At 40.0% G+C, this 72,089-nt stretch overlaps 4 protein-coding genes across 4 annotated transcripts; all 4 read right to left on the bottom strand.

Annotated features, from left to right (window-relative positions):
* Positions 1–3,789: 3,789 nt before the first annotated feature.
* Positions 3,790–4,731, bottom strand: LOC131910448 (olfactory receptor 2B6). The gene has a single exon (XM_059262378.1). It carries the CDS (start codon positions 4,729–4,731, stop codon positions 3,790–3,792), a length of 942 nt encoding a protein of 313 aa, XP_059118361.1.
* An 8,490-nt stretch (positions 4,732–13,221) lies between these two features.
* On the bottom strand, positions 13,222–14,175 carry LOC131910447 (putative olfactory receptor 2W6). Its single transcript, XM_059262377.1, has one exon. The coding sequence runs from the start codon at positions 14,173–14,175 to the stop codon at positions 13,222–13,224; it is 954 nt and encodes a 317-aa protein (XP_059118360.1).
* Positions 14,176–27,646: 13,471 nt separating this feature from the next.
* On the bottom strand, positions 27,647–33,642 carry LOC131910446 (olfactory receptor 2B2-like). The gene is made up of 3 exons (XM_059262375.1): positions 33,271–33,642; positions 31,483–31,671; positions 27,647–29,160 (listed from the first exon to the last, which is right to left on the bottom strand). Exon 3 carries the CDS (start codon positions 29,133–29,135, stop codon positions 28,194–28,196), a length of 942 nt encoding a protein of 313 aa, XP_059118358.1. The 5' UTR covers positions 29,136–29,160; positions 31,483–31,671; positions 33,271–33,642; the 3' UTR covers positions 27,647–28,193.
* Positions 33,643–41,581: 7,939 nt separating this feature from the next.
* Positions 41,582–42,637, bottom strand: LOC131910445 (olfactory receptor 2B6-like). Its single transcript, XM_059262374.1, has one exon. It carries the CDS (start codon positions 42,632–42,634, stop codon positions 41,582–41,584), a length of 1,053 nt encoding a protein of 350 aa, XP_059118357.1. The 5' UTR covers positions 42,635–42,637.
* Between the last annotated feature and the right edge of the window lie 29,452 nt (positions 42,638–72,089).

Here is a 72,089-nt window from a genome sequence, read left to right as displayed (position 1 = left end):
AAGAATGGAGGGGGAGTGGATCTGGGGGAGACGGGAGGTGGTGGTAGCTGGGAGGAGAGGAGGGAGGGGAAACTGTGGTTGTTATGTATTGTATGAGAGAAGATTCTATTTTCAATGAAAAACAAATCTAATTCTGAACTTACTTTGTAAAATTGTTTTCTTGTACATGGAAGAGAATCAACTTATAAATTTGTTCTTATCAGTTGAACAACTGCATCTAGTTTGTGTTCATTTCTGTAGCACTAAATGTGCATATGTACACACAGCTAGATACTGATATATGTACATTCTGCAGAAACCACCAATCTGTTCTTTTTCTTTATAATTATATTGTAAATGTTATATAAACAGATTTAGATTGTATTCAGTATTTAATTTTTATTTTATACAATTAATATAAGATTTACAATTGTAACCATTAAAAAAACTCATCAGTGTTATTGTGTGTCATGTAACCATTTCCAACATCTTTTTCTAAAACTTTTCATTTCATCATTGGGTAGGTATGTGGTGTCGATCCTTGTCATTTTGATTTGCAATTTACTAATAAAAGTGACACTATCTTTTCATGTTTTGTTGTTATGTGTATGTCTGCTTTGGTGAGTTGCTTGCTCAGATATTTTGTTCATTTTAAAGTTGGAATGTACTTTTATACTGTTAACTTAGAAGACTTTTGTATTATATTATTTCCATATAAGATCTTTATGAAATATGTATTTTACAATATTTCTTTAATCTGTATTTTGGGTAAAGTTTAATTTTTTTAATTTGGGTTATAGCTACCAGTTTTCTTTCATACATTGTGACTTTGATGATGTATCTAAGAATTAATAACATAAGACAGGATGGCATAGATTTTAAAAAATGTTTTTACTTTGAATTTTTATTGTTTTAACTTAGATCTATGATCAGTTTTGAATAGCTAGCCTATATCTAGTTTCATATTCTTACACATAACTAACCAATTACTCTAGCACTGATGATTGAAAAGAATAATTCCTTTGTCAATAGTCAGTTGATTGTGCGTGCCTGACTCTTTATTCTGGTCCACTTATATGTGGTTTATTATTTTGCCAATACTGAGCAGACTTGATTACTGAAATGTTATAGTAAGTCTTCAAATTGAGTAAGATGAGCCCCAACTTTTTGCTTTTTTATATTTTTAATGTCCTATATGTTTTTATTTTTCCAGTTAATACTTAGTATTATGCAGTTTCTATCTGTGAGATATCTTATTGAAATTCAATTGGAATTGCAGTGCATCTACAAAGTCAAATCAGGAAGCCATGTCTTAGCAATATTAAATCTTCTAATTCATTGTATGGAATACATCAATGACACAACCAGTTAGGAGAAATTAATTGGCATTTATAGAGCTCTCCACACATATTTTTTTGAAACATTCCTGGAACCTTTATAAATACTTAGCCAAGTCAGTCTGTTAAAACCAAATACCATGTACTGGGTAGTTAATGAATGACAGAAATTTATCTCTCACAGTCCTAGAGGTTAAGAAGTTCAAAGTTGAGATGACGATAGAATCATTATCTGATTCAAGGATGGTGTCTTCTTTAGTAAATTGTTTGGGGTTAGGCTGGGGTTGGGAGATGGAATAGGGAATGTCTGTTTGTGTGTTCTTGGTTTCTCTTTAGGATGATGAAAGTGTCTTAAAACTAGACTGTGATGATATTAATTATGTTCTATGAACACACTAAAAATCATTGAAATGGTCATAGTAAATGGGCAAATTTTTGTGTGCTAATTATATTTTAATAAAGGCATTTAAAAAAGAAAGCAAAAAGTCATACATTGAGAGAAATAACTATGAGATATATTTGACAAGGGACTAATTACCTGAAAGAAAGAGATGACCCAAATTAACAGAGTCATATATAAAAAGGGAAATATTACAAGAGATACCAAAGAAATTCAGGATAGTATAAAGTTATACTTTAAAAACCTGTACTGCATTAAGTCAGAAAATCAGCAATGAAAGAGAGATCTTGATAGAGGGAGACAAAAACAGGGATGGGGGAAACCTGGTGCTAGGGAATTTCCCGGGAATCCACAAGGATGACCTCAGCTTAGACTCCTAGCAATAGTGGAGAGGGTGCCTGAGCGGCCTACCCTGGTAATCAGATTGGTGAATACCATAACTGTCATCATAGAGCCTTCATCCAGTAACTGATGGAAGCAGATGCAGAGATCCACAGCCAAGCACCAGGCTGAGCTCCAGGAGTACAGTTGAGGAGAGGGAAGAGGGATTCTATGAGCAAGGGGCATCACGATCATGATGGGGAAATCTACAGAGACAATGGAACCAAGCTAGTGGGAACTCATGAACTTTAGACCAACTGTTGTGGAGCCTCCATGGGACTGGACTAGGCTCTCTACATAAGCGAGACAGTTGTGTAGCTTGGTCTGTTTAAGAGGCCCCTGACACTGGGATCAGGATCCATTCCTGGTGTATGAGCTGGCTTTCTGGAGCCCACTCCCTATGGTGGGATACCTTGCACAGTCTTGATGCAGGGGAGGGGCTTGGACATGCCTCAACTGAATGTACCAGGCTTTGCTGACTCCCCATGGGAGACATTACCTTTTCAGAGGAGGGGATAGGTGGTGGGTTGGGGAGGGAAGTCTGAGGTGAGGGGAGTGGAAGGAGGGATGAGAGGAGGAATTCTGTGGTTGGTAGGTAAAATGAATAAAAAATTTCTTAAAAAAGAGAAGAAAATCTAAAAGAAAGGGAAACATTTCTAGATCCAACCAAAACACCAAAGTTAAGCCAAGAAGAAATCAACAATTTAAACAGATTCACAAAAACAAGGAGCTTGAGACTGTGATAAAAAGCCTTCTGATTAAAGAGAGCTCAGGTCCAGATGGATTCACAGCAGAACTCCAGGTGACTTTCAAAAATTTACAACCAACACTCCTTAAATTATTAAAAATAGAAACAGAGCACTTCTAAACTTCCTCAATAAAGCCAGTATTACTCCAAAACCAAGACAAGGTAAGACACTCCCCCCCCCCCATACATACATACACAAACTACAGGCCAAAATCCCTCATTAACATAGATGCAAAAATAATTTATAAAATACTTGCAACCTAACTACAGACATATATCAAAAAGACCAACCATGATCAAGTCGACTTTATTCTACAAGGATGTTTCAACATATGTAAGTTAACAAATATAATAAATCTTATCAGTAGACTTGAGGACAAAATTCAAACTATCATTGCAATAGCAGCAGAAAATGCCCTTGGCAAAATCCAATATGCTTTCACTAGAGAAAACCTAAAGAGAACAGGAGTGGAGGGAAATGTGCAGTGAAATCAAGGTACAGATGACAAGCCAATAACCAACATCCTCCTAAAGGAAAAAAAGCTCTAAGAAATCCAATTAGAATCAAGAGGAAGACAGGACTGTCCACTATTGCTGCTCCTTTTCCATTAGTGCTTGAAGGAGCTAAGCAAGCTGCCAAGGGTTCTTTCCCCTGATGAACAGTGAGACAAAGATGCTCCATCATGTCTTCTGTGCAGTAAAAGTGCTACAATGTGGTGTTTATAAGATGATTTAAAGAATTAGGCTCAGGGATTGGGCTAGGTTCAGTGTTTTCAACAACCATCTAAACACCTTTATCAATGCTAGGAAATGTTCAGGGCCCTAGCTTGGGTTTGAGTCTCTGGAGAAAAATGTGCCACAGTGCAGTCTGGAGACTCTATTTCTCCAACAGCACAACAGGAAGAGGGGAGCAACCTGGGTGCCCTTTATCTTTCCCATACCACTTAATTCTTGGTTAAGAGGACTCTCTTGATTAACCTTTTAAAGGCTTCCTTTACTTCTTTGTTCCTAAGTGTATAGATTAAGGGGTTCAGCATGGGGGCAATAATTCCATAGAAGAGGGAAACCATCTTCCTTGGGTCCTTGGAATGTGGTGAAGGAGGCAGTAGATACATGGAGATAGCTGTACCATAAAACAGGGAGACCACTATTAGATGAGAGCCACAGGTCCCAAATGCTTTTTGTCGACCCTCAGCAGATTGGATTTTCAAGATTGCTTGGGCAATAAAGGCATATGATATAAGGATGAGTGTCAAAGGTACCAAATGGAAAAGCACACTAACAAAGAACAGTTCAGCCTCATTTGCAGTTGTATCCACACAGGACAACTTGAGCAGGGCAGGGACTTCACAGAGGAAGTGATCTATGACATAGTGGCCACAGCGTGGTAGCTGTAGAGTTAGGATGGACAGCCACACTGAGTTCCCAAAGCCAATGATCCAGGATACAGCTGCCAACTGGAGGCAGAGCCTGTGGTGCATGATGACTGAGTAATGGAGAGGCCGGCAGATGGCCACAAACCTGTCGAAGGACATGACTGGCAGCAGAACACACTCGGTAGCCCCCAAGGCCAGAAACATGAAAAGCTGGACCACACAGCCACCATAACTGATAACTTTCCTAATGCTGCGTAAATTTACCAGCATTTGTGGAACTGTGCATGTGATGTAACAAAGATCTATGATTGACAGATTAGTCAAAAAGAAGTACATAGGAGTGCGGAGTTTAGGGTCCAAACGGGACAGTACAATGATGTTGAAATTTCCAAAGATGGTCACTATGTAAGAAGTCAAGAAGACCACAAAGAGTGGAAACTCTAGCCATGGCTGGTCTGAGAAACCTAAGAGAACAAACTCTTCTGTGATGCTCTCATTCGCCCAACTCATGATCATTGTTTTAACGTATGTTTTCCTGAAACAAAAATTCAAGAAGTCAATTCACACATATTAACTATTGTATATTTAGCATGTATTTATTTGCTTTTACAGTGCTTTATAACCACGTTTATTAACTGTTTCAGTTATGTATTTGTACTTACTACAAGTTTGAAGACATTTATGTAACTGGTATTGCTTGAACCACAAAAAAAGTACAGTTGAAATTACAGTTGAACCAGCTACCTAGGTATTTCTGAAGTTTCTGTGTCCACACCCACATGTCTAAACTGAATGCTAAAATTTAAAAAGCACATTCACGACTTAGACAAATTGTACGTTTGTTTGCTGATTCTTTGCCATTTGGTTAACTCTTGTTTTTGGAACTTCCTACACAGCCATTGGCAGGAAGATTTAGATATAATCCCCACCACATTCTTTATTGTCAATGTCAAAAACTGTTGGAGAGCTCAAGTTGTATTAGAGAGCTTTATAGTAAAAACAGCATGGCACTGTTAGAAAAGCAGATGTGCTGATCAATAGAGTAGAACTGAGGAGCCACATACAAACCCACACTCCTTCAGCCACATAGGTTTTTGAAAAAGAGACCAATGAAAACCACTGGAGGAAATGCAGCATCTTTAACCAAATGGGGCAGCTACATGGAGAATGAAACTTGGTCTCTCACCCTGCACAAAACTCAACTCCAGATGGGTCGGGACTTTAACATAAGACCTGATATCCGGAGAGAGGAGAAAGTAGAGAAAGACTTGAACTCGCTGGCATGGGACAGGGCTTTCTGAATAGATCCCTGATGGCACAGACATTAAGATGGTTGCACATATGTGTGACCTCGTGAAACTAAAAATCTTCTGTACAGTAAAGGACACCATTGTTCCAACGACAGAGCAGTCTACAGAATGGAAAGTTGGATTTTTTTTAAACCAGGTATACATCTGACAGGGGGTTAATATCTATATAGAGAAAGAACTAAAAAAAAAACTGAACAGTAAGAAAATAAACAACTCAGTTTAAAAATGGACCATGGAACTAATCAGAAAATAGGAAAGCAAGGGACAGATGAGCGAAGAAGAGGAGAAGGGAGGAAAGTATTGCCACTGGTAGGAATTCTGAAGCAGAATACATGATGGGTAAGGAGAGATGTCACAACTTTGAGATTTCCCAAGTTCCTCCAGGGCTTTAAAATGCCATCAAGCTCATATAACTAAGGTGACGCTAACCCATAGTCCCTCCAAGGACTGCTCAGGTCATTCTGCTGTCCTGGTTTATCAGTAATAAACCTCATCCAGCCTTAGAAGGGATCTCGTTTAGGTGAAAAGCTGTAGGTTCTCCCTAACTATAATATCAAAGAGGGACATCTCCTCAAGTATTATTCAGAAGGTGTCTCATTATATGGACATAAGCGCTGGGTCAGTGGCCTTTCCAGACCAGTTCTCAATATGGCATTTATTTGCTGGAATTCAGTCGCAGCCAGACTCTGCAAGGAGCTGTGGTTGATAAGAAGACAATACCTTCTCACCCACACTAAGATCAGTAATTACAAAAGAATGGACATTCTCCTGCCATTGTGAAATCACTGTGTGGTGGCATTTGAAAGCACAGGGAGTATCTCCCCATGATCCACAGTTGTCAGAGGAGGGACAGGTCGTTGCTAGGAAAGACAGGGAGACAGAAAAATAATGTGCTGAAGACAGTGCAGAAGGGAGATTGCAGTGCCTCTCAGTGTTACATTGACCTTTTCTCTCTTCAGGGTCAAGTTTTCCTATTCTGCAAACATTCAGTGATCTCAATTAAATCCATTACAAAAAGGAGATTATTTGGATAAAAACTGAAGTATCCTTTTGTACTGAGATAGTTGAAGCGTCTTGAATTGTTAGGATCATCAGGGTGTAAAAATGGAAGGACATGTTAACAACTGAAACAGGCCCAGAACCCCGAGTGTCTGTACTTCTAGCAAAGAAGTCAGCTGATGCTGTGTACCTGATAACTCCTACAATGGAGTTCCCTGTCTGAGCTGAGAGGTAAAAGGACACACAACCTCCTTCTCTGCTCTTGAGTGGAGTTCTGTTGGCAGCATCTGCAGGGACAGCCTTTCTCAACACTCAGAGCTGGAGAGCTTTTAAAACGCTGGAGCTGAGCTTCTTTTTTGCAGCTGGAGTGTAAGGAGAAATGATAAGTGTAGCTTTCACCAAACATCGTAATTTAGCTTTAAGAAATATCAAAGCTGGCTGCTTTTTCTTCATTTTCAAAGACCAGGTTGTAGGCAAATCTAAATTTAAAGATTGAGAAATAGAAATTTAAATTTACCTTTAGTTTAAATTTAAAGGTAAATCTAGATTTATGGTTTTATAAGCTGTAGGTAACAAACAGGTTAGGACACAAGGCTGCTCTGCTCCTAAGGGTTTTTTTTTTTTTTTTTTTTTTTTTTTTTTTTTTTTTTTTTTTTTTTAGCAGAGAACAAACAAGTGTTCCCATATAGCCACTATAAGAAAAGTAAACGGAATGAAGAAACAGACTGAGTCAATGTTTTCTAAATGCCGCAAAGGCAAGCAATCTATAAAATAAATGTTCCAGCCCCCAAATTTGTTTGTCTTTTTCCAATATGCTTTATAAAACGTTTTAAGAAAGTGTTCCACATACCCCACATGGAGCCTTAGGGACACGATGGGTTGTGTCTGTGTGCTAGTTCAAGGAACTTTAAATTCCAAACGGACTCATTAGAAATATGCAGCTCCAATAATGTCTTCATAAACTCTTCAGCATCAGCCTGATGGGATGAACTGTGCTCCACACCCCTCATTCCACTCTTTGGTGACAAGTTATGAGATCTTCATTCAGGAGTAATTCAGAAAACAAGGGAATAAGAAAGTCTTGTGGGTAACTGGAGCGTGTATTTTCTGGCATTGCATGGCACAGTAGGCACTCACTGCTCTTTTTAGAGTCCTCCCTATCAGGACTGCCGGGGGGAGTGGCTAGAGCGAGATTCCTCAGTGCTGGGCTGTGCTCTGGCTTGCTCAAAAGGATGGCAACCCTTATTAGAACCAAGGAGGATACCCAGTGGGGTTCTCTGTGAATCAGCTCTTTACCTCTCACCCAGATTTTGTTCTGTAGTGCTCTTCCCCTGGGGACCTTCTCCTCAACTGTGTCCAAGACAAAAGGGAATGTTAATAGGGACTAAAATACTTTATGCAGTAAAGATTCAAATTTGTGCCATCAATGTAATAATTTGTCTCCTTCTGTAAAGGCACCAAGAGAATTCTGTGAAGCCACAGAGAACTGTGGATTCACTGTATAAATGGATCTGAAATCAATGTTTATAGAATGGACATCTGTGAATTCTGGAACTATGGACATGTTTTTATTATCTCAGCTCATAGAAGGCTACTTTTGTTTCTTACATAGCCAAATAATTATTTTCTTTTTTAGGTTTTGCTTAATTAAGCCATCTCTGTGTTCAATGAAGTTTCTTAACATTTTTTACAAACTTAATAATTTGATTTGCATTTTTCAATAATCTTCCCTAATCAAGATTTATTTTATATGTTCTAATATATAGTCTCATATCAGTTTTTCAAATGAATAAGTACAAGAAAAATAAAGTGTGTCATATTACTCCAGAGACTGTAAATAATATAGTAGCAAAGGGCTGAAAATATGAATATAGAATTCAGATAGCAAATCTATCTGAGTAGGTTTTAATTTTCTGAATATTCAAAGAAATATAGTTAAGTAATAAAGATAAGTCATCTACCACATAAGGAAAAGAAGTCAGCAGATCTCATATTGCTGGTGCTAGTGAAGGAGAAAAAAGTCCTCACAAAATATTGTTTACTGGCCTTCCAGAAGTAAATAGAACTGCAGGGGGCCATGGGAATGCACAGCAGTGACAACTAATATTTAACAGGTCAACCCACTAGATGCATGATTCCCTGTTGGGGGCCATCACTTGGCAAAGCAGTGGGGTTACTGACTGTGAATGACTGGTTGTTTTCTGTCCATAACTTTCTCGGGTGCCACTGCTATGTCTCCCTAATAAGAACAGTTGTGAGGTTCTTTCCACAGTCCTTTGGTGGTGTGTTTTATACTTTTGAGGCACACACTTAGCTGTGGATGGTCAGGATGATGATTTCTGTTTAAGCTGATTATTCTGATGAACAGAAATAATACCAGAATATTCTTCGTCACCGACACAGAAAAGTAACAGTATTCTCAATCTCAAAGACAGCTAATTTTAGGCTTCAGAACAAATTCAAAACAGACTAAGTTTCCCTGCAGAAAATACACAAAGACTAATTCTCAGGTGTTGTCTATTGCTAAATCAAGGCCAACTGTTTATGTTGACATATAGCTCCCTCTGGTAGTTCTCTTTCTGCATGTACCCTGACTGCTCAAGGTTCTGGCAATTGTTTACTGTCTGGGATCCCTCACCAACTTAGAGCTACGTGCATGGGCCAATGTGACATTACTAGCCCCCGAGAAACTAAGTGACTTATCTTGTGTTATGATGAGAGGGTCAGGCCCTGAAACTATAACTTATAATTGTCCAGAATTTGGCTGTGAGAGGGCAGCAGTGGTGTGGGGAGAGAAGGCTGTGTTGAGCTATGTGAGAGCTGCTGCAGAATGTGAGTGAAGTGTGTGTGTGTGTGTGTGTGTGTGTGTGTGTGCTGAGTGAGAGATGAAGAAGCATGAGAGAAATGTGAAGAAGTGAGTGGGTGAAAGAGTGAGTGGGTAAAGAGTGAATAATGTAGAAGTACCTGTGTGTGTGTGTGTGTGTGTGAGTGTGTGTGAGTGAGGGCTGTGTGAGTGAGTGTGTGTGTGTGTGTGAGTGAGTGTGTGTGAGTGAGTGTGTGTGAGTGAGGGCTGTGTGAGTGAGTGTGTGTGAGTGAGTGTGTGTGAGTGAGGGCTGTGTGAGTGAGTGTGTGTGTGTGTGAGTGAGTGTGTGTGAGTGAGTGTGTGTGAGTGAGTGTGTGTGAGTGAGTGTGTGTGAGTGAGTGTGTGTGAGTGAGTGTGTGTGTGTGAGTGAGGGCTGTGTGAGTGAGGGCTGTGTGAGTGAGTGTGTGTGAGTGAGGGCTGTGTGAAAGAGCTGTTGCTATGTATAGGACCTGTGCAAAGAGCTGTATGAGAGTGTGAAGGAACTGTGTAACGTGTTATAAGTGAGAAAGCTATGAGTTGTATAGTTATGGCTGTGTGGAAATCTGTGTGGAGGCAAGGAAGAATATATAATTACAAGGAGTCAGAAGTACTCAAGTGTGATTTTGTTGAGTAAGAAAATAGTGATAGAAAAAAATAACACAATATTAATTATGAAATAGTGACCCAATTGATCTAAGCATACTTTATACTTTTCTTTTTTTACAGAATTTTCTGTTTTGTTCTGTCATCATTGAGAAGAATTCCTCCAGACACAAAGAGAATATCAACAAGCAATGTTTGTTTGAGTAAAACTACACTTGCATGGACAGTGGTGGAGCATACAAGGAAAAGGTCAGCCCTAGGGCCTCAACAGATGTTTTATTGTTTTGTTTCTGTTTTACCTTTTCTGTATCATCTACTCAAATAAGCCCCTCCTCTCCTTTTTAGTTGGTGGCTTTAAAATATGCTACTGTAAATCTTTACTACATTTTATTTATTGTCTATGTATGTGTGTATGTGTACATGCATTGTCCTGCAGTCCTGCTGCATGTGTGTGGATGTCAGACAACTTGTGGGAGCTAGCTCTGTCCTTCTAGCATGCAAATCCTGGGGACTGAGCTGAGGTCATCAGGCCTGGTGGCAGGCACCTCTGCCTGCTGAGCCATGTTGAAAGACTGAATTGGCTACTTTAAAGCTTATATTCTCCCATATATGTTCCCATCTATAGTAGGTGGAAAGAGAAGCTCTTTGCCTTCTTTTCACCATGATTGTCAGCAATCTGTGAATGGGTCATAATGTCCCATAACCTGGTCTCGTGATACTTGGCTCTAATACCCTGTTGCCACACAAATCACCCCTTCTGCCTTTGCTCCAATGTCTCCCTAATACTTCCAAGCACCAATGTATCGATATTTTTATTTGCTACTCTAATATATTTAAAGGTTTATAATAAAATTGCACCTCCTTATTCCTATTTCATGGTGAGAAGAAAAACAATCAGAAAAGAACTCAACACACAAACTCCCATGCTTTTATCAGCCTGAACATTCACATTTATGCTTAGGCAGGGGCCTTCCCTCTTACACTGTGAACTTCTGCCTAAAGCCAATCATTCTAATCTCATGGATCGTTTTCCTGTTTGCCTACTTAAATCTTCATTTTTGCAGTCTTCTTCCCTTTCACATTATTTTGTGACTAGATCATTCCTCTCTTTCTATCTTACAAACATGCTATAATTTCGCTCATCTTAAATCTTCTCTTTTATCTTACAACCCTTTTCTACATTACGCCCTATCTCTGCTCTTTGCAGTTTTCCTTCAACAGAAGATCCACCTTGGCTGCCTGGCTCTCAGATGTCCCACTCTGTCTCCCACATTCTCCACTCAGATTTCATGCAATCACTCTGCTTGTGCTGGCTTGCTGGGTCTCACAAGATTGATGATATCTAAGGACTGATTTTCAGGTCCTACCTCACTTGGCCAATGAGCCACATTTTACAGCATTGTTCCCATTTTCCTTCTGGAAACACCTCCCTTTCCAGGATGGCCCTTGCTTCTGATCCCTCCTACTTCTCCATCCCTCTTTTTGGTCCTTCTCATCATCCTGATCTGAAGGTTGCACACATTGCTACTTCTGCCGGGAACACTCTCCTCAGATGTCTGACCCATTGCCTCCTCATCTCTGTCATGGAGAAGTTTGCTGGAATGTACTTTCTGATGTCTTGCTCAACAGAATCCTAATGATCATCATAACTACATGCCCATCTATTGAAAATATCAATAGGTAAGGATGACTTATGATTAGTGAAAGGAAAAACTCAAAGAGCATAAGATAAAATGTTTCTTCTATACTTTATTTTGAGTGATATTCTACAATGCTCATAAGATGATAGGGTATTTTTTAATTTATCTTACTTTCTGCTTAAGTAGTATACTTTGTAAATTATTCAATAAACTGCTGGACTGTGGAAATGTCTATTAGACATAATGATGATTTTACCCGGAGTTCTCACATTGTTAGTACCTGTAATGTTATGGTGATATTAAATATTTTAGAGAAGAACATGGTAAAGCAAAAATAGGTACCGTGGGAAATGAATTAATCTGAAATTCCATTAAGAGGCCTACAAAAATTAATGTTTCAATAGAAGTATGTATTCTGTCTTTTAATTTCTTCCTTGCCACATAGTAAAACCTTGCTGTCAATGTTTTAAAAAAGCAACTTAAGTAGGGATTAATTGGCTTATAGTTTATTTTGTTTTATACTCTAGCATGGAGGGGAAAGCATGGTAGTAATATCACAGTGCAGGAGAGTGTGGCTAGGGCTCCTTACCTCCTCATATGTCTGTAGAACAGGAAGCAGGAAGTGGACAAGGAAGTGCGGTAGGGATGCATAACCTCAAGCCCAGATCTCAGCGCCCTGCTTCTTGTAGTGAAGCTCTACTTCCCACAAGCCTCTACAACTTTACAACATAGTGACACCAGCTGGGGACCTAGTGTCCAAACACTGGAGCCTGCGGTGGGTGTTTAAAGAGGTGCAGTGCAGGTGCAGGGAGGCAATGCTGTCGGTAACATCATAGACCGGAAGGGATCAATATTCAGAGACTAACCAATCACAAATATTACAGCAATTCCCGCCATTCATCTCTTTTCTTTCTTCTTCTATTGAAAATATTTTCATAACATATGGGAAGAGTAGAGAAATAAAGTAAACATTTGAAGCAAGAAGACTCCTTTGCCTTTTCTTGGCATTGACAGGTACATTAAATATTAAAAAGAACTTTTCTCCTCTTCATCTTGCTTTACATGTTTTCTCCTTTAGTGTCTCTTGCTTGAAAGTCAAACATGAATCTTTAAGATCAATTATGTATATGTGTGATTTAAAATGCACACACTCTGCAAGTCAATTATGGTATTGGAGTTATTAAAGCCAGATGATTGAACTAATTGTTTTGGCTCTTGAGTAGGTATTTGGCACTAGAAAAGCACATTGGAATTTTCTAGAAACTATCAAATGTTTCTTCTGTATTACTTCTAAGAACTTTCTTCTCATATTTGTTAAGGACCTACTAGGCACAGTCATTGTAGTTTTTAAAAAGTGATGATGGCATTCCCAGTTGGTATTTTGAAAAGATAGATAATTGTTTTATTCAAGTTAGAACCCCTTGGTGATAAACTTGAGGAACTTGAGAGGACACAATGGTTTTCAATATAGGAGGGGTATCTTATTCCGGCAACCTGTCTTTCTCATAAAATGTCCCTTCTGTCTGTAATCCTAGACCATTCCTAGGTCTAGTAGTATATAAAGAATGTGGGTAAAAAGACAAAACCTAAACGTGATCCTTTGTTATTATACTTCTGTGCTCCCCTTCCCTAGCACTTTCTTTATAGCCTCCTTGACATCTTTGTTTCTCAGAGTATAGATCAGGGGGTTAACACTAGGTGTGACAATGGTGTAGAAAAGAGTGAGGAACTTGCCCTGGTCTTGGGAGTAAGTGTTGGCCGGCTGGAGGTACATGTATATGATGGTGCCGTAGAAGAGGGAAACAACAATTAAGTGGGAGCTGCAGGTGTTGAAGGCTTTCTTTCGCCCAGCCGCTGACTTGATCCTAAGCACTGCTCTGGCAATGTAGCCATAGGAGATAAGGATGAGGATAAGTGGTGCCAGGATGATAAAAATCGCCAAGGCAAAAGCCAGTGCCTCCAGGGCCATAGTGTCCACACAGGCCATGCCAATCAGCGCTGGCATCTCACAGAGAAAGTGTTCCACCCGTCTGTGCCCACAGCGGGGCAACATCAATGTCTGGGGAGCCATTATGAGAGAATTGCCAAAGCCACTCAACCATGCCACAGAAGCCAGCTGCCCGCAGAGGCGAGGGTGCATGATGACGGTGTAGTGCAGAGGCTTGCAGACAGCAGCATAGCGGTCATATGCCATGACAGCCAGGAGAACACACTCTACCCCTCCCAAGGCTAACACAAAGTACAGCTGGATGGCGCAACCCACATAGCTGATGGTCTTGTCTGGACCCCAGAGGTTATAGAGCATCTGTGGGATGGAGCCCGTGGTGAAACACATGTCCAGGAATGAGAGGTTGGCCAGAAAGAAGTACATGGGTGTATGCAGCCGGGAATCCAGGGCTGAAAGCAAGATGATGGTCACGTTGCCAAGAAGAGTTAGCAGATAAAAGGAGAGAACTACCACGAAGAGGATCAGCTCTAGGCGAGGACGGTCCGAGAAGCCCACCAGGATGAAGCCTTCAAAAGAGCTCCTGTTGTCCTTTTCCATCATCTGCGACCACATATTACCTAGGAGAAGAAAGACAGTGTCGGTGAAGATCGCAGACGTGCTGTCTCAAAAGAGGATGACTGTAAAGTGGTACAGCGGGAACCTCTCTAGAAATGCTGGACCTAAAGTTTCAATAGGGACTGATCTAAATCACCATCTGCTCTGAAAAGTATCAAATTTGAGTTTTTAGAGCTCCTGCTTGTGATTATTTGTCAACATTTTCAATCACAATCTTTCATTAGCAGGCTGTAAAAGACTACCTTCAGAAAGGTGGTTGATGGCATACCTGTAACCTTGCACCTCAGAGGCAGACAGATGACTCAGGAGTTCAAGGCCAGTGAGTTGGAGACTGTGTAAATACCTGTCTCTAAAAATGTGATTCATTCACAAACTAACACTGAATTTCCCCATCACTTTTAAAAATGGAGAAATACCTAATTGTCCTTGTAGCCTGTTCCCTTTGGGTAGGATAGGGGCTTGTTCCTAGATTAGGGACATGGACTTCCTGTTGGGTCAAATGTCATTCTGAAAACTTTCTCACCACTCCTAAGAAATCTAAAATCTCACCCACAACCATGAGGGCAGACCCAGCAAAATGTTTGAAAAAGCTTAACTCATCATTATTCACATCTGTATCTGCTGGTCCCATCCATCCTGCTGATTGAAAATGACCCTAATATCCTATGTCAGACAAGATAATAACAAATGACATACATCATTACTTCAGCATTCTCTACCTGTCTTACCATACACCTCAAGGATAAAATTATGTCTTACATCACTGAGTTGTGTTTTATCCCTGGAATTGTGTGACTTTTCTCACGTTGGGAAAACTTTCCCACGAAGATCAAAAAGATCAGAGGCCATGCAATGGAATGAACAGGGAGCATCCTCTTAGCTGTTTTTCTTCCTTTTATTCTCTATTCTTACAGTGAACTCTGCTTCTAGAGAATCTCTCCTGATTGTGTTCTTTGTCTGTCCCAATTTCCTAGCACCAGAAGATATTATGTCTCCCATAACATTTTACGTTCTCAGGTTTTGGTAGATGTTTTATGTCTTAGGGCAAATGTTCTGTGTGATACAAATTAGCTTTTTTTTTTTCATATTTTCCTAAGCAGTTGGTAAAAAGCCACAGGATAGTGACTTTTATTAGAGGCAAATCTATCTCTTGAGTACACTAGAGTACAAAAATATTTTGTCCATTAAACATTAACACACACTGGAAATGAAATTATTATCAAAGTTATCCTGGTAGAGGCTACAATGAGTTTTCCAGTTGTAGTGGGTGGGTGTGATAATTTTGATAATCTTTAGGTAGATAGTGCTTTAATAGCTGGGAGCCAATGTTTATGATGAAGCCAGCAATGCTTTACTGCTTCCTCTTGTAAAATGGAAATTTAGAAAATTGCAAATAAAGTGGAGGTGGGGGGATTATACCTGATGAAGAGAAAAGTCCATCAAGCTCTGAGATGTAGAGTGTTTATTATCTTTGCTATAGCTACAAGTGTGACCATAAGGGAATAGCAGTTAATTCTGAATGGTAGAATGCATGTATTTTTTCTGTTAGTCTTTGTAAATTCTCTTTACATCTTAAAATATAACAGAAAATAAATTATGAGTTATAGGTCATTTAAATAATAATAGGACTAATATTACTTAGCTGTTTTGAACTACGTACTAACGTTAACTGTTGGATATAGTCAAGCTCACTTCATTTTCTCAGTTTTCCCAAGAGATCAGCCGTGTGATTATTCAAGAGTATTGATTAAACCGCTGAGACCAAGAGAACAATCACATAACCAGTCTTGACATCTGGCTAGTACATACTAGATCACCTGCAGTTTGATCCATAGTCATCCTGTCAGTAAGGACTCTAGCCAGAAGCTTAACAGCACAACGATCATACTAAATATGCACACAGCAAAACTTGAATTGTAATGTTGAGACTTCATTTCATATGTTTTGATTTATTACATCAAGTTTAATAAAGAGCCTTGTTTATAAATTCAGCAAGGCAAGTAGCTGTCTTGGCAAGGAAGCTGCAAAAAAAAATCGTATTTTTGTTCAAGAAATGAGAAACATAATTAAGTTTGTCTGTTGTATTAACACTGAGCGCTCTGCACCCAGCACTCTGCAGAATGAGCCCAACAAAGCCTTGAGAGGGAGTGACCGTGACTGACAGTGACCTTTTTCCGTGGCTACTCTTCTTAGAATTTCCCTGTGACGTTCATGCATGTATGTGAGTGTTTATTGATTGTAAAGCAGAGCATGAACCCTGGTTCTGTCCTTTTCCTTTCTTCTTAAATCAACCAGGGATCATTCAAACATGATTATAGTCACCAATGTTCCATTCTCATTTATTGACTCAGTCACTTTTGTTCTTTACCCAGCCTTCCCTTGGAGAGGATTGCTTCCTACATTTCAGACGTTAAAAAGGGACATCTTTTACTGGTCTAAAAGGTTATTTTAAAAATGTGTGTGTCTATCCTTACTCAAACCTAAACTAATGACTTCTAAACAGGAACATAGCCATTCCTTCACAAGGGACACTATGTTAACTATTTAATAATGCTTTAGTAATACAATTTGTCAGTTTTGGAATTTAAATGTTTTCCATCATTTTGAAAAACATTACAAACATTTATCTGGTTTGTGATTTCTGGATCCCTGACCAGATAATTCAAACTTTACATAGTCTTTAAAAAGTCAAATAATGCTCTCACATCAGCGGCTGTCTACTTGCTTTGCCATGTTTGCATGGAATTTGCTACTTAGACAGTTCAGAGGAGTGAACCGAGAAGTCCCAGAGTTAAGAATGGCACAGGTGTTTCAGAGTTAGCCCACTGCTCATTCTGTGCATGCAGTGGTCACAAAGCCATAAGACCCAATAAGGACATACTATATTCTTTTTACAGATTATCCATGTTGAAGGGCAAAGTCATAACATCACTCAGTCTTCCTTCCTGAGAGTTCTCACAGGATACAGGATTATAGTCAGTATCTTTACCCCTAGGATTTTACAGTTCAATAGGTTCCAATGTTTTCTAAATTTCTTTTGGGGAGCAGAGCTCCACTAAAGCACTCACAAATCTTTCTCCAGTCTCTACACAGAATAAATTATATTTAACCACAACTTTTAATATATGATAAAGCCTCTGGAAGTAAGCATATCAAATTTAGACTGATCTGACCACAGCCTGAGGTTCTCAAACATCAGATCATTGGTAATTTCCAGGCCTAGGTCACAGAATCAATAACTTACCAAAGTTAACAGCACCCTCAGAAATGCCATGTCCACAGCTCCTTCTCTTTCCCGGGACTTCACTTGGAAGTCAAATGGAATTACCAGAGTATGGACAAGGAGAGGAGAAAGACGGCATTAGGAAGTCTATGAGAAAGGAGCTAAATCAGGGGACAATAGGACCTAGTCTAGTGGAACTGGCCTGGATGAAGAATGTTGGTGGGCACACTGGATTCACACCACCCATGCTGTAACATGAAGCCCATCTACAGCCTCCCAACCCCATATAAGGAGCCAGAGAAAGTGCAGCCTGAGAGGACTCTGATGGTCACCAGAATAGGTGGGTGGTGCATAAGGATCTAAGCACACATATCTAACAAGCAAGAACATCTTATGGGTGTCTGAGTTGATGTAGGGTTGGTTACTTCCTGCATCACTCTATGGGGGACTCCTAACACTCCCACCCAAATTCCCTTAGCTAATTATTGCTAACAAGAATTGGGAGAGTGTATGGTCTCATAGGAAATACTGCTATTTCCAACAAACACTCTCTCCCTCTCTGAAAGTTGTGTGTGTGTGTGTGTGTGTGTGTGTGTGTGTGTGAGAGAGAGAGAGAGAGAGAGAGAGAGAGAGAGAGAGAACCAGGTCTTCCTAGTGGAGTCTATTTTGATCAAAGCCGAGAGCATTGATAATGAGCATTAGGCACAGGAAGTGACCATCCCGTATTTGGTCCAGAATGGAACCTAGAGTCAAGGAAACGAAGCACAGGGCCAGATGCTTGTGTCGTTTTCCTCTTGTGACAGTAGCCTACACTGTTTGTTCAGTCATGCAATTAAAGAAGCACTGTTACTTAATTTTCTTCACCAGTTTATTTAGTTAATTTTCTATGCAGTTTTAAGATCCATAGCAGCAAGTTTAGAGGAATATTTTTTACTTAAAACAGGTCTATCAAAAGGAGGATTGTTTAAAAAGAGAAAAAGATTCCATTTGATATTTAAAATTAACACAAAAACACGTTAAAATAACTTCACTTCCGTATTTGTAATTTGACATAAAATGGTTATGACCTGACTGATAACTTCAATTCAGAAAACAAATTAACCCGTTTAGATTAAAAAGCAATACAAAGCTGTGTCACGTAATGCTTGGGCTGTATTGGGCTGGATTCATACCTTTACTGTATGTTAAGGTCACAGGGAAACAATGTAGGAACAAATGCGAATTACAAGCACGTATTCTATCCTTAGCTGTCAGTGACTGATAGGGGAGATAAATTTCACATATCTTTCCAAAGTCAGAAATTTTAGTTGATACACAAGAGATATCATGTGTAAGTGTGCATTGTACATTTAAGATATATTTAAATTGTAATGATCATTACTAGTAACCTACTAACTTTGCTGACCATTTCTGGGTACTTTTGTCAAGTAGAAATAGAACACATATGATAATTATCATGCTAAATATTTTATCTGAAATATAAACATTATTAAAATAGTGTACTTTAATTTTAGCACTAATTATACTGATGAGGATGGATATTTTGACTAGACACAATGAATCGCCGCTTCTATTTAGAGGCAGTGGGTAGTGTTTTGTTGTCAGCCAGAACGGAATACAAAGGTGAGCAGTAAAGTCCTTCACGGGATTCTGCTTTTCAACTCAATTCTTGGCGCATGTGAGTTATTTCACACTTAGATTTGGCTATTGGCGTGCACTATCATCTTACTTTAGCATTTTCTTATGGAAACTAGGAAGAAAAACCTAGAGAATTTGATGCTCTCAAGAATTTCTTGAGATAATGAGTCCCTCTGAGAAATGAGAAAAATGTGTTCCATACAGGCAGAAACAATGGCAGGAGAAAAATGGTTAGCCAGGGAAAAAATTCAAAGCCATCTTTGTTTTTATTTTTTTTCATCTCGCCTCTGTTTTGTTCACACTTAGCCTATCATAACCCACAACTCATTTAAAACACATTCAAGTTTATAATTGATGGGAATATTATAGTGTGAAAACTTGATGTGGATAAAGCAATACAGCCCAAACATTACATGTTAACATGTTAATACAATATGGTGTGACATCACAGAACATGTCAGAGGAAGGAGCAGAGTCTATGTCAGTGTGTTCTCTCCTAAGTGCATCTACATCCAAACACACTCTGCTGTGTTGTGACTTAGTCCACTACCACAGTAGCACTGGGGGACAGAAGACTTTACTAATACAACTTGAATTATGTGTGATCAGAAAAGTTGATGTCAAGGATCCATTAGCTCTTTGAATTTTATTTCTTCGATCTGATTTTTGATGATTTTTGCCTCACTGGGATTTGTCCAGCCACCAAGTTTTAAAACAGCACAGATCCCGTGTGTCTTTCCCTAGTTCATACCCCTAAGCCAACAGATCCACTGTGGTGTCTGCCTCTCAGAGCTGATTCTTTCTCTCAACTCCACGGTTACAAGTGCTTCTTTGCTTAAAAAATAATTTTATTATTTAATTTTTTGAGAGAAGGTGACCTTGAACTCATATCAATCTTCCTGCTTTAGTGCCCTGAGGGATGGGATAATAGGCATGCATATTACAATCGGCTTCATTTGTTAATTTTAGTGTCTCACCGCTTCTAACTATCCTTCACTTTGCTACAAAAGGAAATTTTCTAAAAACTTAAGTATTGTCAGCCCATATATAAAATCCTGACATGGAAGTCCTTGGCCTAGAAAAAAATGCATATATTCTTAAATACTTATTTTTAGTCAGAGAAAATTTACATTTCCCGCTTTACCTAAGAACTTAAAAAATGTGTGTGTGTGTGTGTGTGTGTGTGTGTGTGTGTGTGTGTGTGGTGTATGTGTGTGTGCTCATATGTGTGAGTGTGGGGATGCATGTGGGATTAGAGGACTATCTCTGGTAGTCTAGCTTTCCTCCTTGTTGAAGATCAGTATTCCCCGAGATCTGGCCCACAGGCTTTCAGAGATTCCCCTTCCATCTTGCATAAGAACACTGGGATTACAGATGCAAGCTACTGCATCTGAATTTTACATGGGTATCAGAACACTGGGACACAGACACACTACTGCATGGGTATCAGAACACCGGGACACAGACACACACTGCATGGGTATCAGAACACCGGGACACAGACACACACTACTACATGGGTATCAGAACACCGGGACACAGACACACTACTGCATGGGTATCAGAACACCGGGACACAGACACACACTACTGCATGGGTATCAGAACATCGTGACACAGACACATACACTACATGGGTATCAGAACACTGGGACACAGACACACACACTACATGGGTATCAGAACACCGGGACACAGACACACTGTTGCATTTGGTTTTACACGAGTCCCGGGTCCAAACTCAGGAGCCCGTGCTTGTGTGAAAAGCCCTTTGTACACCGAGTCATCTCTCACTCCGACTTCTAATGATTTCCTCTCTACTTCATGCATTTGAATCCTTGGTACCCAAGGACAAAGCTCAGAGGTGGCTCCATGCACCTGTAACCCGTATTGGAGGGATGAGGCAGGGACAAGAGAATCCCCAAGGTTTGCTAGCTGGCCTGTCTACCAAAACAACTCCATCAAGAGACCTTGCCTCAAGAAAACAAGGTGGAGCAGCAACAGAGAAAGAAACTTTAAAAAAATTTTTTTACTATGTTAGTCCTGCCTATCCATGAGCATGGGAGATCTTTCCATTTTCTGACATCTTCTTCAATTTCTTTTTTCAGGGACTTAAAGTTCTTGTCATATAGGTCCTTCACTTGCTTGGTTAGTGTTACCCCAAGGTATTTTATGTCATTTGTGGCTATAGTAAAGGGTGATGTATCTCTGATTTCCTTCTCCGCTTCTTTGTCTATTGTATATAGGAGGGCTATTGATTTTTTTGAGTTGATCTTGTATCCAGAAATCCACAAAGATACCCCCACAACAGACTGCTGGTAATTGTCAAGATACAGCCAGAACTGACCTACTCTGGTGATGGGATGACCAAACACCCTAATTGTCGTGCTAGAAACCTCATCCAACTACTGAGGGATCTGGATGCAGAGATCCATGGCTAGGCCCTGGGTGGATCTCTGGGAGTCCAATTAGTGAGAATGAGGAGGATTTATATGAGCGAGAATTGTTGAGACCAAGGTTGGATAAAGCACAGGGACAAATAGCCAAACGAATGGAAACACATGAACTATGAACCAATGGATGAGGGGTCACCAACTGGATCAGGCCCTCTGAATGGGTGAGACAGTTGATTGGCTTGATCTGTTTGGGAGGCATCCAGGCAGTGGGACTGGGTCCTGTGCTCATTGCATGAGTTGGCTGTTTGAAACCTGGGGCCTATGCAGGATCGCTTGGCTCGGCCTGGGAGGAGGGGACTGGACCTACCTGGACTGAGTCTACCAGATTGATCTCAGTCCGCGGGGAAGGCTTTGCCCTGGAGGAGGTGGGAATGGGGGGTGGGCTAGGGGGAAGGTGAGGGGGGCGGGAGGGGGGAGAACAAGGGAATCCGTGGCTGATATGTAGAACTGAATTGTATTGCAAAATAAAAATAAATAAATAAATAAAAAATTTATTACATATACAGTGTTCTGTCTGCATGTATGCCAGAAGAGGGCACCAGATCTCATTACAAATGGTTGTGAGCCACCATGTGGTTGCTAGGAATTGAACTCAGGACCTCTGGAATAGCAGCCAGTGCTCTTAACCTCTGAGCCATCTCTCCAGCCCCAGAGAAAGAAACTTAATGTCAAATTCTCCACATGCAAATGAACATATGGCCACTCACACGCACACCCACAAGTACATTTGCATATACCCTGATTAAAAAGTTACAATTATCATTAACAAGGAAATGTAAGGTCAACCATAATTTCTTACATATATATATATATATATATATATATATATATATATAAATATATATATATTTGTTGATGTAAAATATATGCACAGCTATTTTTTTAAAGGTAGTGATTTTATTTTTTCTTTACAGCCAAATAGTATTCCATGGTGTATATGTACTATATTTTCATTATTCACTCATCAGTTGAAGATAATTCAGTTGTCTCCATTTCCAAGCTCCTATATATAGAGCAGCAATGAACACGGCTGAGCAAGTATCTGTGGTATATGATGTTGATTCCTTTGGGCAAATGCCAAGGAGTGGTATAGCTGTGTCATATGGGAAATTTATTATTATTTTTAGCTTTTGGGAAATTCTCCGTACTGATTTCCACGTGTCTGCACTGTTAGCTGTCCCACCACCGATGAATGAGGGCTCCCTTTCCCATATCCTCACCAGCATTTATTGTCAGTTGTTTTCTTGATCTTATCCATTCAGACTAGAGTAAGGTGGCATTGCAAAGGGGTTCTAATTTGCATTTTTCTAATTGCTAAGGGTACTGAACATTTTTATGCTATTTTAGCCATTTTATGTCTTCTTTTAAGAATTTTCTGTTAAGATTTAAAGCCCATGTTTTGAGTGAGTTATTTTATTTTTTGACTATATTTTGAGTTCTCTATATATTCTGGATATTCATTTTCTGTCAGTAGTACAACTGGCAAAGATTTTTCTCCCACTCTGTGGGCTTATTGTTCACTCAATTGATTATTTTCTTGGCTATGCAGAAGACTTCTCGCCTCATGAGGACCCACTTGTCAATTGTTGGCCTTAATTTCTAGGCTAATTCAGAAAGTCTCTTTCTACACTGATATCTTGGATGCCTATGTTTTCCTCTAACATTTTCAGTGTTTTAGGTTTCATAGTGAGGTGTTTGATCCATTTGCGGTTGATTTTTGTGCAGGGTGACAGATAGGGATCTAATTTCATTCTTCTACATGTGGACATCCAGCTTTCCTAATATCATTTGTTGAAAATACTGTATTTTCCCCAGTGTGTAAAACATATTTGGCATCTTTGTCAAGTATTAGCTGGCTGTAATTATGGGTATTCATGTTTGAGAATTCTATTTTGTTCCATTTGTCTATATGTCCATGTTTGTGCCAGTAACATACTGTTTTTATTACTATGGCTCTGTGATATATCTTGAAATCTAGAATAGTAAGCCTTCCAGGACTGTTCTCTTTGCTCAGATTTACTCAGGATATTCAGGATCTTCTATAGTTCCAGTTGAATTTTAGGACAGCTTTTTTTCTATTTCTGTGAAGAATGAGATGGAGATTTTGATTAGGATTGCATTGAATCTGTAAGTTGCTTTTGATAGAACGGTCTTTTCACAATATTAACTCTACCATCCACGATATGGGATGTCTTTCCATTTTCTAGTGACTTCCTCAATCTCTTTCTTCAGAGATTTGAAGTTTTCCTTGTGGGGTCTTTCACACAATTGATTAGGTTACTTCCAGATGGAACTAGAAAATATTATATTGAATGAGGTGGTCCAGACCCAGAAAGACAAGCACATATTCTCTGTCATCTGTGGTTCCCAGATGAGAGAGATGTGAGTATATAACCTTGAGTAACTGCAGAAACCAGGGAAGTAAAATGGTACCACAGTGGAGGGGGAACAGGAGGCAGGGAGGAGAATGAATACTAGAGAGTGGAACAGCAGGGTCCAAGTGATACGAAGGGGAAATGGGAAACCCAGGGTCTGGGGATTTTACTGTGGGAAGTCACTACAGAAGGAGAGGGAGGGAAAAGGGGAAATAATACTAAGAATGTTTGAAAAGGCCATAAAATCTTATTTTTATTTACCTAAAATTGCATATAACACATAGGAATGTATGTGTATACAAATACATACATAGATTAAATGAAGTTATACCATTAGGGCTGACAATGCTCACTCTAAGAGCTAAAGCTAACAAAATATTCAGTACATGTATGATAACCCCTTTAAGTTGTTGATTAAGGGAATCAAGAAGTCCAATACAGAGCACTCCTGAGGTTGAAGGTAAGTCCCTATTGTTGAAGATACTATGCATTTCAGACATGGATCTGAGCTGGATCTGAACTGGAAGCCTCCTCCCTGAGGCCTAGCTTTCACAGTAATGCAAGCTTCCCAAGAGGGGAAAGGAACTAATAGTCCCCACCCAGCTGTGAAGTCTATAAACCATAATGATTAGTAGCATGGCAAGATCTCACTAAGGGTGTGATAGTGGCACTTATATCTTGGTGGTAACCAACATCTCTCTAATTGGACTTAATTCTTGCTCAATAGGAGGGAAATCATGCCTGGTACTGCAAACCTAGCCAATGACCCATGGGCAGGAGGTCATGGATCTTAAAAGACAATCTACTACTGTCACTTTACCAACCCATCATAATTCCTAACAACATTCTACATACTTATCCTTATAGCCAGATAAATTTAGCTCTTACCTATCATCAAAAGCTTCTCTTTGTAGCAGACAGAAACCATTACAAAAAAATCACAACTGTTCAAAATGGAGAGAACAGCTGATCCTGGGGTACACAGCCTAATGGGTACGTCTACAATACAGGTCCTGGGCTTAAGGCTCAGGAACATTGATGAAGAGAGGGTGGAAAGACTGTATGCCAGACTACCAGGATATCTGATGTGAGATTGTGACTCCTAGAAATGCAGGGCTGCTTCACCTACAATAGCCCAACAGTATGTCTGCCTGAACATGACCTGAACAAGAACAATACCAATAGAAATGCTGAAGTGGAAGGGGGAAATCTCAGGGGCCCTCTGTCCAAACAAACAACTACAATGAGGAATTTGCCAATGAGGAATGCTGAAGGGGGAGAATTAGTTTTCCCCAGGGGTCAGCTCCCTAATTGGTTACCCAATATCAAGTAAGTAGTCAGTCATATCTCTATATATCCCAATTAAAGAAAAATGGGCCATAAGTTTAAGAGAGGATGGGGACTGGGTGGGGGACATGGGAAGAGTTGGAAGGAGAGAAAGGAAGGTGGGAGAAGATGTAAATATATTTTAGTTTTTAAAAAGAAATAAAACCTTTAAAACATAGGTTGTGAATTTAGAACTACTATAACATCACTGAGCATTTCCAAATATGTAAAATGTATAGAACAAATTTGAAAAATATTAAAAAAGCTAAACAGATATTTCTCAAAAGAAGACATAAAAACAATCAATAGATTTCGCTAAATGTTATTGATCATCAGGAAAATGCAAATCAAAGCCACGGTGAGCAAAGACCCGGTGTTATCAAAAAAGATAAGACTGGGAGGGTGTAGGAAGAAAATAGCTGTCATAGAACAAAGTTTAAGTAAGCAAGATATTATGGAAGACAGTTTGAAGGTCCACAAAGAATAAAAAATGGAGCTAACATATGACCCAGAAGTTTCACTACTGGATACTCAACAGGGAGAACAGCCATTTGTAATCCCTTGCCCACTACTTACAATACAAGAGAAATGGCCATCAATGATGACTGTTAAAGAATACGTGGCATAATGTACTTTAGTATACACAATGGAGTGTTACTCAGATATGAAAGGAATGAAAGCCTTCTTGCAACAGTGAGAACTGAAGATCATTATGCTGAGTGAAATGACCCAAAAACCTGAAGACAGGCAATGCATCAGCTCATATGTGGAAGATAAAACACTGGCCTTAGACTTTTGAGGAGTGGATGAGGGGGTGAGGTGGGGGGAGGGAGGCAGGAGGAGGAGAGGGAGGGGAACCAGGATTGGTATGTAAAATGAAAAAAAATGTTTTTAAATAAAAAAAAAAGCCCACTGGCCTTGAGAAATAAAGAGTAGAACATTGGTTACCAAACATTGTAGTGATCAATGGAGGCTGAACTACAGTTAGATAAGAGTAAGATGTTTTGGTGTGCTGTTGCACAGTAGGGTGACTGAAGATAATGATTTCATACTTGTATATTTCAAGAAGCTAGAAAAAAGGATCTTGAATGTTTCCATAGCACACATTTTGGAGATGTTCAATCTGATTTATGCATCACTCAGTATCTATATGTGTTGTAACATCACATATTACCACATTAATACAAAATCACATGTTTTTGTACATTGGTTAAAATAGGTTTATGCTATGGGATGGTCTGTATGTCAAATGTGTTGCTCTGATTGGTAAATAAATAAAACACTGATTGGCCAGTGGCCAGGCAGGAAGTATAGGTGGGACTAACAGAGAGGAGAATTGAGAGAACAGGAAGGGGGGAGGGGTAAGTTTTTTGTTTTTTTTTTTTTTTTACAAAAATGGAGTATTTTGCATGATATGATTGTTACTTGTAATATATATTATGCAGATAAGGGAAAGTATAAATGAGAGAGTGTAGTGAATGTGTTTGTTGAAATTAAATACAAACAGACAAGTTCTACTGCTTCTAATAATCCTATCACCCATGCATGAAGTTGACAAAATCAACCAGCACAGTGATATTATCAGTGTGCTATCCCAGGTGAGGTTCCTTTGGAATATGTTGTCAATAGTATTTCATTATCTTGTAGTATATGAAATGAAAAAGATACATAAATATTGATTTTTGTTAAATTTTACTGGCTTATTTCTTGCTTTTATTCTTATTACATACATCTTTAGAAGAACTTTCTCTCATTTCATTGTCCTTTTTGAATCATTTATTCTTATCTGTATTGGTGTTTTGTCTGCTTGTTTATCTGTGCACCTCCTTTGTGCCCACAGAGGCCAGAAGTTCAGAAGAGGGCGTCTGAACTCCTGGGACTGTAGTTATAGATGGTTGTGTGCAGCCATGTGGCACTGGGAACCAGAGGACTGGTGTTCTATTCCCACCATCTACATGATGTCTAATAACTGTGACTTTAGTTCCAGAGGATCAAATGCCCTCTCCTACCCTCCATGAACACTGCATGCACATGCTGCGTAGATATATAGGTGGACAAAACACCAGTACACATAAAAAAAAAATTCTTTAGCACTTTGCTGGGTTCTGAAAGCCATATGGAAGATGTATGAATCATGGCATGTTCTACCTCAAGGGAACTAATAATAATTCAATAAGCATTCTTTTTGCACATGAAAAGTGAATTAAATAAGTGGTGGAAATCATTTTATGATGAGCTTTCGTGAGATTATTTAAACTGCATGCAGTACCTTAATAGTTAAAGGAGAGAAATGTAAAAAAAAAAAAAAGAAATTGTTCAAAATTCCAAAAATAAGTTTGATTCAGATTGTAAAATCCAGCTTTATTTACTTATTTATTTATTTATTCATTTATTCATTTATTTATTTTTGATACATGAGATTCTGTAAGACATTAAGAGTAGAAAGTACAAAGATAAAAAGAATTGAAAATTTGATTTTTTAACTGTAGAAATTTTCATTGTATTTTTTAGTATAGCATTTCTTAAAGAGTGTGAAATTTCACTCTAGGTCTCCTAAGTATGTACTTCTGATTAGGGAGCAGAAGCCATAGATAGTTTTACAGAATTATACTAGATCAACACATGTCAGAAAAGAATAGTAGAGTTCTGATTTTTGCATGTAGATGAGATATTCATGTTATTAAAATGTATTATTGGGGAAAAGATCCACAAACATGTATTTCAGAACCTGAGATGTCTAAGAAACCTCACCAAGAACAAAAAGGCTGTAAATCCTGAAAGTGTGAAGCTTATAAGGTTAGCAGTTTTGGAAGATCATAAAAGGTCACTTCTAACAGCTTGTGAAATGAATATATCTATGCAGCAGAATACTAATATGGGTTTCTGGCTTCAAGATTTTATTTTCATAGGATGATCAGAATAGTGCTATAGGGAACAAAATAGTATAATTCATCAAGCTGTAAGAGCTTATAATAATAGTGCTATCATTGGTAGTCCTTATTTTGTGACCAAAAAGACCCTTGTTATCAACCTCTTAAACGCTCCCTTTACCTCCTTGTTCCTAAGGGTGTAGATGAGGGGGTTCAGCATGGGTGTGATGATCCCATAAAAGAGGGACACCATCTTTCCCCGGTCCTTGGAGGTAGGGGATGGAGGCTGCAGGTACATGTAGATGGCAGTACCATAAAAAAGTACCACCACAATTAGGTGGGAGCCACATGTCCCAAACGCCTTTCGCCGACCTTCAGCTGACCTTATTCTCAACACTGCTTGGACAATAAGAGTATATGAGATAAGGATGAGAGTCACAGGTATTAAAAGGAAGACAACACTTATAAAAAATTGTTCAGCCTCAATTGCTGTTGTATCCACACAGGACAATTTGAGTAGGGCAGGGATCTCACAGAGGAAATGATCCACTTTCTTGTGACCACACCGGGGCATCTGAAGAGTCCACGTAGACTGCAATACTGAGTTGCTGAAGCCACTGATCCAACAAGCAGCTGCCAACTGGAGGCAGCGCCTGTGGTGCATGATGACTGAGTAATGGAGAGGCCTACAGATGGCTAGAAACCTGTCAAAGGACATGACACCCAGGAGAAAACATTCAGTGCAACCCAAGGCCAGGAAAATGAAAAGCTGGGCCACACAGCCACCATAGCTGATGACCTTCCGGGTGCTACATATGTTGATGAGCATCTGTGGGACTGTGCTTGTGGTGTAGCACAGGTCCAGCAGGGACAGGTTAGTGAGGAAAAAGTACATGGGGGTGTGGAGTTTGGCATCCAGGCGGGACACAAGAATGATCATCGTATTCCCAAAGATGGTCAAGATGTAGGACACTAGAAACACCACAAAGAGTGGCAGCTCCAGCCATGGCCGATCTGAAAACCCTAAGAGAATGAATTCCTCTGAGATGCTCTCATTCACCAGACTCATGTTAAATGGTGCAGCCTCCGGGTCCCTGGAACACAAAGGGTTAGTAAACTGGTGAACATGATTATTGGCCTCATCAATTAGTGATGAACTGACTATGCCAGAGTATCTCATGCATTTATAAGCTGATCCTGTTAGGTTTGAAAAACATACTGACAAAAGATTAATCATCTGTCAAACCTTTCATAGGTGTTTATGGATTCCTATGCAACAGTTTTTAACAAAGTGATTTCAAGTTACAGCACTCTATGAGTTTCTACAGCCACAGAGCTTCTCCTTTTGTGTCTGCTCTTCCATGGATGGGTCTTCTGGGGACTTTCCACCCAGATACCTGCTGTTGGGGCATATAGATATTGTTCCTATTATTTGAATTCACTTAAATCTCTACCCAGATTCAGTGGGAGTGTAGGCATTTGTTACAACTATTTAAACCTTGTTTTCCCACTATTCCTGCACTTCCCTCAAGTAAGTCCAGACATTATGGCATCTATCCAGAAAGTTTTCAGACACAATGTCAGGAGACTTGTCCTCTTAGGCTCATGTCACAGAATCTACACAGGATTGTTTGCTGGTGTGATAATGAGGCTGACAGGCCTGGCCAATTTATTCTAATCCTCTCTTTAACCAGTTTTATTACCAGAAATGCATCTTGTGCTCTGATCTTCAGGTTCCTCATTTGTAAGACAGAAATACAAATGCATTTTCTGGCCTGTTGAGAATCACAAGGTCACCCCACTCAGCCTGACTCTGTTTGGGAACACAGCAGTGTGCTCAATGCAGACACAGTGATAACAAGGACAGAAATGCCCCAAAGATTCCCTTGGAGCTTCTACAGTGTTCATTTCCAAATGGGTCAGTGGTGCAGATGGTTATGTTACAATTCTAACCATCAGCTTCAATCCCAGGGGCCAAGGCAACATATCCCTTGGATGGATGTTATCATCTGTGTAAACTGTTTGTCAATGCCTGGCCCCCAGGAGCACCAGTGCCGGACCACAGGAGCACAGGTGCTGGGCCACAGGAACACAGGTGCTGGACCACAGGAGCACAGGTGCTGGGGCCACAGGAGCACAGGTGCTGGGCCACAGGAGCACAGGTGCTGGGCCACAGGAGCACAGGTGCTGGGCCACAGGAGCACAGGTGCTGGACCACAGGAACACAGGTGCTGGGCCACAGGAGCACAGGTGCTGGGCCACAGGAACACAGGTGCTGGACCACAGGAGCACAGGTGCTGGACCACAGGAGCACAGGTGCTGGGCCACAGGAGCACAGGTGCTGGGATACTTTAGGTGGAGTGAGTCAGAATCCTAAATATCTTAGAAGGAGTCATGTAGCAAGTCCAGGATCTAAAAAGTACAGATCTCAAAGAAATCGCCCTAAGAAACTGTATTCATATTGACTCTGTCAATATAAGAATGTATTTTTATCAATTTTATCCATAGTCATTAAATATTACCAGTAGGTATTGATTTTCCCCCCACTTATTCTAAAATATTTACCCCCTTGTCTACTGGAATTTTATAAACATGAGATAAGAAGTACTGTGCCAATACATTTTCGTGTGTGTGTGTGTATGTGTGTGTGTGTGTGTGTGTGTGTGTGTACTGGTGGTTGCTGGTTTGTACACACACATCCCGCAGCACATACAGGAAGGTCAGAGGGCACCCTCAGCTGCTGCTGTCTTTTATCTTGGTGGAGACCGATTTTCTCGTTTGTTTTCATGTTGCATAAGGCAGGCTAGCTGGCCCTCCAGATCGAGGCCACTCTCCTCTCTGTCTCTCATCTCCCTAGAAGCACTGGGATTGTGAAGAGCACTGTGTGCTCTAACTAGAGTGTTTTCTGTGGTTTGAACTCAGGTCCTCAAATCTATGTGATGAGGCATTTATCTCCTGAGCCACTTTCTCATTATCTCAGCAGAGTTTTTTATTTTTTGAGGTATGGTCTCATGTATCCCAAGCTGGCTTCAAACTTACTCACATTTCCTTTCCTGTGACATTGTGTTATTTTATGCTTTCTCAAATTACCTCATTTTCTTATGAGAGGAACTTTCACATATAATGTTTTCTAAATTTGTAGATAAACAATAAGAGTCTCCCCCCCACAGCTAATAAAGAGAAGGTTTTACATAAAATTTTCTTTTGAAGAGATGAACCCTGAAGGCAGAAGCTTGGGTTTCTATGTTCCTCTAGCTTAGCTTGCTTTTCTGAGAGCCCAGATCTGCTTGAGCAGCAAACAGAAGGGACAGCTGACCTGCTGTGAAGGCCATGGTCCCCACCGAGATGACAAATGTCTCCTAACTCTCAAATCCTAATGGGAGTTTATTTAGAAATTTCTGATATATTCTACTTACCTCTGATTTAAGCATGAGAGACAGAAAAATTAGTTTTGACTTCCAAAACTCCTGGCATTCAAACAGAATTAACTCAAAAGGCACAAATATAATGCCATTTCCATATACTAGTCATGTAATTGTTCATGTGAAGTGAATTCTTCTTTAGTTCTGCTTGCTGGAAGTCTCAAGGTCATCAGTCAGAGCAACCTAGATGGTGAGCAGGATGTACGGGTGATGCCCAGAAAGTGTGGTTCTGGAGTCAATTCAATTATTCTTCAGGGAGATAATCACAATTTTTTAAAGAGATAATTTCTGGTTGATTTTACAAAAATGGGGAAAAATGCATTTTCAGCTACATACTGGTTTTGGCCTCTGGTAAAAATCTCAACACTGTTCCTCCCTTTATACTATCCATAGGGGCTAACCAACCTCCTGATCCAATGGAAACAGGGAGGAGATCTAGGAAGGGACGTCATCTTTCATTGTTGTTTGTTTCAGGATAAACATCTCCAGGGACCAGTTCCTTAACTGTGTGACAGTCCAGTAGTGATGATGGGAAAAACAAAAACAACCATAACATCTGAACAACTAACAACTGGGTTTTGTGCCCAACAGGGCTGTGTTTACACTTGTCAGTTATTATTCAATGAGTTCCCTAAAGTCATTCCATTACTGTTGTTCTTTTTCCTTTGTTTTTTTTTGTTTGTTTGTTTTTGTTTTTTGAGACAGAGTCTGGATATATACCCCAAGCTGTCCTAAAGAACAGGCTCTTCCTACCTCAGTCTTCCAAGAGTTGAAATTACAGGAGTGTGTCGCCACATGGATTTACAGGGGTGTGTCTCCACATGGATTTACAGGGGTGTTTTTCCACATGGATTTACAGGGGTGTGTCACCACATCTGGTCATCATTTAATCAGTTCTGTCAGAAATAAGAAAATTCATTTTATGTTTCCTATATCCATCTATAATCATGTTCTCATACCTTTTATTTCCATCCACATCAGGAAAGAGACTGATATTTGACCAATCTTTTCAAATTGCTTATTAACTTTGTCTATTATATATTTCATATAAGAATAACTGTGAAAACGTGTATTTATATCCAGTGTATCCGGAATATATTTTCTTTCCTGGGTTTATTCTCTCTATAAATGAAATGAAAGCAAGGTCCAAGTGGATGTTCCTTGATGTCCATCATCCTTTAATGAAGTAGATTGGTGCTGCCAGGAGCAGACGTGTCTTACTGTCATAAGAGCCTCAGGTTATTAGATATCTTAAATGTCATATTCTGTAGGTCTTAAAGTGTTTGACAACCGTCTGTCTATCAATATATATCTGTTTAACCTTGAAAACATACCTAACATGATTACAAGTTTGATTATTATAGATGACTAACTAGTAACCTGTATTTCTCAATTATACATTACATTTTAAAATGAGCTGCATAAGCACAAAACCCCAAAAAAAGAATAGAAACACACATACATTATAACAAAAATAACTTTAAATTTGTATCAATATAGCAAAGTCTACACCAATGTAAAATATTTGAGGTTAATAGTCATCTTTTTTTCCTATATTCCTATATCACCACTAAATGATGACAAGTATCCATAACCTTTCGAACAACCCAGAACCACCCACCACACCTCTGGGAATTTGGGTATCATGTTCTCTAGACTGCTTCCTTTTGTCCGGGGATGAGAACATCTTTAGGAGACATTGAGAAAATTAAGATAATGGTCAAGTCCTGAGAGAGTTAGCTGTTGTCTAGTCTTGGTAAGGTGGGAAAATGTAGGACTTACCTGAAGTCTGGCTGGAGTAGTCTGTGAGGCTGGACCATCTCTGCCACTAGCCTTGAAGCTGCTCTGGATGTAGAATTCTATGGAAAGTGCAATAAAGTCACCCTGAGAGGTTGGATCATCTGGGCCACCTGTTTTTACTGGTGTCTGGTCCCCTTGCTCTGAAAACACACAAACTATTAAAGGTAACACATATTTTCATTAACACAAGTATGGAATGTGCAGTGTGCACAAGTCAGTTAAAGATGAGTTTTTTGTTCTGTGTTTGAGCAGCTAAAAGGTATCTGTCAACTTTAGAAGTCCATTTGGACTGTGTAACCAACCAGTAATATAAATTTCTATCCATGCCATATAAAAGGATGGCATGTAATAATTAATCATGAGGGCTCTGTAGCCAACAACGTTTATCATGTCTCATCTTGTCTCCAAGCTGTTCCTGTGAAGAGGGATCAGCTTACATGCTACCTGTCTTGTAGTCTTTTTAGCTTCCTCTTCCATGTCTGTATCCAAGATACTTAGGAAATCTCCCCTAGTCAAATCTGATCTCTGTTAACGTGGAAGGAATCCACAATTTTTTGTTTCCTTGGAAACAAAAGCATAGCCTCTTCTCCAATGTAACACGTTTTTAGCCTTCCATTTTAAAGTTAAGGTATTCCTAAAGGTGGTTGAATTCAGCAGTCGCTTCCACAATTCAATGTCTCTCAGCAGCTGTTGTCTGTTCATTAATTCAAAAATTTCAAAATTAAAAAAGCACTATATAAGGTCCAAACTCTCAGTGTTATACTATTTCCCATCCTATTGTGGTTTCTTTTTTCTTTTTTCTTTTATTTATTTCTAACTTTAAAGACTTTATTTTTCTTACACTATTTTTTGTGATTATCTACACTCTATTTTTTTTCCTTAAGGCTTCACACATTGTTAAACACACTGTGAAATGTTTATAGGTTTTTTTTCCCCTCTGAACCTGCTTTACTGGGTATCTGCAATCTTTTCTTTCTGCTTGAGCAAAACCTTAAACCACTGTGTAGCTTCACTCATGGTGAGCTGGCAGCTCAAGCCCACAGGCAGTGACTGGGAGTCTCTGTACTGGGACCTGCATGAAAGACTGCACGACTGAGAAGCCAAGTTTGGCTCCGTTTCTCTGTGTTTGGAATCCTTTTTAATGCTTTCTCAGGTCTTATGTGGAAATATGGACAACTGCATTGGACACCATTTGTAATCAGACTTTTCTTTGGGCTGCCAGCTCACGAAAATGACAAGGAGACTTTTATTAATTATGAAAGCTCCACCTATAGCTTAGGCTTGTCCCACTAGCTCTTATAACTTAAATTAACCCATTTCTGTTAATCTACATGTTGCCCTGTGACTCATGGCTTTTACCTCTCTTCCTGCCTGTTCTGTTTCCTCTGCAGCCAGCTGGCAATCCCACCTTCTTTCCTCTTTCAGAGTTCTCTGTCTCTAGAAGTCCCACCTAACCGCTTCCTGCCTAGCTAATGGCCATTCAGCTCTTTAGTAAACCAATCACAGTGGTATATCTTTACACAGTGTAATCAAATATCTCTCAACAACCATAGTCTTCAATGCTCCTACTAGGATGGCCCATTAAGCAACATTTAAAACATTCAATTGCTTTTCTAATCCACAACCCCAAGGTCCATATTCCTTCAAACAAAAACATAGTTAGGCCAATCACAGCAATACCCTAGTGCCTGTACCAACTTCTGTCTCAGTTAGGGTTTCTATTGCTATGAAGAGACCTCCTGACCACAGCAATTCTTATAAAAGGAAACATTTAGTTGTGGTGACTGTTACAGTTCAGAGGGTTAGTCCATTATCATCTTGGCAGGAAGCAAAGCATCATGGTGGAGGACGTGATGCTAGAGAAGGAGCTGAGAGTTCTTACCTCTTGACTCATAATCAATAGGAAGTGATCTGAGACCCTGGGCATGGCTTGAGCATTTATGAGACCTCAAAGACTGCCTCCACAGTGACATACTTCCTCCAACATGATCACACCTACTCAAACAAAGCCATAGCTCCTAGTAGTGCCACTCTCTTTGGGGGACATTTTCTTTCAAACCACCACATAGGGTGACTGAAGATAATAATTTCATACTGTGTATTTCAGAAATCTGGGAGAAAGGGTCAGGATGTTTTCATCACACACATTTGGGATATGTTCAATCTGATTTCAGCATAACTCAGCATTTACATGTATTAAAACATCACCCATTACCATATTAACATGAGAAAATTGTTGGTTTTTATACATTGGCTAAAAAAGTTTACTTTATAAAGGATATTGCTTCTGGATAGCATGGAGCGGGTTGTTTGAATGCTATGACAATCTGGTGTTTTCACTGGACTTTAATAACACAGGGTAAGTTTTTGTATAACAATGGAGGAAAAGTATTGGACATTTGCATGATATGATTGTTTTTTGTAACATAGTTTATGCAGATAAATGAAAGCATTAATGAGAGAGTGTACTTGATGTGTTTGTTGAAATTAAATATTAAATACAAGTTCTACTGCTTCAAATAATCCTGTCACACGTGGTGCTGATTAATGTTTACATAGCTTTTATAATTACACTGTAGTGACTGTTCCAGGCTGAAAGCAAGGCAAATGGGGACAGGAAGTGGCTTCTTACGAGACCATGCTGTTTGCATGCACTGGGCTATTACACTCAACTCGCTAATATGGCCACCTGTATATGTATATGTGCCAGTAATTTTTATAAAATTGTATTTGTTTCTTGAATCTGAAAAAGGGGTATTATTCTTCTGCCAACTTTGCCTAAATGATCAATTCAATGTGTGTGTGTGTGTGTGTGTGAGTGAGAGAGAGAGAGAGAGAGAGAGAGAGAGAGAGAGAGAGAGAGAGAAACAGAGCAGCAATCTTCCACTAATTCAAACTGAAAAATATGTGTAGTTAAAAAATTTTTATTGACAATAAGAACATGTTCATGCTAAAAGTGAAACTAAAGTATATGCTCACCAGCTCAAGAATCCAGAAAAGAATTTCATCACTTAAGTTATCTTTATTCTCTTTTATAAGATGAGGGGCTCTATGGCCTAGAATATTGAAATGGTTCAGAGTGTTGAACAACAGCAAAAAATTCCCACAAAAAATATAGATCATGTAATTTATGATACCACAAATGGCAAAATATGCGGTTGAAAATCTTTTTCAAATGATTTACTTTTGTCGTAATTTTTGTATATTTATGTGCCTGTGTGTATTTATGTCACACGTAATCAGCTCCTTGCAGAAGATCAAGAATGCGTCAGATCCCTGGAGCTGGAATCACAGGAAGCTGTAAGCCACCCAATGCAGGGTCTGGGAATCAAACTCAGGTAACCTGGGGAAGCAGCCGGCTCTCTTCACTGCTGAGCCACTGTTCCAGTTTTCTTTGAGGTCTGTGGTTAACACCATGATCAAAAGGAACTTGGGGAGAAAGGGGTTCATTCCAGCTTACACTTTCAGGTAGCAGTCTATTACCAAGAGAAGTCAGGGCAGGGACTCAAGGCAGGAGCCTGGAGACAGGAACTGAAGCAGAGACCATGGAGGAGTGTTTTTTACTGGCTTGCTCTCTGACTCATGCTCAGCCTGATTTCTGATATGACACCAGCCCTAGGATAGTGCCAGTAAGAGTGGACTGGCCGCTGTATTGTCAATGTTCAATCAAGAAAATCTCTCACAGACTATGTTCAAGGCCAATCTGATTTGGAAAATTTCTCAGTTAAGTTTTCTCTTTCAAAGTTACTCTAGGTTTACATCAAGTTGATAATAAAATCTAACCTGAGCACCACATCTCCGGAGAACTCTTGAATGAAAATCCTTAGAGGTGGCATTTATGATTCATCATCCATATGGATCCCAAATGTGTAACAGGCTTTCTTTTGGGCCACCAGCCAGTTCCCAAATTATAACATGGAAAATTGTTACTAGTTATGAATGCTTGGCCTTATCTTAGCTCTTGTTCTAATCTGTTTCTCTTTATTTATGATTTATGTCAGGGCTTTTTACCTTTCTTTCATTCTGTATATCTTATTTTCTGTTTCCTCAGTGTCTGGTTGCCTGGCTTCTGGCCCCAGGTGTCTCCCTTTCTTTCTCCCTTATTCTCTCTCATTGTTCCCCTCTCTTCTCTTCTCCTCACTTATTCTCTCTGCCTGCCAGTCCCTTCGACTACTGCTCTCTACTGCCTAGCCATTGGTCCTCCATCTTTTCATTAGACCAATCAGGTGTCTTAGACAGGCAAGATGAAACTGCAACACACCTTTACATAATTAAACAAGTGAAACATAAACCAATGTAACACACTTTTCACAGTTAAAGCAATATCCCACAACAAAAACAAATGTAACACATCTTTGCCTAGTTAATGTAATATTGCACAACACAAATGTCATCATGAATCCTCAAGGGACAGGGGATGAGAGATTTAACTGAATTGCACATAGAGGAGAAAGAGATGTGACATAGAACCTAACGTGTCCTGGAGTCAATCAAGAAGACACGCCCACAGTGACCACTGTTAAAACAGGCAGAGGAGCTTCCCTACTCTTTCTGTCTTTCCTACCACTCCAGAGTGAAGCCTAGCCATAGCTGGTACTATGATTTCAAAAGTATGGCCTCTAGAACTTCAAAATCTAAGTTTTGTTGTTTCAATTCATCAAGAATTGGGCATTATATTATGGTGGCTTTGGGTGATGAACACAGCTGATTGCTTCATTGTGCCCAAGATTTTATCTTCTGGAAACTAACCAAATTCCTCCTATATTGTGGTTGCCAGAACCATAGACTTTTGGATTAGAAGGGGTCTTACAAGCTGTGTAGTCTGACTCCCCGCAGGTATTTGTAAATGTCAGAGATATTAACCCATTTGTGTCACTGCATATTTTATAGTGTGACATCTATGACAAGAATTAGAACAGATTCCAGCAGCTCTCTTCTCAGATGACAAGTCATCAGTCCAACTTCTACATGACACCTGCTAAGTCATATCTTCGTTTTCTCTGTTTTATTCTTTGGTCATTCACAGACATCAATGTATCAAGTTTGATTTCACTGTAAAAATATTTCTGAAAAAGAACTGAAATAAGAAATCATTAAGCAGATTTTAATTTGATCTTTATTTTATATGCATTTCTATTCTCTAAGATTGTCAGAAATGGTCCACTCAATTAGCATGGTGTAGCTTCAATATCTTTATGAGTCCTTTCTTATGTAGTACTAAAATTAACTTCTTGATTTTTTTATCCATTGGTAGGGATTCTGCTCTTTATGAAAGAAACTGCATTCCTGAGCACCCTTCCAATGCTGGTGTCAATGACATCAGAACAAAGCACTTCCTACTCCGTGCTGAACAAATCCATGCCTTAAAAAGTCTTCAAGAGTTTTGATATTCTGATTCCTCAACTCGTCACTCCCTCCCTATTCTATGAATTCATTTTAGTTGCAAAATAGATTAATTAAAATGCAAATCTCAGAGCTAAAACCAGTGTTTATCTTACTTAGATTTCTATAGCTATGACAAAACGCAATGACCAAAAACAACTTGGGGAGGAAAAGGTTTATTTCATCTAATGCTGGCTGGTTTGTCATCCATGAAACTCAGTGAAAGAACTCAAGGCAAGAGACCAGAGAAAACTTCAGCTACAGAAATCAGAGGCAGGAACTGAAGCAGAAACCATGGAGAAACATGTATTGCTGATTTGCTCATAATGGTTTGCTCAGCCTGCATTCCTTTGCCATCCAGGACCACCTGCCCAGGGATGGCACTACACACAGTAGGTAGGGCCCTTCTACATTAATCATGAGTTGAGAAAATGTCCTACAGACTTGTCTACAAGTCAATCTTATGGAGGCTTTTTCTCAATTACAATTCCCTCTTCCAAGATATACTTAGGTTTATGTCAAGTTGACAAAATCAACCAGCACAGTGTTATTATCAGTATGCTATCCCAAGTGAGGTTCTTATGGAATGTGTTATCAATCATATTTCAGTATCTTGTAGTGTATGAAATGAAGTAGATGTATGTATATTGATTTTTGTTAAATTTTACCAGCTTATTTCTTGCTTTTATTCTTATTTCATACATCTTTAGAAGAATTTTCTTTCATTCCATTGTCCTTTTTGAATAATTTATTCTTATGTGTATTGGTGTTTTGCCTGCTTGTTTATCTGTGTGCCTCCTTTGTGCCCATTACTCACAGAGGCCAGAAGTTCAGAAGGGGGCATCAGCTCTCCTGGGACTGTAGTTATAGAAGGTTGTGTGCAGCCATGTAGACACTGGGAACCAAAGAACACTAGTTGCTTTTCCAGAGTTCTGGGGTTCAATTCCCTCCATCTACATGGTGTGTTATAACTGTCTGTAACTCTAGTTCCAGAAGATCAAATGCACTCTTCTACCCTCCATGAACATTGCATACACATGGTGCATAAACATTTAGGTAGACAAAACATCAGTACACATAAAAACTAAACTAAAATTCTTCAGCACTTTGCTGGGTTCTGAAAGCCATATGGAAGATGTATGGATCATGGTATGTTCTATCTCAAGGGAACTAATAAAGATTCAATAAGCATTCTTCTTGTATATGAAAACTGAATTAAGTAAGTGGTGGAAATCATTGTATGATGAGCTTTTGTGAGATCATTTAAACTGGAAGTAGTGCTCTAATGGTTAAGGGAGAAAAATGTATGGATTGAAGAAATTGTTCAAATTGTCAACAAGAAGTTTGATTCAGATTGTAAAGTCCAGCTTTATTATTTTTATTTATTTATTTTTGGTAGATGAGATTGAGTTAGACTTTAAGAGAGGTTGAGTGTTGTTTCTTAAACTGTAGAATTTCACTCTTGGTCTTATAAGTGTGTACTTCTGATTAGGGAGCTGAAGCTACAGACAGTGATATAGAATTATGCTAGATCTATACATGTCAGAAAAAATAGCACAGTTCTGATTTTTGTATGTAGATGTGAATATTCATGTGTATTAAAATGTATTATTTCTGGGGAAGAGATCCACAAACAAGTATTTTAGACCCTGAGATGTCTAAGAAACCTTGCTAAGCATAAAAATGGTATAAAGCCTGAAAATGTGAAGCTTGTAGGGTTAGCTGTTTGGGAGGATCATAAAAAGACACTTCCTGTGTCATGGAGAGCCTTTAGCTCTGGATCTGCAGGTCTGGTCCCTTCACATGCTCCAGCAGTTCAGGGATGAGGTGGATGTTGGGGTAGGATAACTATAGGCCTGGTTCTGGGTCGGTGGCAGCTGGGTTGCTCAGCTTAACAGCTTTCCCTCCTTATCACCATTAAAGTGAGTTCTCCACCATTGCTGTGAGTAGCTCACACAATGAAGGAGGCAGCAAGAATCAGGGCCAGTTCTCCTGTTCTCCTGCCCTCAGGGCTGGCTCACCCACACCTACACCATCAGGGACAGCTCTTCTGTTTTGCCCATGAGAGGTGCAGGACCCACTCTCCCAGCTGCTGCAGTTGGTAAGGGGCAGGTCCAGCTCTCCTGCTCTCATGTCCCAGAGGCCAGGTCTCCCTCCCACATGGGGTTAGAAGGGGGACGGGAAGGACACCTGGTGCCACCACACAGTAGATGTGTGGGAGTTATCTCTCCTGCTCTTAATCAGGGCCATTGGCCTCCACACACACACCCCATACCCTCCACCCCGGGAAATAGGGTCAGCTCTAGTGTGCAGCCCAGGCAAAGTTCATGGCCCACTATCCTGTGTGTTGCAGCTAGTGAGGGGAAGGAAGAGGTCTCCCAAGGCAGTAACATGATATCCACCAAGAGCAGACCCATGAGGTCCCAGTATTGATGGTGTAGTAGAAGCCAGAGGTCTTCAAGCAGACAAATGACTCATTGCAATGAACACTTACAAGTTAGGATGTATGATCTGGTGGGTAAACTGTGTGACTCACTGTGTCACACTACAGCTTCCACACTGAGACTGTTGTTTGTTAATATGTGTTCTTTATTTTTCTTTTAATCTTTATTTTATTTTTGGGAAGAGGCTGCAAGGGGAGAGAACAAAGGGCAGATAGGAAGGGGTGGGGGTTGAATGGGATCTAGTTGCATAATATGAAACCCGCAAAGCATCAATAAAAAGATTTAAGAAAAAAAGTCACATCTCTGGATTTGTGAAATGAATATATCTAGGCAGCAAAACACTAATATAGATTTCTGTCAATAAGATTTTATATGAGGAGGATCATCATAATATTTCTATAGGGAACAAAACAATGTAATTTATCAGCTGTAAATTTATACTATTAAAACTGTTATTTGGGCAACCCTTATTTTTTAATCACAAAGACCCTTGCTATCAACCTCTTAAACGCTCCCTTTACCTCCTTGTTCCTAAGGGTGTAGATGAGGGGGTTCAGCATGGGTGTGATGATCCCATAAAAGAGGGACACCATCTTTCCCCGGTCCTTGGAGGTAGGGGACGGAGGCTGCAGGTACATGTAGATGGCAGTACCATAAAAAAGTACCACCACAATTAGGTGGGAGCCACATGTCCCAAACGCCTTTCGCCGACCTTCAGCTGACCTTATTCTCAACACTGCTTGGACAATAAAAGCATATGAGATGAGGATGAGAGTCACAGGTATTAAAAGGAAGACAATACCTCCAAAAAATAGCTCAGCTTCAATTGTTGTGGTATCCACACAGGACAATTTGAGTAGGGCAGGGATCTCACAGAGGAAATGATCCACTTTCTTGTGACCACACCGGGGCATCTGAAGAGTCCACGTAGACTGCAATACTGAGTTGCTGAAGCCACTGATCCAACAAGCAGCTGCCAACTGGAGGCAGCGCCTGTGGTGCATGATGACTGAGTAATGGAGAGGTTGACAGATGGCTACAAACCTGTCAAAGGACATAACGCCCAAGAGAAGACATTCAGTGCAACCCAAGGCCAAGAAAATGAAAAGCTGGGCCACACAGCCACCATAGCTGATGACCTTCCGGGTGCTGCATATGTTGATGAGCATCTGTGGGACTGTGCTTGTGGTGTAGCACAGGTCCAGCAGGGACAGGTTAGTGAGGAAAAAGTACATGGGGGTGTGGAGTTTGGCATCCAGGCGGGACACAAGAATGATCATCATATTCCCAAAGATGGTCAAGATATAGGACACTAGAAACACCACAAAGAGTGGCAGCTCCAGCCATGGCCGATCTGAAAACCCTAAGAGAATGAATTCCTCTGAGATGCTCTCATTCACCAGACTCATGTTAAATGGTACAGCCTCTGGGTCCCTGGAACACAAAGGGTTAGTAAACTGGTGAACATGATTATTGGCCTCATCAATTAGTGATGAACTGACTATGCCAGAGTATCTCATGCATTTATAAGCTGATCCTGTTAGGTTTGGAAAACATACTGACAAAAGATTAATCATCTGTCAAACCTTTCATAGGTGTTTATGGATTCCTATGCAACAGTTTTTAACAAAGTGATTTCAAGTCACAGCACTGTATGAGTTTCTACAGCCACAGAGCTTCTCCTTTTGTGTCTGCTCTTCCATGGATGGGTCTTCTGGGGACTTTCTACCCAGATACCTGCTGTTGGGGCATATAGATATTGTTCCTGTTATTTAAATTCACTTAAATCTGTACCCAGAATCAGTGAGAGTGTCTGGATGTGGGCATTTGTTACAACTATTTAAACCTTGTTTTCCCACTATTCCTGCCCTTCCCTCAAGTAAGTCCAGCCATTATGGCATCTATCCAGAAAGTTTTCAGACACAATGTCAGGAGACTTGTCCTCTTAGGCTCATGTCACAGAATCTACACAGGATTGTTTGCTGGTGTGATAATGAGGCTGACAGGCCTGGCCAATTTATTCTAATCCTCTCTTTAACTAGTTTTATTGCCTTGAGAATGCATCTTGTTCGTTGATCTTCAGGTTCCTCATTTGTAAGGCAGAAATACAAATGCATATCTGGCCTGTTGAGAATCACAAGGTCACCCCACTCAGCCTGACTCTGGTTGGGAACACAGCAGTGTGTTCAATGCAGCCACAGTGACACAAGGACAGAAATGCCCAAAGGAATCCCTTGGAGCTTCTACATTGTTCATTTCCAAATGGGTCAGTGGTGCAGATGGTTATGTTACAATTCTAACCATCAGCTTCAATCCCAGGGATCAAGGCAACATATCCCTTGGATGGATGTTATCATCTGTGTAAACTGTTTAGCAGGGCCTGGTCCCCAGAAGCACAGGTGCTGGGCCACAGGAGCACAGGTGCTGGGATACTTTGTGTGGAGTGAGTTAGAATCCTAAATATCTTAGAAGTAGTGATGTAGAAATTCCAGGATCTAAAAAGTGTGGATCCCAAAGAAATCGGCCAAAGAATCTGTGTTCAAATTGACTTTATCAATATGAGAATGTATTTTTATCAATTTTATCCATAGTCATTAAATATTAGCAATGGGTATTGATTTTTTTCCTCACTTATTCTAAAATATTTATCCACTCCTCTTCTGGGATTTTATAAACATGAGATAAGAAGTACTGTGTCAATACATTTTCGTGTGTGTGTGTGTGTGTGTGTGTGTGTGTGTGTGTGTGTGTACTGGTGGTTGCTGGTTTGTACACACACATGCCGCAGCACATACAGGAAGGTCAGAGGGCACCCTCAGCTGCTGCTGTTTTTTATCTTGGTGGAGACCGATTTTCTCGTTTGTTTTCATGTTGCATAAGGCAGGCTAGCTGGCCCTCCAGATCGAGGCCACTCTCCTCTCTGTCTCTCATCTCCCTAGAAGCACTGGGATTGTGAAGAGCACAGTGTGCTCTAACTACAGTGTTTTCTGTGGTTTGAACTCAGGTCCTCAAATCTATGTGATGAGGCATTTATCTCCTGAGCCACTTTCTCATTATCTCAGCAGAGTTTTTTTATTTTTTGAGGTATGGTCTCATGTATCCCAAGCTGGCTTCAAACTTACTCACATTTCCTTTCCTGTGACATTGTGTTATTTTATGCTTTCCAAATTACATCATATTCTTATGAGAGAGTCTTTCAAGTATAATGTTTTCTAAATTTGTAGATAAACAAGAAGTCTTCCCCCCGCCACAGCTAATAAGGAGAAGGTTTTACATAAAATTTTCTTTTGAAGAGATGAACCCTGAAGGCAGAAACTTGGGTTTCTATGCTCCTCTGGCTTAGCTTGCCTTCCTGAGAGTCCAGATCTGCTTGAGCAGCAAACAGAAGGGACAGCTGACCTGCTGTGAAGGCCACAGTCCCCACCGAGATGACAAATGTCTCCTAACTCTCAAATCCTAATGGGAGTTTATTTAGAAATTTCTGATATATTCTACTTACCTCTGATTTAAGCATGAGAGATAGAAAAAATAGTTTTGACTTCCAAAATGCCTGGCATTCAAACAGAATTAACTCAAAAGGCACACATATAATGCCATTTCCATATACTAGTCATGGACTTGTTCAGGTGAAGTGAATTCTTCTTTAGTTCTGCTTGCTGGAAGTCTCAAGGTCTTCAGTCAGAGCAACCTGGATGGTGAGCAGGATGCACGGGTGATGCCCAGAAAGTGTGGTTCTGGAGTCAGTTTGATTACTCTTCAGGGAGATAATCACTATCTTTTAAAGAGATAATTTCTGGTTGATTTTACAAAAATGGGGAAAAATACACTTTCAGCTAAATACTGGTTTTGGCCTCTGGTAGAAATCTCAACACTGTTCCTCCCTTTATACTATCCATAGAGGCTAACCAACCTCCTGATCCAATAGAAGACAGGGAGGAGATCTAGGAAGGGACGTCACCTTTCACTGTTGTTTGTTTCAGGATAAGCATCTCCAGGGACCAGTTCCTTAACTGTGTGACAGTCCAGCAATGATGCTGGGAAAAGCAACAACCAGAACATCTGAACAACTAACAACTGCGTTTTGTGCCCAACAGGGCTGTGTTTACACTTGTCAATTATTATTCAATGAGTTCCCTAAAGTCATTCCATTACTGTTGTCCTTTTTCCTTTATGTTTTTTGTTTTTCTTTGTTTTTTGAGACAGAGTCTGGACATACGTCCTAAAGCTCAAGATCCTCAATTTTCCAAGTGTTGAGATTTCAGGGGTGTGTAACCACATGTATTTACAGTGTTGTGTCACCACATTATTTACAGGGATGTGTCACCACATGGATTCACAGGGGTGTGTAACCACATGGATTTACAGGCGAGTGTCACCACATTATTTACGGGGGTGTGTCACCACATGGATTCACAGGGTTGTGAAACCACATGGATTCACAGGGGTGTGTCACCACATGGATTTACAGGAGTGTGTCACCACATGGATTTACAGGAGTGTGTAACCACATGGATTTACAGGCGAGTGTCACCACATGGATGCATAGGGGGGTGTAAACACATGTAGTGAGTTCTATCAGAAAGGAGAAAATTCATTTTATATTCCCTATCATGCCATCTAAAATCATGTTCTCATACCTTTTATTTCCACATCAGGAAAGAGACTGCTATTTAATTGATCTTTTCAAATTGTTATTAACTTTGTCTATGACATATTTCATATAAGAAAAAAATTAAAAACATATATTTATATCCAATATATCCAGAATATCTTTTGTTTCATGGGTTCATTCTCTCTACACTAAGTTACTATTAGCAGAGGATTATATGTGACCTATTACATTATTTTGTTTAAAATCTATCTGCAATATATCATTCATTTCAACCAGTATACAATGTATTTGTAGTTTCATTTTTATGATGTACAGGTTCACTTCAATTTATTTTTTAGACAGATAGATTTAGAAGATATGCTTATAATTCTAAAAAAAACCCTGAACTTTAAACAAATTTGGAGAAAAATACCCAATAAACTACCAAATTAAAAATAAAATGACAAACTGATGTAGAGTAGCCAGGTTTGAGAAAAGCATGTCCAAGCCGGGCTGTGGTGGCGCACGCCTTTAAGCCCAGCACTCGGGAGGCAGAGCCAGGTGGATCTTTGTGAGTTCGAGGCCCACCTGGGTTTCAGAGTCAGTTCCAGGACAGGTGCAAAGCTACATTGAGAAACCTTGTCAGAGAGAGAGAGAGAGAGAGAGAGAGAGAGAGAGAGAGAGAGAGAGAGAAGTCCAAATGATCAATGTAAGAAAACAGATTGAATTATCAAGGAAGTCTATAATATAGAAATGATAAAATTCTATATTCTCATCAGATTTTAAAAGGGAACTCAGTTTTGCAGGCTTTCTGAAGAGGCATAATGAATTAATTCCTTTTATTTATTTATTTATTTTTTATTTGTTTTTGAGAATTTCATAAAATATATTTTGATGATATTATGATATTTGCCCTCTTCCCAACTCCTGCTCATTCATCTCCCCTCCCCAACCCACTCAACTGTGTCCTCTCATTTTATTTAGACCTATCAGCTCCAGTTTGTGCTGCCCATACATTATTCTTGGATGTGTGGCCTTCACTAGAGGATGGTCAACTCCCAAGGGGCTGCACTCTCACAGAACACCGACTCTCCCTCTTCCAGAAGCTCTCAATTACCAACAGGTCTTTAGCTAGGGATGGGACTTAGTGCCTCCCTCCCTCCCCATGTGGGAATTTTGTCTGGCTTCATTCAGTTTCTTCATACTGTCTCAACCACCATGAATTCATATGTAGAAGTCTTCTTCTGTGTACAGAAAACACTGTTTCTTTTGATTCTTAATATAGCTCAACCTCCTCTTCTGCAATGATCCCAGAGCCTTGAGCAAATGAAGTGTTCAGGATTGTTTGCACTGTTCTTGGTCTTTTGTATTTCCATATGAAATTTAAGGTTAATTTTTTTTTTCAATTTCTGAGATGAATTACATTGGAATTTTGACAGTGATTGCATTGAAATTGCTTTCTGTAAGATGTCCGTTTTCACATTGTTATTCCTAGGATGGGAAGTCTTTCCCTTGTGGTACCTTCCTCAATTTCCTTTTTCAGTGTCCTGAAGTTTCCATTGTACAAGTCTTTCAGTTTTTTGGTTATATTTACTTCAAGCGTTTTTGTTTTTATTTTTATGTTATTGTGAATGGATCACTACATGTAGAAGAACTAAACTAGGTACTGATGTCTTTTTCAGAATGATTGTCATTTATGATTAGTAGCTACTGTTTCTTGTGTATTAATTTTGTATCCTACCTTTTTGCTGTAGGAGATTTGTGGTAGAGTCTTTAATGTATAGAATCATATCATCTGTACATAAGGACACTGTGAGATATTTCCCCTAGAGAGTTAGGTCTTACACAAATTTACTTTTTGGATGGCATTATCACATCACAGATTAGAAATGGAAAGTGAAAAAGAAATCTAAAGAGTTTGAGGATCTTAAGAATTTCCTACCTGATATAATGAGTCCTTCTGAGAAGTGAAGATGAGTGTCTTATAGGTCAGAAACTCAATAAAAATTGAGGAAAGTTAGCCAGGAAAGAAAACTCAGCATACTCTTTATTTTTTTTCCCATTTTGCTCTGACCCTTTCTTTTTGCTCACACTTGGCCCATCCTTACCCATAACTCCTTACAAATATATTCAAGTTTATAACCTAAGGGACTATTACTGCTGTTGAAATCTCTTTTGGGTGAAATAATGTACTACAACCCAAAGACCCTAAGTGTTGCAGGTGACAGTATGACTTAATGTATTAAAATTTGACACCATAGACCATCTCAGAAGAAGAAACAAAGTATATGCCAGTCATCATTTCCACAAATTCTATAATATTGAAATGCATTCTCTTTTGTTGCGACTTAGTCTCATTATCTTCCTGGTAGCTCTAGTAGAAGGGAAGAAGAGAAATCCAATCACCGATAGTGCTTTCATTGTGTGTGTTCAGAGCATTTGATGTCAAGCGCCCATTAGTTCTTTGAACTTTATTTTCCCAAACTGCTTTATGTGACTTTAGCCTCTTTGTGATTTGTACTAATTTCACAGTTTAAAATAGCACAGATTTCTTGGATCATTTCCCCCTTAGTATTTACATTCACTAAGCTGCTAAACCAACCCTGACTCTTGCCTTTCAAAGCTCCACCTTCTACTTTCTCTGTTTTTCTTATCCTAGCCTGCTACCCACCCCATTGGTATAAAGACACCTTCATTAGCAAAGTTTCTTTAGTAAACTTTGGGGCAGAGTCTCACTCTGTAGTCCAGGCTTTCCTGGGACTCATGACAATCCTGCCTCTGTATCTTGAGTGATGAAATAATCACAAATGTTTATAGTGTGTATGCCCTGCTTCATTTGTTAATTCTTGTGTCTCACTACTTGTAATTGTCTTTCTCTTTACTCCAAAGGAGCCTTTCTAAAGTGTAAGTTTTATCAGGCCATGTATAAAGTCCTGACGAGGAAGCCCTTCATCTAGAGAACACATATATTCTTTAGTACTGATTATTAATCTAATTGTGTTTACATTTCCAGCTCTACCTGAAGAGCTTATCTTTATCTTGTGCTAAAGTTATTAAACTATTGACCATTTCTCCAGTAACAATGAAACAGTGAACTAATTATAATAAAATAACTTGGAATAAATGAAAGGATGATAACATTTAGAGGGAAAAAAATAGCTCAAACTCCAGCCCAGAAACAACCACTGTGGGCTTAAAATTTTAAAGTCTCATTTAAAATTACAGGGGTGGGGGAACCCTTTGAAGAGTGATTGTGAATTACATATGGTAAGAAATGCTAGATGCCAGCATTGCCCCCAACACACAATGCATGTTTTGCAAATATACATTTTATAATTGGCATTTCTGTAATCACAGAATGTATATAAAGGCATCATGTCAGGCGTTTTGCAACTAATAATCTGTATGATGATGTTCTGAGATTGAAAGATGCTAAAGAGAAGCACTGTTTATAAACTATCTGATAAAGTATTCATCCCTATAAGCATCACAACAGGAAGATAATGGAAAAGGAAGGAAAATGGAAATGGAGATCAAAGTGAGGAAGATGGACAGAATGAAGAAGATGGAAAAGATAAAAATGTAGATGGTCTGCAACACTTGGGAGGCAGGCCCTGCACCTTGTCTGGGCAATGCAATAGAGCCAATCCTGTTGGCGGAGGTGTGGGTGAGCCAGCCCTGAAGTTTCGAGCATGCGAGAGCCGGGGAGAGATGCATCCCTGTCCATCAACGCTTGAGGCAGGTGAGAGAACTGACCTTGAGCTCATAAGAGCGGAAGAGCTAGCCCTACCCCTCATCTGCTGTAGCACTCAGGAGAGTGGCCCCTACCATGCCTGGACAACATAGTAGAGCTGGTCCTGAAGAAACAGGTGTGGGAGATTCGAACCTTAAAACATAAAAGCAAAGAGAATTGGCCTCGCCCCTTGCTCATCGCTGCCGCTGCCATGGGTGAACTCGCCAGGGCAATGCAGGAGAGCCCACCCTGGTGGTGAGGACAAGGGAGAGGGGAGAGCTGGCAGGCTGAACAGCTCTGCAACTACCCAAGTCCAGAACCAGGGTTATGAGTTGACCCATCCCAATATCCACGCCATTTGTGTTCTGCTGGAGCACGTGAAGGGGCCAGTCCTGCAGACCCAAAGCTGCAGGATCTCCACAACACAGGGTAACAGCAGGATATCCAAGAGGAGCCCCAGTGAGGGCCCAGCATGGATAGTGTAGTAGAAACCAGAGGCCTCGAACCAGACTAATGACTCTTTGCAATGAACACTTACAAGTAAAGACATATGGACAAAAGGGTTTACTGTGTGACTCACTGTGTCACAATGCAGCTTCCACAACGAGATTTTTTTTCCTATTCTTTTTTCTTTTAAATTTTATTTGGGGACGGGCTGCAAGGGCATAGGGCAGATACGAAGGGACAGGAAATGAATGGGATCAAGATGCATGATGTGAAAGACATAAAAAATAAATTAAAAAGAAAGTTGAAAAATGTGGCTTGGGAAAAAAATGGAAAGAAGGATAAAAGCGATGTGGAGGCCGGAAAAGAAGCCAAAAATGAAGATTTCAAGATGGAGAAAAAGAGGAGTTTTGGAGTATTGTATAAAACACACCTATGTGATATCATAATTTGGTAACACAGTTCATTTTTTATTTTTGTTATCTCTTTGCAACAGACAGAGACAGCCACAGCCAATCAAAATGCAGAATTGTGGACCAAAGGCTGCACACCAATTGGTTATCCAGTACCAAATGGTCAGTCCTGAAAACACATGCATAAATAACATGATGCAGACTGAGCAGGTTGCATTTATGTATTTAGGAAGATGTGTGTGTGTGTGTGTGTGTGTGTGTGTGTGTGTGTGTGTGTGTGACAATAATTAATGAAAAAAAGAGGGCATGGATTTGAAAGAGAGCCAGGAGAGGTAGATGGGAAGGTTTGGAGGAAGTAAATTGAATTGGGAAATGATGCAATTGTACTATAATTTCAAAATGAAAGAAATCGTCTTTAAAAACTGCTCTATGTGCTATCATAATTCGGCAGCACAGTCTGTTTGAACCCTTGTTATCTCACCTCACGGTGTCTCCCCACCTGTGACATTCTGTTGATGAGGATGCTCATCCTGTGACAGTTTGATCACAACAGTCAACGCAGGTGAATTCTCTTCCTGGAAGTGCTTCTGCCCCCTCTTGCTGTGTTTGGTCCTGTCTCCTGTGGGCTGCAGCAACCCCTCATGGCTCCTGTGGGATCTAGCAACTCTGTCCTGTGTCAGCTCTCATTTCACTTTGTGCTGGATTTTATTTCATTTTTTTTAAATGTAGATGCATCGTGGGCAGGTGAATTCTTGATAAAAAGAATAGAATGTGTACACAGAAAGAGAGGAAGAGAAAATTTCAACAAACTTAGCAAAATGAAACAGCCAAATGTGTGTCGTGGTCAGTAAGGGAAGAGATGTGGGTATAGGGGTAGAAGATGGGAATATGGCAGAAAATGAAGCCCCTTATCTGATCTACATACAGAAAACCTCCACATTTTGTGATAATGACATTAGTCTTTGTACAATCTGTCATTCAAACCCCAACATGTAATAAAAACTACTAGACTTGAGAGGAAATCAGAGCTGTATACAATCAATAAATAAGGTTTCTAAGCCGGGCGGTGGTGACGCACGCCTTTAATCCCAGCACTCGGGAGGCAGAGCCAGGCGGATCTCTGTGAGCTCAAGGCCAGCCTGGACTACCAAGTGAGTTCCAGGAAAGGCGCAAAGCTACACAGAGAAACCCTGTCTCGAAAAAACCAAATAAATAAATAAATAAATAAATAAATAAATAAATAAATAAGGTTTCTTTCAAAGGTGCTGTGGTAGTTTGAGTGTAATTGGCCCCATAAGCTCATAGGAAGTGGCACTATTAGGATGTATGGCTTTATTGGAGTAGATGTGGGCTTGTTGGAGGAAGTGTTTCAGTGTGGGGGTGGGCTTTGAGGTCTCCTATGTTCAAACTATACACAGTGTGTCACACAGACACCTTCTGGTGCCTGAGGATCAAGATGTAGAACTCTCAGCTCCTTCTCTATCACCATATCTGCCTTCATGCCTCTTCTGCCTGCTCCCTCCCCACCATCCCCTGAGGCACCAGTGACCACCGGTCCCATGGGCCCTACCTGCACTGATTGGAAGAAGAGGTGAGTCTCTGAAGTCCTGGCTAGACAGCCCAGTTCCCTAGCCCCTAAGCCCTGGGGGCACATACTGTGCTCCTCCTCCATGCATCACAGCCCCAGAGACAGGGCAACAGCATCCTCTCCTGACCCCTCACCAACCATCCCCTGCAGCAACAATGACCACCAGATTCACAGGCCCCCACCTGCACTGCTTGGAAGAAGAGGAACTCCCAGAGGCACAGACTCCACCTGTAAAGGATTGGAGGAAGAAACGGTCAGATGGCAGCATAAGAATACATTCGAATCTCAGTGAGTTCAAGGTCAGCCTGGTCTGCAAAGATCCAGGAAAGCCAGGACTGTTACACAAAGAAACCCTGTCTCGAAAACAAACAAACAAACAAACAACATTCAATAACATAGAGTAATATGGCACCTCCAGAAACTAGTGGTTCTACAACAGCAAGACCTGAACATCCCACTGCAGATGAAGCAGAAGAATATGACCTTAAAAACAACTTTATCAAGATGATAGAGGCCCTTAAAGAGGAAATGAAAAAATCCCTTAAATAAATAGAGGAAAAGACAAACAAAAATTTAGAAGAAAACAGTAAATCTCTTAAAGAAAGCCAAGGTAAAACAATCAAACAGGTGAAGGAAACAGTCCAAGTATTGAAAATTGAAATAGAGGCAGTAAAGAAAACATAAGTTGAGGGAATTCTGGAAAAGGAAAATTTGAATAAACAAACAGGAACTACAGATGCAAGCATAACCAACAGAATGCAAGAGATGAAAGACAGAATCTCAGGTGTTGAAGATACTATAGAGGAAATGGATTCATCAGTCAAAGAAAATGTTAAATCCAGCAAATTCTTAACACAAAACACCCAGGAAATCTGGGACACCGTGAAAAAACCAAACCTAAGAATAACAGGGATGGAAGAAGGAGAAGCACTCCAGCTCAAAGGCACAGAAAATATATTGAACAAAATCACAGAAGAAAAATTTCCCAACCTAAAGAAGGACATGCTTATGAAGGTATAAGAAGCGTACAGAACACCAAATAGACTGTTCCAAAAAAAAAAAAAAAGTTCCCTCGCAACATAATAATCAAAACACTAAACATACAGAATAAAGAAAGAATATTAAGAGCAACAAAGGAAAAAGGCCAAGTAACATATAAAGACAGACCTATCAGAATTACACCTGACTTCTCAATGGAAACTGAAAGCCAGAAGGTCCTGGACAGACATTCTGCAGACACTAAGAGACCACAGATGAAAGCCCAGACTACTATACCCAGGAAAGCTTTCAATCACCATAGATGGAGAAAACAAGATATTCCATGACAAAACCAGATTTAAACAATACATATCCACAAATCCAGCCCTACAGAAAACACTAGAAGGAAAACTCCAACCTAAGGAAGTCAGGTACACCCACCAAAATACAGGCAATAGATAATCTCACAGCAGCAAATCCCAAATAAGGCATACACACACACTATCACCACCACCAACAAAACCAAAAAATCACAGGAATTAAAAATCACTGGTCATTTTTATATCAATGGAACTCACTTTGCCTATAAAAAGACACAGGCTAACAGAATGGGTACAAAAACAGGATCCATCCTTCTGCTGCACACAAGAAACACACCTCAATCTCAATGACAGACATTACCTCAGAGTAAGGGGTTGGGGAAATATTTTCCAATCAAATGGACCTAAGAAACAAGCTGGTGTAGCTATCCTAATATTTAACAAAATAGACTTCAAACTACAATTAATCAAAAGAGAGAAGGATATTTCGTGTTCATCACAGGAAAAATCCATCAAGATGAAGTCTTGATTCTGAATATTTATGCCCCAAATACAAGGGCACCCTCATTTGTAAAATAAACATCATTAAAGCTTAAATCACACATCAAACCCCACACACTAATAGTGAGAGATTTCAACATCCACACTCTCACCAGGTCTGCCAGACTTAAACTTAACAGAGAAATAAAGGATCTAACAGATGTTATTACTCAAATGGACCTAAAACTGACTACATACTCGGTAACAAAATAAACCTCAACAGATACAAGAAAAAATTGGAATAACCCCCTGTATCTTATTGCATCACTATGGCTTAAAGTTAGAATTCAACAACAACACAAATTGCAGAAAGCCTACAAACTGCTGGAAACTGAACAAGGCTCAAGTGAATCACCAAAGGGTCAAGGAAGAAATAAAGAAAGAAATTAAAGACTTCCTAGAATTCAATGAAAATGAATGTACTACATACCCAAACTTATGGGACACTAAGAAAGCAGTGCTGAGAGGAAAATTCATAGCTCTAAATGCCCACATAAAGAAGATGGAGAAATCTCACACTAGTGACTTAACAGCACACCTTGAAAGCTCTAGAACAAAAAGAAGCAAACTCACCCAGGAGGAATAGATGCCAACAAATAATCACATTGAGGGAAGAAATCAATAAAATGGAAACATATAGAACAATACAAAGAATCAATGAAACAAAGAGTTGGTTCTTTGAGAAAATCAGCAAGATAGACAAACCCTTATTCTAACTAACCAAAAGACAGAGAGAGGGCATCCAAATTAACAAAATCAGAAATTAAAAGGGAAACATAACAACAGGCACTGAGGAAATCCAGAGAATCATTAGGTCATACTTCAAAGACCTGTACTCCACAAAATTGGAAAATGTAAAAGAAATGGACAATTTTCTGGACAGGTACCACATACCAAAATTAAATCAAGATCAGATAAACAATTTAAATAGGCCTATAACCCCTAAGGAAATAGAAGCAGTCTTTAAAAGTCTCCCAACCAAAAAAAAAAAAAAAAAAAAAAAAAGTCCAGGGACAGATGGTTTCAGCACAGAACTCTACCAGAATTTCAAAGAAGAAGTAATATCAATACTCCTCAAATTGTTCCACACAATAGAAACAGAAGGACCATTGCCAAACTCTTTTTCCAAGGCTACCGTTACCCTGATACCCAAACCACACAAAGACACGACTAAGAAAGAGAAGTACAGACCAATCTCCCTCATGAACATTGATACAAAAATACTCAATATAATACTGGCAAACCGAATCCAAGAACATATTAATAAAATCATGCACCATGATCAAGTAGGCTTCATCCCAGAGATTCAGGGATGGTTAAACATATGAAAATCTGTCAATGTAATCCACCATATAAACAAACTGAAAGAAAAAATTCACATGATCATCTCATTGGATGCTGGAAAAGCCTTCAACAAAATCCAACACCCCTTCATGATAAAGATCTTGGAGAGATCAGGGACACAAGGAACATACCTAAACATAATTTACAATTTACAGCAAGCCCACAGCCAACATCAGATTAAATGGAGAGAAACTCAAAGTGATTCCACTAAAATCAACAACAAGACAAGGCTGTCTACTCTCTCCATATCTATTCAATATAATACTCAAAGTTCCAGCTAGAGTAATAAAACAACAAAAGAAGATCAAGGGGATACAAACTAGAAAGGAAGAAGTCAAATGTTCACTATTTGCAGATGATATGACAGTATACATAAGTGACCATAAAAATTCTACCAGGGAACCCCTATAGCTGATAAACATCTTCATTACTGTGGCAGGATACAAGATTAACTAAAAAAAAAATCAGTAGCCCTCCTATATACAAATGATAAACAGTTTGAGAAAGAAATCAGAGAAACATCACCCTTTATAACAGTCACAAATAACAAAATATCTTGAGATAACTCTAACCAAACAAATGAAAGACCTCTATGACAAGAACTTCAAGTCTTTGACAAAAGAAATTGAAGAGGATATCAGAAAATGGAAAGATCTCACCATCCTTAACAAATGGTGCTGGCATAACTGGATGTTGACATGTAGAAGAATGCAAATAGATCCATATCTATTGCCATGCACAAAACTCAAGTCCAAATGGATCAAAGACCTCAACATAAATCCAGTTTATGAACCTGATAGAAGAGAAAGTGGGAAGTAGCCTTGAACACACTGACACAGGAAACACTTTCTAAATATAACACCAGTAGCACAGACACTGAGAGCAACAATAAATAAATGGAACCTTCTGAAATGGAGAAGCTTCTATAAGGCAAAGGACATGGTAAATAAGACAAAATAGCAGCCTACAGAGTGGAAAACATCTTTACCAATCCCACGTCTGACAGAGTGCTGATCTCCAAAATATATAAAGAACTCAAGAAACTAGACATCAAATTACCAAACAATCCAATTTTAAAAATGGGGTACAGATTTAAACAGAGAATTCTCAACAGAAGAATCTCAAATTTAAGGAGTTGCTCAACATCCGTAACCATTAGGGAAATGCAAATCAAAACGACTCTGAGATACCATTTTGTACCTGTCAGAGTGGCTAAGATCAAAAACACCAATGACAGCTTATGCTGGAGAGGATGTGGAGTAAGGGGAACACTCCTCCATTGCTGGTGGGAGTGTAATCTTGTACAGTCACTCTGGAAATAAATACGGCAGTTTCTCAGAAAATTGGGAACCAACCTACCTCAGGACCCACCAATACCATTATTGGGAATATACCCAAAAGATGCTCAATCATACCACAAGAACACTTGCTCAGCTGTGTTCACAGCAGCATTATTCATAATAGCCAGAATGTGGAAACAACCTAGATGTCCCTCAAAGGAAGAGTGGATAAAGAAAATGTGGTACATTTACATAATGGAGTATTACTCAGTGGTAAAAAAGAATGACATCAAGAAATCTGCAGACAAATGGATGGAACTAGAAAAAAAATCATCCTGAGTGATGTAACCCAGACCTAGAAAGACAAACATGGTAAGTACTCACTCATAAGTGGATATTAGATGCAAAGCAAAGAATAACCAGGCTACAATCCACAACCCCAGAGAAGCTAGGTAAAGAGGAGGACCCTGAGAGGGTCATACATGGATCACCCCAGGAAGGGAAAACTATTAAGAACTCCTGGGTAAACTGGGGAGTGGGGGGTAAAGGGAAAGAGATGAAGGATGGAAACATGAGGGATTGAGATGGCCGAGTTGGGGGAGGGACAGAGAGGGAGAGCAAAGAAAGAGATATCTTGACAGAAGGAGCCATTATGGGCTTAGAGAGAAACCTGGTGCTAGTGAAATCCCTAGGAACCCACAAGGATGAGCCCAGCTAAGACTCCTAGCAATGATGGAGAGGGTGCCTGAACTAGCCTTCCCCTATAATCAGATTGGTGACTACCTTAATTGTTATCATAGAACGTACATCCAGTGACTGTGGAAGCAGATGCAGAGACCCACAGCCAAGCACTTGACTGAGCTCCTGGAGTTCAGTTGAAGAGAGAGAGGAGGGATTATAGGAGCAAGGGAGGTCAAGATCATGATGGGGAAACCCACCGAGACAGCTGACCCGAGCTAGCGGAAGCTAACAGACTCTAGACTGGGGAGCCTGCATGGGACCGAACTAGGCCCTCTGAATGTGGGTGATAGTTGTGTGGCTTGATCTGTTTGTCAGGGCCCTGGAAATGGGACCAGGACATATACCCACCAGGTATATAAATTGGGTTTTTAGTGCCCATTCCCTATGGTGTGATGCCTTGTTCAGCCTTGATGCAGGGGGGAAGGGCTAGATCCAGGCTCCAACTTGGTATGCCAGCCTATTTTGACTCCCCAAGGGAGGCCTTACCCCCTATAAGGAGTGTAATGGGGGAAGTGAGGTGGTGGGGAGCAGGAGAAAGGGAGGGAGGGGGAACTGTGGTTGGTATTTAAAATGAAAAAAAAATTTAAATTAAAAAAATAAAGAAAAAAAATCTTTTTAAAAGATAGTAAGTGGAGGCTAGAGAGAGGGCTTAGTGGCTGAAACTGCATAGTGCCCTTGTGGAGGACCCAAGCTTAGTTCCTAGCATCCACTTGGGGCAGTTCATAGCTGCCTGTAACTCTAACTTGAAAGAATCAGATGCCTTCTTCTGGCCTGTGAAGAAACTTGCACTCATATGTGGTGATATTTTATGTATGATCTAACAAATAAAATTGGACTGAACATCAGAGGACAGAGCCAGCTACTAGATTAAACATAGGAGCCAGACAGTGGTGCCACACACCTTTAATCCCAGCACTTGGGAGTCACATGCCTTTAATCCCAGCACTTGGGATCTCAGTATTTGGGAAGCACACATGCCATTAATCCCAGCACTACAAAGGTTGAAACAGGAAGTGATATGGCTGGTCTAAGAAAGGCATATAAGATGGGAGGAGACAGGAACTCAGTCCTTTTGTCTGAGGACTCAGGGGCACTCAGTCTGAGGATTCATGGAGACAGGATCTTTCCCTTTCGGCTGAGGAGTTGGTGAGGTGAGAAGTGACTGTGGCTTGTTTCCTCTGATCTTTCAGCATTTACCCCAATATCTGTCTCTGGGTTTTTATTATATGACCAATTAGGATTTGTACAACACTCATGTGCACATACTCACACACAAACACACGCAGACACACCCATACATATACATTAAAATAAAAATAAAACCCTTTTTAAAAAGAGGCTAGGAATAGCTTGGTCAAGCTGTGCAAGTATGAGGACTTGATTTCAAGTCCAAGCACTCAGATATAAGGTTAAGTGGGGCATAATATGCCCATGATCTCAGGTGAATCCTCGGGGTTTGCTGGCCAGCCTGCCTAGCCAGATTGGTAAGTCCCGGGAAGAAATGAAAGACTCCGTCTCAAAGGCATCATGGAGAAGTCTGACCACTGGCCCCACACACCTGCACAGTGCCCCCCCCACTCCTGCACACAAATAACACACATGCATGAAGAGAGTAAGAATGATCTGTAAAAACCAATGTTTGAATGACGCATTTATATTTCTAATTTTTCAAAAGTGTGGAGTATCTGGTATGTATTGTTTTTTGATATTAAAAAAAGGGACTATGTGCATTCTTCAGTGCAAACAGAAGTATAGGGAAATAAAAAGCAAATTAATGAGAGTTATCTAGAGAAAATAGTGGTTTGTAGTTTACAGACTAAGACGGTGGGGTAGGGTGGGCAGGCTGAGAAAGAACTGATTCTTCCCTAAGTATGTTTTATGTAGTTCCTTCTTATAGTGTAATAATGTTTTGCATATTTAAATTTTAAATAGATAGAGTAGAGAGGAATGGAAGGTGTCCAAAAGAAATTTAAACAGAAGTAAATGACCTACTTGAACTAAAAGTGTGCACTGTCCCCAAGTTATAGAGGATAAGGAAAGCTGGTGGGGCTGTAACTTAACGTCTAGGAAAACAGTATTGTAACTGTTGCTTTCAGGGTCAAGACAAAAAGAAATTTATTAAAGTTCTGTAATCTTGTTACTAACAGTATTATTCCCAGAAGGAGAGATTAACAGTTCGGAAACTCTCTGTATTATAGGATTGAGCACAGTGTAAATACACAGTGGACAACAAAACCAACTTCCCATTGTCGGAGAAAGAAACAAGGAAAAGGAAAGAAGGCTGGAGGGGACCCTGTGGTATTCAGATATGAGCTAAAGTCATCAGAATGATCTGTGGATACACACACACACACACACACACACAGAGAGAGAGAGAGAGAGAGAGAGAGAGAGAGAGAGAGTATACAATACGTGTGTATTCAGTTTTCATGGCTATAACAAAATACCTGAAGCTATGCTAGATATGAAAGAAAGACATGTTTACCTCACAGTTGGAGAGGGCGAAGGTCGCAAAATGTACCAGTACTGATGAGATGGAAGGCATCGTGCTGGGAGTGTGCTGAGACTGGTCACGGGCCAGGCTTGCCTTTTACAGCATTTCTTTGCTGCAAACAAATTGATGTCCCACGAGACACCAATTCCTCTGCAGTCTGGTAATCTTGTGATAAGCTTCATTTCTTCCATATCGAACATTCATCAGTAGTGCCAGGCATGGTAACACACCCTTTTAATCCCACCACTTGGGAAGCAGAAGCAATTGGATCTCCATGAGTTGAAGGTCAGTCTGGCCTACATAGTGAGTTCCAGGACAGCTAGAGATTCATAGTGAGACCTTGTCTCAAAAACAAAGACCCTGGGAGAAACAATCTGTTTCAAGGCTGGGCAGCAAAGGTACTAGATGACCCTGGACAGCAGTCACACAGCTTAGACACGCTCAAACAGTGAGCATGCTGCCAGGTCATGGGAGGCTCCCAGCGTAGCTGTCACAGGCCCAAACTGGGACAACCTGATATTAGTTAATTACAAATCAAGATAAAACAGGAGACAAACCTGGGCTGTGTTGTAGTCCCATGAGTGTGCCCTTGAAGAGATGAGGGCTCATTGAAAGGACAAAAGAGTAAAGTTGAAAGATCTTTCAAAGGACAAATAGAGGACAATTTCTGTGACAGCTAAAACAGAGTCAGCTAATCTGCAGGGCTTCATAGCACTTTGTCAGTGTTAATTCCCTGAACACAGAGTTCCTGAATTGTTTTTGCAAACTTCTTAGAAGTTTAAAATCAGTTTCAAACAAAATGCATTGAGTATATTTAATTTAAATGTAAAGAAAATATAAGCAGATATATATTAGACAAGGCACGGGTTTGCTACAGAACTCTGGTAATTTTTCTAAAACCCTTCTGTCTGAACTTACACAGCCTCCACATAGCATCCAAGCTGTTTCAGGGAGATAAAGAATCTTGCCTCTGCATGGATGGCTTCATTAGCTTTCTCTTGGCTTAAAGCCACACATGTGTTAATATATATCTAAGCAAAAGCAGTACCCAGACATAGTATATTTCCCCCTCCAGTTTAAAATTAGCTCAGTCTGTCCACTCCATGTGAAGCTTTAACAACCTACTACTTAATAACAACCTAAATTAGCAGCTCTGAAGACCAGAAATGCACTTTTGTCTACAAAACTCAAGATCCTCTGGCAAACAGCCAGTTCTGGTGCTGAGCTGGAAAACAGAAAATCCTTTTAACAAGTGACAAACTTGTCTTCACTGTGATCACTTAAACAAGAAGAAAAAAATAGCATTTTCTCTCAATATTCCTTTTCCTTCACAGAAACACAGCTGGAAAACTTCAGGTAAGTGCAGATACAGGGTTTAACTCATTGCCAAGGAGAGTTGATTCAAGGAATCCTGCTCTTCTTCGAACGCAAGAGCCAGGGTGAAAACAGAAAAGGCCAGAAGTAGAAAAGAACTGAATCCGAGTCAAGTACCTGGTCAGGCTCCTGTCTGTATTGCAGGCCCTCAGGATGCTACAATGCAAACACAGTCTTGTGCTCCATAAGGATGCTTCAGTTAGGGACCCACTACATATATGACCATGACCCTACAGCATCACAACAGAGATGGACACTTCCTGTTATCTAACGACATTGTGGTTGTTACAACTGTTAGAACAAGCCATTGCATCTGTGTTTCCTGTGGAACTGATGTAAACAAACCTGTGTTGACAGTGATAAACAAGCAGGTACGTGCCACACGCTATTATGCACACAGTATGCAGTACTTGATGAGTGGCCATGTTACTAGCTTATATTATTCTATTTTATTTTTATTTATTTATTTATTTTTTGGTTTTTCGAGACAGGGTTTCTCTGTGTAGCTTTGCGCCTTTCCTTGAACTCACTCTATTACTGTATTTTAAATTGCACTGTCATTACTTACAAAACGTTTCCCATAAAGCATCATGCTCTTTTGTGCTGGCAGCAGTCTTATGTGTATGTAATTACTGCATCTTTTGATTAATTTGTACAATTTATGTTCACAGAGTGAAATCAATTGATGGTGTATTTCTCAGAATGTATCTTCCTCATGCCTGAACACCTATGAATATGGCTGGAAGGATGGCAAGAAGGGCTGAGACCTTGACAACAACACTCTCCAGAGACCTTCGATGGTCCTGGTAGATTAAAGATAATCAAGGATACTGTAGTTTAATGTATGCCATGGAATTGGAGAGCTTATGTGTCTCTGAGGAAAATGGGCCCCTCCATGTCCTCTCTTCTCCTTTGGTATTACCAATTCATTGAAATGGCTTTTAAGAATAGCCTCATCAGGACGAAAGAAACAGATGCCCGCAATCCCAGTACTCAACAAGGCGGGAGGACTGAGAATTGAAGCCAACCTATGCTAAATGTTAGTGAGACCCTGTCTTGACCCAAACCAAAACAACAACAGCCTTAACAATAATAATATAACAGTCAAAGGGGTAGGTCCATCCCAAAGCCAGCCGCTGAATCGATCCTTCCAGTAAAGGTGTCCACTTCAGGTCATTTGTGGCTATAATGGCTATGCGATAAATGTTTCAATCCGTGGATTCATCTGCCTTACAGCACTCTAAGCAGACAATATCACTAGAACGCAGCACATCTTCAGAGTCTTCTGTGGAAGCATTTTCTTAGGAAGGAGATCCTGAATATTTGGTCTACCTTTAAGAGTGAAAGTTTGCAGAAATCAAATGATACAGGTTGTCTTCATGTATGTTGGTTTTATGGAGCCTCGGGGTATCCATAAATCCAATCTATGACCATTTTCCCTAAGTCTGGATGGTCTCCATTTGCTAAGCAGATTGGAATCTGAGCCTCCTGTACAGCCAGGGCCTGAACAGAGCCAAAAGTCAGGTAGCCATAAGTCCCAGTATGCTTTCTACGTTGGGGTTAACACCATGACCTAAAGCAAGTTAGGGAGGAAATGGTTTATTTCATCTTATAATTTACAGTCCATCCTGGAGGGGCATCAGGGCAGGAACTGAAGCAGAGGCCATGGAGGACCATTGTTTACTGGTTTGTTCTCCAGGCTTGTGTTGAGCTACCTTTTTCAAACTTTCCAGGACTGCCTGTCCAGGGTGGCACCACATACAGTAGGTTGGGCCCTTCTACATCAATCATTAATTTTAAAAAAATGCTCCTACAGACTTGCTTGTAGGCCAGTCTTTTTTTTTTTTTTTTAAAGTTTATATTGTCAGATATTTAAATGGCTGTACCAGCTTGCTTCTTAGGTCCATTTTCTTGGAATACCTTTTTCTCTCTTTCTTTTTCTTTCTTTCTTTCTTTCTTTCTTTCTTTCTTTCTTTCTTTCTTTCTTTCTTTCTTTCTTTCTTTCTTTCTTTCTTTCTTTCTTTCTTCTTCCTTCTTCCTTCCTTCCTTCCTTCCTTCCTTCCTTCCTTCCTTCCTTTCTTTCTTTCTATTAAGAAAAATTTTTCATTCATTTTACAAACCAATCAAAGAACCCCCTCTTTCCTCTTCCTGTTCCCCCAGCCTCCCCTCCCACTCCCTCCCACAAGAAGGCAAGGCCTCCCATGGATAGGCATATCCAGTAGAGGCAAGTCCAAGCCCTTCCCCCTGTCTCAAGGCTGCACAAGGTGTCCTATTATAGGTAGTGGGCTCCAAAAACCCACTCATGCACCAGGGATGGATTCTGATCCTACCGCCAAGGGGTCCCTCGAGCAGATCAAGCTACACAACTGTCTTGCCTTGCAGAGAGCCTGGTCCAGTCCCATGCAGGCTCCATAGCTGTTGATCCAACTTTCATGAGTTCCCACAAGTTTGGTTTGGTCATCTCTGTAGGTTTCCCCATCATGATCTTGATGCACTTGCTCATAGAATCCCTCTTCTCTCTCTTTGAATGGATTCCTGGAGCTCTGCCTGGTGTTTGGCTGTGGATCTCTGCATCTGCTTCCATCAGCCACTGAAGAAATGCTCTGTGATGACAGTTAGGGTATTCACCAATCTGATCACTAGGGTAAGCCAGTTCAGTTCAGGCACCCTTTCCACTATTTTTAGTAATCCAAGCTGGGGTCATCCTTGGGTATTCCTGGCAATTTCCCTAGCACCGGGTTTCTCTCTATCTTCATGATAGATGACATCTCTTTCATTGCTTTCCCACTCCATTCCTGTTCCAGCTCAACCATCCCATTCCCTTATGTTCTCATCTCCCGTCCACCACCCTCCATTGCCCACCCCTCATCCCCAGTTTACTCATGCAGATCTCATCTATTTCCCCTTCCCAGGGTGATCCATGTATCTCTCTTTGGGTCTTCTTTGTTAACTAGCTTCTCTGGAGTTGTGGGTTATTGTCTGGTTGTCCTTTACTTTACAACTAGTATCTACTTATGAGTGGGTACATACCATGTTTGTTCTTCTGAGTCTGGATTACCTCACTCAGGATGATATTTTCTAGTTTCATCCATTTGCCTGCAAATTTCATGATGTCATTTTTTCTCTGCTGAGTAATACTCCACTGTGTATATGTACCACATTTTCTCAATCCATTCTTCAGTTGAGGGGCATCTAGGTTGTTTCCAGGTTCTGGTATTACAAATAATGTTGTTATGAACATAGTTAAGCATGTATCTCTGTGGTATGATCGAACATTCCTTGGGTATATGCCCAAGAGTGGTATAACTGGGTCTTGAGGAAGATTGATTCCCAATTTTCTGAGAAACTGCCACACTGATTTCCAACGTGGCTGTATAAGTTTGCACTCCCACGAACAGTGTAGGAGTGTTCCCCTTGCTCCACATCCTCTCCAACATAAGCTGTCTGGAGTGATTTTGATCAGAGCCATTCTGACAGGTGTAAGATGGTATCTCAGTGTCGTTTTGATCTCCCTTATGACTAAGGATGCTGAGTAGTTTCATAAATGTCTTTCAGTGTAGGCCAGTCTTATGGAGGCATTTTCTTAATTGAGGAGCCCTGTTCCCAGATGACTCTAACTTGTGTCAAGATGACAAAAACTAACTTGGAATACCCTATTAGAAAAGACTGGCCTGTCTCTAGTTACCTTGAGCCTTGGAGTGTGTCTCTCATGCCTTCCTACTAAAGAGCTGTGTGCTCATCAGAGTCTAGCCACTGTATTAGTCATGACGACTGGATTTTACTTCCCAGAATTGTGAGACTTGAAAATGCAACTGTTTTTCAGGGTTTTTTATTTTCTTCTTTTGTTAAATGTAGCTTTTAAATTTCCATCTCTACTATATTTAAAGGCTTGTTCAAAATCTTGTATAGGAGTCCTTAATTAATTTTGGTCACTTTAGCTTTATAAAAATAACAATTTTCTCCCCATTCCCTACCCCTTATTCCTCACTAGCTGTCCTTTTGCCAGCTGACCATGATATGATTAGATTTATGAAGCCACCAGCTTCTGGCTGGCACCCAGACCCAGCAAATTTCTCTAGGGAAAAGCAACTTCAAGTCCACTTCACAAGTCTTCACTCTATGGAATAGTAACCTTTTGTGTTTATTGCTTCAATGGCTCTATGTTACTTACACAAATATTTTTGATATTAATTATGACTTCTTCAGTTCTTGAAGGGTTAGCATACTTCCCAAGATATTCTGTTGCCTAGAAGCAAAATTCATGATCTAGATTTGTTTGCAACAGGGCACATAGATTTTACTACCACAGATGACTTCACAGGTAGTGGTCACAGGTCACAGTTTCACCATGAAACTGAGCTTAATTTCATAGACTAGCACTTGCACAAGCTCTTTTTAAGACCCTGGGAAGGGTCCTAGTGATGTATTCACATAAACTTATTTTACCCATAATTCATGACTCCCATACTTTTTCATTGTCATACTAACTGATAATGAAATAGCTGTGAGACTTTTTATCATCTAGCTAAGAGATGGTGTAGCTGGAAGTTTTCTTGTGTCCTGGCCTGCCGGCAGTCGGGACAAATCTCTCCCACTCATGTCCCCCAAGTAAACACACAGAGGCTTATATTAATTAAAACTGCTCAGTCATTAGCTCAGGCTTACTGCTGACTAGCTCTTACACTTAAACTCAGCCCATTTCTGTTAATCTATATGTCTCCACGTGTTCCGTGCTTTACCTGTGTGCCATTACATGCTGCTTCCTGGATGACAGACTGGCATCTTCTGATTCAGCCTTCCTTTTCCCAGAATTCTCCTTGTCTGCTTATCTCACCTATACTTCCTGCCTAGCTACTGGCCAATCAGCATTTTATTTATCAACAAATCAGAGCAACACATATTCACAGCATACAGAACATCCCACAGCACCTCCCCTTTTTTGTATAATCAATAAGGGAGGTTTTAACTTTAACATAGTAAAATTACATATAATAGAACAGTTATCAAGCAAGAATTACAGTTATAATGTCTAGTCTATTTGTATTTGGCAAAATTAAAGAAAATATTCTATCTATCCTATATTTATGAGTCTAAAGCTTCATATCTAATTTACCTTTTATCATAACCAAGGAAAATTATAACTATCTAGTCTTCAGCTACATCAAAGACCTCAGAAGGATATAATATTACCTAAGTAAACAGGAAATGCATTTTAAGCAACTTCCAAAATTCTGGAAACAACAGAGACAGCTGCCTGCCTGGACAATCATCCAAAGTTCCTCTGCAACATTGGGGCATCCGTCTTCAGCCCACAGGACTAATCTTTTAGTCACTTTTTCCTGTATCCTGTAGAATGTCTGACAGTTTATTCTGTGAAGCAGGAACCTGAAGGATCATTTTGCCTTGCAAAGTTCAGTGGTCACCTACCTATGGGTCCTGCATGTCCAGTTGATACAACATTTTGTCAAGCAGTCCGGGCAAGAACAGTTTCTTGCTCAAATGGTTATTTTGGCCAAGAAGAAGATAAACTCCATATAGAGTGTCTTCAACACCCATCTTTCTCTTTGAAGTAAGTCAGTTGTGCCAGGAACAGATATGTCTCACTGTCCAGAAAGTCTAAGTTTTTAAAACATTTTAAATGCCATATTCTGTAGGTCTTTGAAGTGTTTGAAGATTATCTACCTAATTGAATTATATCTATGTATATCTAGAAAACTTAACATGACTATAAGTTTGACTATCATAGAAGATTAATTATTAATCTGTATTTCTTAATTATCCATTACAATTTAAATGAGCTGCACAAACATAATATCTTAAACAAGAGTAGAAATATATATACAGTATAATAAAATTAACTTCAAATTTGTATCAGTAAACTAAAATCTATACCAATGTAAAACATTTTAAACAAGTTGCTGCTCTTTAAAAGGGTTCATTAATCTACCCTTTTATTCTATCATATCTATACTATATTTCCATATCATATCCCCCTTTCTTCTTTTAGAAAGATATTGACTATGACCAATAACAATTTGTAACCAACAACCTAAACAAAGACAAACATCCATAATCCACATTTTGGGAATGTGGATGTAGTGTTCTAGGCTACTTCCTGCTGATAAAGGATGCTATATTCCTATGGGGACACAGAAAATTTTAGGATTATGATGAAGTCCTGACTGGATTGGTCTGTGAGGCTGTATTCTCTGAGCCTTGAAGCTGTTTTTGGATGTTGAATCATCTGGAGACCTCTCAGGGGGTCTTTCTTGATCAAACTATATGAGCCTGGAAGCAATCCACAGGTTCTCATCTTCTGTGGAAACAAAAGCAGAACCTCTTTTCCAAAGCAATGTATCCTTAGACATAAATTTTGAAATCAAGATATCTTTAAAATATACATATTGATTTAACTCAGCAGCTTTTACCATCAAATGTCTCTCTGTAGTTAAAAATTCCAAAGACAATATAATCCAGACTCTCTGTGTAATATCTATCTTTATGTGGCTTATTTTTTTTTATGTTACCTTTATTGTCTCTTTAAAGACTTTATTTTTTAAAACTTTCTATATCTTGATATAACAGTCTATATTATTTTTCCTCTCTCTTCTAAGCCTACATATATATATATATATATATATATATATATATATTTATATAAATAAACCATTTAGAGGTTTATTTTATCTGAATCTGTTTTATTGTCAATCTATTGCCTTAAACTGTAGTGGCTAGTACTGAACCAGCAGCCTTGGCTGCTGACTCCACCCATCTCAGCTTTTCAACATGGTGGAGATAATTCACTGCCAGGTCTGGGAGCCATGCTGTCCACTGACTCTGGGAGGCAGTGAGTCTATGTTTCCATGCAGCAGTGTGTAGCCCGGAAACCTTTTCTTTTCTTTCTTTCTTTCTTTCTTTCTTTCTTTCTTTCTTTTTTTTTTTTTTTTTTTTTTTTTGTCTGTACTAGCAAAAGCTATATCCACCACGCAGCATACTGCACAGCTTGGAGACGCCACTGTGTACCACAGCAGGAATCTGCCATGTTGCAGGTTAAGCCTGCACTCCACAAACCCGCCATAGAGTAGCTCAAGCCCACAGGCTGCAGCTGGCCTGAGAGAGACAACTAAGAAGCTGTTTTTAGCTCCATTTTTTTAAAAAGCTTTCTCAGGTTTTAGATAGAAACTCTTGCCCCACGTTGGGTGCCATTTGTAGCTGGAAGTTTTCCTGTGTCATGGCCTACCGATGGTTGGAACAAATCTCTCCCACTCATGTCACCCAAGTAAACACACAGAAGCTTATATTAATTAAAACTGCCCGGCCATTAGCTCAGGCTTACTGCTGACTAGCTGTTATACTTAAACTCAGCCCATTTCTGTTAATCCATATGTCACCATGTGTTCCATGGTTTTACCTGTGTGCCACTACATGCTGCTCCCTGGATGGTGGGCTGGTGTCTCCTGACTCAGCCTTCCTCTTCCCAGAATTCTCCTCTCTGCTTATCCTGCCTATACTTCCTGCCTGGCTACTGGCCAATCAGCATTTTATTTATCAACAAATCAGAGCAACACATATTCACAGCATACAGAACATCCCACAGCAAGATGGCATGATTCACAGTCATTTGTATATATAGGTAAGTGATTATTAGCCTTTCTGGAATAGGAAGAGTCTACTAGTTACATATGTGCCACTGTGATCAAAATGACTGCCAGGGATGGCATATAAGATGGCTGACGTGTTGCCAGCAGAGACTTGAGAAAAGGGGACCCGAGATTGTGGACCACCAACCCTCTGTGTGTTCCCCTCCAGATCTGCTTAGCATGCCTCTAGAGGGCCAAGGTAGAAATGCCTACGTGTCCCAAGGTCATGCTTTATGGCATGCACATGTCACGTCCTCCTCAATATAAATATTCTTGTAATACTAATCTTCTTCTTCTATCTGATCTTCATGTTCTGTGTTCTTAGACCAATGGTGATTTCTGTGATGCAGGAAAGGAGTGAGGTAAATTTCATAGGAAATTATAGAGATGATCACTCAGGCTGGGGTTAAGGCAGATATGTAGTTCATGGAAAAGAACCTGCAGCCTGGAGAAGCTTTTTAGGCTTGGATAAACTGTATAGTTGAATGTGTGGTCAACTATAGCACATGGTATGATGTGTATCAACACACTGGACTTAAATTGGCCATGATGAATAATTCAGTTTCTGAGGATATTCCAAGGACATTGTGTAAAACTTGAGACCCTAAGGGGTGTTGGCTGAAGACTATGGATGGAGTAACATATAGATGGGATGACAAACTAAAAGTGTGGGAACCTAGAATAGGAGGAAAATAGTGGCCTCCACCAAGAAAGGGAGATGGCAACTTTAATTCAGATACTTTTTATTCCTCCTGAAGGAATATGGAGATGATATGACAACTGATGGAGTGATTGCTACAAGCTTTATTAGGTTCCTAGATTAAAAGAGCTGCCAAGAAAGGTGAGCTTCCTTTCATAGAAGCTCTATAAATTAGATTAGGTCTTCCTTGGAATTGTGGGATATAGAAGGACAGAAGTTGCTGACTTGCAGGGACAGATTTCTTGTCTGAGGTCATTGTAGCCCACCAGTCATGGGGCTAAGTGTTTGCAGAGGGCTGAGGAGGAACTTAGGCAGCTTCAGGGGTCTTGAGGTCAGAGCAGGTTGTGTGAGAAGGAAATGACTGCCTGGTACATTGACCACTGTTCTTATTTTTACCTTTTTTGCAAAATTGCATGTTGCTAGCCTTTGGGTCGAGCGCTCAAAAGATTGTATAATCATTAATAATAAAAACAGATTATACTTGCTTTGGTGTTAAGTCTGGGATAGTTCCTGTGTTTAGTAAAAGCTGTAGTAAAAGCTAAGAGAAGCTAAGAGAAGCTAAAAGAAACTAAGAGAAGCTAGGGAAGCTAAAGAAACTTAGCAACTGCAGAAGCCCGAAGTGACCTGTCAGCTTGCACGAACATTGTCTCTGAGTCATTATTGCACCTTCCAGGTATCCCATCCTTCAGACCCCGGAAACTGCTGAGGCTGGTCCCCGGCAAGTGACAGAAACAACTTGAGGAAGAAAAGGTTTGTTTTGGTTGTGACTTGGCAAAGATTCAGCCATCAAGGCTGGAGGGACATGGCAGCCAACCTCAGCCCATGTCAATTAGAGAAGAGGGCTATTCACACAGCAGTGGGCCAGGAAGGTCAAGGGGAGAGGGAGGAGGAGGAAGAGAAGGAGGAGGCAGAAGAAGAGGAAGAGGAAAAGGAAGAAACAAAGGGAATTGTAGACAACTCAGCAATATGCATGTAATATAGCAAAAGCAGTACTGAGGAAAAATTATATTCATCTATAAAAAAGTGAAAGATCACAGATAAACAACCAATTAGTGACCCAAGAAAATGTACTACACAAAAACCAAACCCAAAAGTAGTGGAAGGAAAGCCTAATAAAGATGAAAAAGCAGATGAAATGGACTCCCTCAACCAAGAAAAGAAATGAACAGGCAGTTGTTTATGTAGCCATAAAATGGACCCCAGTTGTAATAAAAGAAAAACACTACTAAGATACATGTAGTAAGTGGGTAAAATTCCAAACATTATGCACAGTTGAAGAATCTAACAAAGAAGCTTTGGGAGAGAGAAGTGTGTGGTGCTCAGACCAAGTATCCCACACCTGGGAAGCTGTCAGGACTCAGTGGAGTGGCCTGCCTCATAGCGAGAGCGACTACATGCAGAGGGTTGAATAAGCAAGGAACTGTGTTGAAGAGCCTGGTTTCTTCTATTTGGAGAAGTAACGGATAAACAAGGGAAGGGAGAAGACCTGAATGAAATCTACAAATGGAATTGGAATGAAGGTATCACTGAGAACTCATGTACTTACCATATACAGATGGGTGAGTTAGAAAGAGGTGAAGAATGTCTGTGTGGGGGTGTTACATACTAACGTGTTCACGCACTCTTAGGTCAAGCTTTCTTTTCCATCCCCCCACCCCCAAGGAATCCAGAGCACTGTGGAGAAATGGCTGTTCCAGACACATCTTGTGCTGAATTTATGGAAGGTTTCTAGAAACAAGAGGACAAGACAAAGGGATGTAGTGGCAGACTCGAAGAGGCTCATGTGGGTGCAAAGTGGGGAAATCTGAGCGTCAAAATAATGACTGACTGAAGTTTCAACTAATAGGATGGAGAGGGAAGGTATGAGTCTATACTGCTTTAAAGTTTTGAACAAGAAAGTGGACATTTGGTAGAGTACCAACTAATCAACATAGAATAATAACAAGATTGGAAAGGGAGCATTTCAAAACCATGGTGTCATGGATGCAGATACGCATCGAGGAGAGGCAGGAGGCAGAGGGGGCTTTTAGTCAGACAAAAGGGGTCAACACATATCCAAGGATATCTAAAGGATTCCTCTTGGTTAAGTCAAACATGACCTTAGATGCTATCTTGGGAAATTTATATGTAAAATATTTTTTTTGCTCTCATCGAACTAAGTAGTGAGCAGATGTGGTGGCATATCCCTGTAATCCCAGCACTTAAGAGGCTGAGGCCATCCTGAGCTACACAGCCAGACCCTGTCTCAAAAACAAATACCAAACAAAACCAAACAATGGCAATTAAATGGTTTTGAGAAACTCTCTGGATAGCTCACAAAAAGAAAATAAATCCCCGCTGAGCACAAAATGTAGTTTTCATTCGATAAAGCACTTTAGTTAGAGGCCATTCCTTTAGTGTCTGAAAAAGTAGAAAATCCCATCCCTAGAGGGAAGTTCCTTCTCGAGCTAATCAGTGATGAGAGAGACATCGTTTGGCAGATCCCCTGCCTGTGTCCCATTGGGTCAAGTGCTGACTTTGCCACTATAAACAGAAGACTTAGGTAATGTATGGTTGAGATTTCTTCCACCGACCAAAAAGAACAGCAGTCTTTACAGACAAAGTATTTTTACCCAGGTTTGCAAGACTGATAAGAAAAAGTAATCTCTAAAAATAACAGTCGATTCCCTAAACTGTACATGACATGGAACCAATGCCACACATTCCAGGTCTGAGGGATACTCCCTCCTCACTATCCAGATAACTGTGTTTGGGGATCTCAGAACTTCTGCATAGCAAGTGAAACTAAAGAACTT

Source organism: Peromyscus eremicus, chromosome 5, assembly GCF_949786415.1.
Source record: "Peromyscus eremicus chromosome 5, PerEre_H2_v1, whole genome shotgun sequence".
Taxonomy (NCBI): domain Eukaryota; kingdom Metazoa; phylum Chordata; class Mammalia; order Rodentia; family Cricetidae; genus Peromyscus; species Peromyscus eremicus.
This window is presented reverse-complemented; position numbering and strand designations above follow the sequence as displayed.

Excerpts from the sequence above, each read along its gene's own strand:
- LOC131910448 (XM_059262378.1), bottom strand. The coding sequence starts at position 4,731 with ATGAGTTGGGCGAATGAGAGCATCACAGAAGAGTTTGTTCTCTTAGGT.
- LOC131910447 (XM_059262377.1), bottom strand. The coding sequence starts at position 14,175 with ATGTGGTCGCAGATGATGGAAAAGGACAACAGGAGCTCTTTTGAAGGC.
- LOC131910446 (XM_059262375.1), bottom strand. The coding sequence starts at position 29,135 with ATGAGTCTGGTGAATGAGAGCATCTCAGAGGAATTCATTCTCTTAGGG.
- LOC131910445 (XM_059262374.1), bottom strand. The coding sequence starts at position 42,634 with ATGAGATACTCTGGCATAGTCAGTTCATCACTAATTGATGAGGCCAAT.